The 72,089-nt window shown below is 31.7% G+C and overlaps 1 protein-coding gene across 2 annotated transcripts; it reads right to left on the bottom strand.

Annotated features, from left to right (window-relative positions):
• Nucleotides 1-35,097: 35,097 nt before the first annotated feature.
• Nucleotides 35,098-71,482, bottom strand: LOC124359303 (repetitive organellar protein-like). Of its 2 annotated transcripts, XM_046811935.1 has the most exons (13): nucleotides 71,322-71,482; nucleotides 62,967-63,431; nucleotides 60,576-60,778; nucleotides 58,202-58,389; nucleotides 57,229-57,335; nucleotides 55,320-55,464; nucleotides 53,370-53,710; nucleotides 48,189-48,375; nucleotides 46,995-47,234; nucleotides 44,262-44,438; nucleotides 41,717-41,827; nucleotides 38,266-38,424; nucleotides 35,098-35,706 (listed from the first exon to the last, which is right to left on the bottom strand). In XM_046811935.1, exons 2-13 carry the CDS (start codon nucleotides 63,395-63,397, stop codon nucleotides 35,644-35,646), a joined length of 2,352 nt encoding a protein of 783 aa, XP_046667891.1. In that variant the 5' UTR covers nucleotides 63,398-63,431; nucleotides 71,322-71,482; the 3' UTR covers nucleotides 35,098-35,643. The 2 variants fall into 2 exon arrangements, with proteins under 2 accessions (XP_046667891.1, XP_046667901.1); XM_046811945.1 differs by lacking the exon at nucleotides 38,266-38,424.
• Between the last annotated feature and the right edge of the window lie 607 nt (nucleotides 71,483-72,089).

Here is a 72,089-nt window from a genome sequence, read left to right as displayed (position 1 = left end):
AATTTAAATTTTATTTGAAACTGCTAAAATTGTAGATTTAATGCTGAGGGAATCGATAATCATATATTTCTTTAGCAACAAAATCAAATACAAATAGAAACAATAGAAAAACTAAGCAAACTAAACAATAGAACTGTTTTTTGTTTTAGATTTATGATTCGGGATGAATGTGCTACAGATATGAATCATCAAATTGTACAGTCAATTGGTATACTTTAAACTGTTTATAACACCGAGTACATTGAATAGCAGTATATCATAGTTCCTATAGAGCGACTTTGTAGCCGATATGTAGGCTGTATAAACTCACATAGTAGTTGGCCTGAGTCTTGTAATCAAAGCCCGTAAATAAGCCAGGTGAAGGGTAACGGATCGGCAAACCACTTTACCGCCCTCCTCTGGCACTTCAGCTAATTAATCTTGCGCTTCATTCGTCCTCCCCAACAGCTCCATATGGAACACTTATTCGGTTTGTTCTTCAATCATCCATTATATTTTACAACTGTAGCAATTAAATAACAACATAGGCACGTTTTGACACAGAAGGGATGAGCGAGGTTCATCATTTTTATTCACGAACTTCTCTGAACACAATAACCGTTATTCTGTAAGTAAACGTAAATTTGATTATTGGAAACATAATAACATCAAATTTAAGCAAGGATAAATAATGAATAATCATGTATTACTGTCTGAGAAACGTATTATGCTAATCTCCTTAAGATTGATAAGTAAAACACTTGTCCGAAGTGGACATTGATAGGATACGCTCTTTTATTTTAATCGTGGTAAACATATAATAAATATTACTCAGGATTTTAAGAGTCAAAACATGTTCTTCTGTGTAAGGAATCATATTTATTTTTGGAACTTGTAAAGACAATGTTGTTCTTTCAACATTTTATATAAACCTTCTTACAGTATCCACAACAACAGCAGTGTCAGCAATAACAGGCATGGGAGGGTGTTTACGGCGACCGCAGCTAGAAAAACGTGAGAACAGAGACGATTGGGGAGGAAATCGCCTAACTCAATCTGTGACATCAGAGCACATGAACATATTCGACTAATCATAAGGTAAGTTCTATGTTCTAAGCAAATATGATTTTGAACATGCCCATTTTTTCATCATGTCTTTTTACGTAAAAATATGTTTTTACTTCTATTACTAAGCACTAAAAAATGTGTTTTTTTTTATTTGCAGCAACTGAAATTATTTAGAGCAATTCGTGTAATGTCTCACGCAAAGTATAATTTCTTATTATGTTTTAGACAATGGGTTTGGGGTAAGACAGAGAGTCCATTATGCTTAACGAGGTGCAATCAAAGAAAGATAAATTAATTGTGAGTTTATTTAAAGTTATAGAATGAGTTTATGTCTCATTTATGTTTTTTTATGGATGTATAACATTGGGGGCATTTGTGATAAGGATTTTCAGTTTTACAAAACAATTAAATATTCAAATTTTTTGGAAAAAACATATTATCAGTTTGAGGCTTTGACATCATATTTACAGTTTTAAAGATTTTGGGAATTATTTGAATTGACGTAATAAAAAGCGAGGTTTTAATTACTAATATGAATTATATAACTAATTAAACAGTCCACCCTACACAATAATTTTATATCTATCCCAACCAACGATTTAGTTCCATTATCATTACTATAATGGCCGGATATGAGCAGAAGTCAACCGTAACAGGAGTAACTTTGTTGTGTTATTGACTAAGCCCGCGGCACAAAAGCAGCGCACACTGAATGAAGCTGCATGAATGGAGTTGCTAGGATACCAGCCGAAGCTTCTTCAACGAGCCAGTTCATTTACACTGTTTAACCTCACGTGTATTTTACAATATCAGAATGATACATTTTATATATTAAAATTATAATAGTAATTAGACAGTTTCAAACAACTGTATCTCTACAAAGCCGAATTAACAAATAGAAAGTAGTTTATAGCTAAGATTAAATCATTTATATTAATCCATCAAGTCGTACATAATAGAATATTAAAATCTTCAGTGTACCTGGGTATTTCCTACTTCTCATTTGAGAATGCACAAGAGGTCCTGGAATTTTTACTTTTAATGAGTTATCTTAAACAATGCTTAAAGTATATTCATTACACAACAATATAAGGATTCTGAATTTATGTCTTGAATATTTTTTAGAAATAATTAAATATTTGTCTTACTTATACTTAGAACTTTGTTCATCATTATTAGATTCATGGAATATTAATGAAGCTTTTAAGTATTTCATTGAGTGATTGTGCATCATAGTGATGAGATCGTAATAAATAGACAATTTTTTGTAGGCTAATGAAAGGTATATTTCTACACAAAAATAGGTAAATAATTTTATAAGTTTCTCAACTTTTTTTCTGTGTTTACATCCTCCCAGGAATAACCAAATTTACTGTAATAAAGAATAGAAATAAATCATTTAACACACAAAACAAACCTCTAAAACAACACATCGTGATTGAACAGACAAAGTTCATATCATACTAGGCGATAACAATAATGATATCTAGTTTTTAAAACGAAGACTTCTGTTTTCGTGGTCTCTATTGGTGTCTAGTAAATGTTTCTAACAACATTTAACATTACTGCTGTAAACAATCAGCAGTAATGTTCCACATGGCGAGTAATTAAAAAGTCTCAAATTTAGGGATTCCAAACGGCGTTTTTTACTAAAAATATTTATATTCTTGGTATTTATATTATACCTTTCTAGTGAAGTCTAACTTTTCTGTTTATTTTTTTAATGAAATTGAGCATGTTAAGTACTATGCAGACATGAAATACAATCCAGCTGAACGTAATGTCACTTTCTTGCTCTGTTTCTCAATTATAGGTTCTAGGTGAAAGCAGGTTCTAACCATACGATAAAACACAGGTATGCATAAAATCAGAGTATAAAAGTGAGAACATTTCAAAGCCCAAATTAAACAAATGATAATTGATTACCGGTACGCAAAAGTTTATCGCATCTCAGTTTATCGCAAAAGTTTAGTTGATCGCATGTCACTCTAGAACTACGATGCGAATTTGCCTAAGTACTCCATGCAAATAATGTACCCCTTCGTCTGCATAATATTTCATAGTTTAAGAATCACTATCTATACATGTTCTGTATAATATTACATTAATACTGTATATTACAATGTATGATTTATTGTAAAAGTTAAATTTGATGACAGTACAAATGTATTTTTTCGTATATTTATATATGATAAATAATCATACAAAGACCGAAAACTAACATTACTATAAACTAGTCTTGTTATATGGTTACGTGATGAATATCACATTTATTGTATATCATGAAGAGGCACGAAAGTGGAATATATCATTGCCCGTGTATCTTTGAAATAAAAGAATATCCAAACTTTCTGTCGCTAAATATATCATATTATTTTTCAGAGCGTATCGTTTAGTATTTTTTTTTCTAAATAGTAACAGCAAATAATATAAATATATATATATATATATATATATTATCTATTCAACTGTTTGTATTCAGCATAATACCGTCGACATATGAATATTCAGTTCAAAGCTTTTGTATTGATATCTATATTACAAACGTTATCCATTCCCATCACAGCTGTCAAAAAAGTGGCCTAGAAACCCATATTACAATCTGCACTAAATTGTATATAATTTAGACTTAGAAGTTTCAGAGTACAAAGGCCAAAAGATTGCTATTCTGAAAGTCTTTACTGCTTCACTAATATGGATAAGCACGCCATATTAGTCCATAAGTAGAGTAGTTCAGTTTTAATAATTTGTTTTCTCTAAAATCAATTCTAATATTACTAACTCGTTAGTAAACCAGTTGGTGACAAGTTAAACTGGCGCTTTGTTGACGCTACGCTGTCACTGGACTTGTCACGAAGGCAGGAGATTGACACATTGATATTTGAAAGGTATGTATGGTGATAAAAGGTGTTATGGCGATGCCAGTATTCAAAGGTAATTTTATCAAACTAAGTCGGAATTATAATTTTAGTAATACTGTATATACTTTATACGTATACTGTGTGTTTTGTTATGTACGTGTCAATGTTGCCACTTGTAAGGAATATCTTGAAAATCGTCTAAAACGTTTTTGACATTAACATCCCTCGATGGGCTTATTTTCTCTTCTCATCGTCCCATACATGGTGGCATATCTATGGCTGATATACAGTGTGTTCAATATATATATATAAGATATAGCAAAGATTAAATGGGCAAAGTTGTGGATAAAATTACGATGCAATTTGAAACTAACATGCAATTTTGCTAATCAAATACAATCACAAGTCAGTAAGAATCATTTTTAGACTGATCTTGTCTGATAGTTTCTATTTTTTTACTACAGCTGATTCCAACACTGTGTGCAGTGACATGTTAGTCAGATCTACCAGCTATCCGAATAGTAGGATAGTTCCTTGACACAACCATACAAAAATGGGGTTTTATGGTTTATTTGATGAAAAATGGATCTGTAACATATATGATTTTTTTTACAGTAAAAACCCTACTTTCTTTGGATGAAGTAAAAAATGGGTCATTGCAAATAAAAAAAAATATTTGAAACCCACACCTCTTGTCTTAAAAACTATTTACTTATTATTTAAAAACAACAAGAAATTTAATGCGGATTTCACGTAAAACATTTTAATATGGATACTTATAAGAGACCTGTGACAATTTGAAATATTTGACCGCAAGCGAGTGAACGACGCAACCAATGATCAACTTGTCTACATTAATTTGTTGGTCTTGTTAGCACGAACAACTTTGTCCGTTTAATATTTACTCGTATAGTAATATTTACCCTATTATCTCGTATAGTTTATAATATCTCTTCAGTGTGAATTAAATTTGGAACACATCTTTTTTCGCGATATTATTTATAAGAACACATATTCGTTCTTTTTGATGAATATGAGATAAGTTTATAAATAAGTGTTAAATTATATTTGTAACTCCACGTTACAAAAACGATTGTTCTTTTCGCTTAATGTGTTGCTCAGAAAGTCTCGCCTTCATGCATTACTAACAATACTCTTCCAAATGTTAAACAGATCCACTAAATATATATTAGTTATGAGTTATAATTATTATTATAGTATTAGTAAATAAGTACCAACGTGTATGCATCAAATCATAACAAAGACTTAATCACATTTATATTTCAGTTCCCAGAAGGTTTTTACGTATGGCATGAGATAACACTATGTATAGCATTCCACCTTAAACTTTACACACATTTGTGAGTGTAATGTCAACTTTTATTTGTACATATGTGTCGGAAAATACTAATAGAATGAGACTCGCGAAGAAATTAAAATGATTATCAGTTTACTTAATAATAATCCATTATTATTAATTATGAAATATAGTTGTGTACAAAAAATCTGTTATGATTTTTTACACATTTAAAAGAAATATTATTACATATGCCCAAGTTACTCACAAGTTGTCACAATCAAAAGGGCGGGAGTTCTCATTTGCTAGTGCCTAATAAGTTATTGAAATGTCAGACCAAGATAGGTATAATAGACAACAAGTGCTTTACAACCAAATCCAGGCAGTGTGAGCCGCACACATGTCTTGTCTACAACAAAGAGGACTGGAGTTCTCCGTCGCTAGCCTGATGAGTTATTGATGAGTTTAAAATGTCAGAACAAGATAGGTATAGACAACAAGTGCTTTACAACCAAGATCCAGGCAGTGTGAGCCGCACACATGTCTTGTCTACAACAAAGAGGACTGGAGTTCTCCGTCGCTAGCCTGATGAGTTATTGATGAGATTTAAAATGTCAGAACAAGATAGGTATAGACAACAAGTGCTTTACAACCAAATCCAGGCAGTGTGAGCCGCACACATGTCTTGTCTACAACAAAGAGGACTGGAGTTCTCCGTCGCTAGCCTGATGAGTTATTGATGAGTTTAAAATGTCAGAACAAGATAGGTACAGACAACAAGTGCTTTACAACCAAAATCCAGGCAGTGTGAGCCGCACACATGTCTTGTCTACAACAAAGAGGACTGGATTTCTCCGGCGCTAGCCTGATGAGTTATTGATGAGTTTAAAATGTCAGAACAAGATAGGTATAGACAACAAGTGCATTACAACCAAGATCCAGGCAGTGTGAGCCGTACACATGTCTTGTCTAAAACAAAGAGGACTGGAGTTCTGCGTCGCTAGCCTGAAGAGTTATTGATGAGTTTAAAATGTCAGACCAAGATAGGTATAGACAACAAGTGCTTTACAACCAAATCCAGGCAGTGTGAGCCGCACACATGTCTTGTCTACAACAAAGAGGACTGGAGTTCTCCGTCGCTAGCCTGATGAGTTATTGATGAGTTTAAAATGTCAGAACAAGATAGGTATAGACAACCAGTGCTTTACAACCAAATCCAGGCAGTGTGAGCCGCACACATGTCTTGTCTACAACAAAGAGGACTGGAGTTCTCCGTCGCTAGCCTGATGAGTTATTGATGAGTTTAAAATGTCAGACCAAGGTAGGTATAGACAACAAGTGCATTACAACCAAGATCCAGGCAGTGTGAGCCGCACACATGTCTTGTCTACAACAAAGAGGACTGGAGTTCTCCGTCGCTAGCCTGATGAGTTATTGATGAGTTTAAAATGTCAGAACAAGATAGGTATAGACAACAAGTGCTTTACAACCAAGATCCAGGCAGTGTGAGCCGCACACATGTCTTGTCTAAAACAAAGAGGACTGGATTTCTCCGTCGCTAGCCTGATGAGTTATTGATGAGTTAAAATGTCAGACCAAGGTAGGTATAGACAACAAGTGCTTTACAACCAAGATCCAGGCAGTGTGAGCCGCACACATGTCTTGTCTACAATAAAGAGGACTGGAGTTCTCCGTCGCTAGTCTGATGAGTTATTGATGAGTTTAAAATGTCAGACCAAGGTAGGTATATATAACAAGTGCATAGTACAGGTACATAGATTTCAATTTAACTCTGGACAAGAACCAGTGCGTTATATCTTACATATACATGGTATTGAAGCAATTGGAAAAACTTATAAATATTAATAAATGTAAATAATACATATCATTTCCATTTTATTTATAAAATTTATATTTATAAATAAATTGGAAATGATATGTATTATTTACATTTATTAATATTTACATACATGGTATGTTGTGGTGGTTCATACGTTACCATTAACCACCCCTATGATAAGTTTTAGGGAAGGTATCTTAGCCCTAACATCGCCTTGTAAAATAAACGTATTTACTTTATTTTTTTCCAGCAACTGAATATGTAATTGGTGATTCTTATATGTATAAGTATCTAAATGGTTGATTAATAAATAACTATTAAGGTGATATTAAGGAGTATTTGTAGTGATAATACTAACAGAAAGGCTATAAAAGCTCCGAGGGATTGTTTCCAAAAGAATGCTTCAAGGTTCAAATGTTTAATTTGATGAAATATATTGAAAACCTAGTTTGATTTTATGATAAGTGGGCTTAATAGAAAATACACTTTTTCGTTATAATAACGACATTTGGCTCAGAAAAAAATTACAACCATTTGATCGTTAATAACTTATTTTACTTTTTATGATTTTTAGTCATAACGTATTAGTTATATTATTTATACTAGTTATAAAAAATTCAACGGTGTAACTTATGCAGATTTCTTTAGTTACAAATATACATAATACCCTAAAGAAATTTCACTATTATCATTCCTTAATTAAACAGTTAAATTCATGGAATTGGGAAACATATTCTAAATTGAACTGAAGTGTTTTTTTTTTTTTTTTTTTTTTTTTTTTTTTTTTTTTTTTTTTTTTTTTTTATAGTATATTGTTGAGTATAAAATAACAGTAAATAGTTTTTTTGTATTTTCCAATATATTTTGTTGTAGATATATATTTTTATATTTTTATCTCTTACATTTTTATAATATTCTGGTCAGTCAAACATTCTAAACCAAACTGTACACCAATATCCACAGCCAGGTATTGGCCTCCATTAGTGGGACTATTAACTGACCGTGTGACCCTCGTTAGTCTCCCTGCTCCCTCCCATTTACCCTCAGTCACACCTCTGCCACATAATGCGTTTATACAGGAATCAGTTATACGCAATATAACACAGTAAGTGCATCACCAGCGCTAATAACTTTCCAACCAATCGCTATCATATACTAATTATCTGTAACTAATTGTAAAATGTGAGTGGATGATGACCTATTTAAAAATCATACATTATACGTACTTAACTTTTAGTACATTAAATGAAATTAAAATTCTCTTTATTTTTTTAAGTGAAGTAGGACTATATAGTACTTTCCTACACTTATCATGATTTGCAAATACGTGTGTGTGTGTGTGTGTATATATATATATATATATATGTGTGTGTGTGTGTGTGTGTGTGTGTGTGTGTGTGTGTGTATATATATATATATATATATATATGTGTGTGTGTGTGTGTGTGTGTGTGTGTGTGTGTGTGTGTGTGTGTGTGTGTGTGTGTGTGTGTGTGTGTGTGCGTGTGTGTGTGTGTGTGTGTGTGCGTGTGTGTGTGTGTGTGTGTGTGTGTGTGTGTGTGTGTGTGTGTGTGTGTGTGTGTGTGTGTGTGTGTGCGTGTGAAACACACACATACTTATAATATAAAACGTCATAAATATTCACATAATCATCATTTCATTCCTATTTTAGTTTCTGGGAGCACCTGACTTTTAAGAATTTCTAAAAGCTAGGAACGATTTCTCAACACCTAAGCTCGGGTCACTGATTATCACCCTCTCTAGCTGGAATGTATCAAAAGGTCCCAGAAAGCGGAAACCCTCAGACTCCGGATACTACCAGAAGCCATAACCTCTTACTGACAAAAATAATCCATAGCTCAGAATCGTTCAAAGCCCGGTAGGACCCAATGCTTGAAAGATCTCAAAACAATTCACCATGAGCTCCCCCAAGCTAATAATTCTTTGAGACCGGGGGTTCCTCGAGGTTAGGTGCTCTCAGAGACTTTGGAATTCTAAAGAACTAAATTATAAAGCCAGAAGTGTCTAGGGCCGTGAGCATAGAAATCCAGTATTTTGGATCTCCCAGATGCCAAACTTATAGAGGTTGTAAACATTGTATTATAAGAGCTTCTAGATGTTACACAAACATAAATATCGGTGGTTCTCAATGCCAAAAATTTCTCCCCAAGTCTATGGTAAGAAGAACTCTCGTCCTTACTGAGATACATACATGGGCTGGTAACGTCTAAAAGGAAGATACTTCATAGCGCCAGTAGTTTCTAGAGGTTGTCTGTAATCTAAAAAAATAAGAATTTCTCACGCCTCTAAATTAAAAATTTGAATGGCCAAGATCCAAGATGCTGGAAGATCCCACGAGCAGGAGAGTCTATGGACCTATACTTATAACACAAAAGCATTAGGAGATCTAGTGGAGCCACATACTTTTAACGAATTCGTAAAGCCTGAAATTAAGGATACCACATGCTAATCAACACAAAAGCGACCTTAAAAGCTGGAATTTTCTAATATTATTACAAGATTAGCAATACATGGATAAGTCTAATCAACAGGCTAGGCGCGGGTTTTCAGAACAAAGGTGTTCAGTAATGGTGTATTATGCACTATAAGCTTTCAGAAGCTAAGTGGTTGTAAATTTAGAAAATGCCACACCTTAAAAACTGCTACAGAAATCAGTGATGGTGTATTATGCACTCGAAGCTATTAGAAGCTAAGTGGTTGTAAATTTAGAAAATGCCACATCTTAAAAACTGCTACAGAAATCAGTGATGGTGTATTATGCACTCTAAGCTTTCAGAAGCTAAGTGGTTGTAAATTTAGAAAATGCCACAGCTTATAAACTGCTACGGAAATCCATCAGTTGTCCTTTGAATGTTCTTACTGTATTATTCTCGACTCCTTTTAATCAACTATTGTCTGTTTACCTTTTACATTTTTACATTGTCGTAATCAATAATGATAAAACTATTTTTCTGTCATTTATTAAAAATCCAGATGTGGTTTGGACGAGATTTAAACATTTTGTTAAAACCGATTATCAGTTCTGAAAAAAGAAAGTATGGAATATAATATATTAAATTTATAAAGTGTATTTACTTAAAAGGTTTAGGTTTGGTAGAAACAATAAGTAGAAAAGAAGAAAATGATAGTAAGTATCGTTATCTACGGTAAATAAAATCCTGTGAAAGTGGGGGGGGGGAGAAATAGCCGATATAAGCCATATCGCGGCACGTAAATGTGTTTATAGCTCCCGAGGTCTGGAGCAGGTTTAATGCAAGGAGTGTTCAACCCGGTGAACACTAAGTGCTTTAAATTCTCCCTCACACCTGCCTACCACCTCGTGAAACATATCGGTTCTTGTCCGCCGCCTGGGGGCCATTATAGAGCGTTTCGACCAATCAGCTCTCGACCTCGCTGTATAATACACGACTATATGCAAGGAGTGGTCAACCCGGTTAACACCAAGTGCTTTAAATTCTCCCTCACACCTGCCTACCACCTCGTGAAACATATTGCTTCTTGTCCGCCGCCTGGGGGCCATTATAGAGCGTTTCGACCAATCAGCTCTCGACCTTGCTGTATAATACACGTCTGTCTCACCTCGCTATATAATACACGACTATATGCAAGGAGTGTTCAACCCGGTTAACACCAAGTGCTTTAAATTCTCCCTCACACCTGCCTACCACCTCGTGAAACATACTGCTTCTTGTCCGCCGCCTGGGGGCCATTATAGAGCGTTTCGACCAATCAGCTCTCAACCTTGCTGTATAATACACGTCTGTCTCACCTCGCTGTATAATACACGGGTATCTCACCTCGCTGTACCTGTATAATACACGGGTATCTCACCTCGCTGTACCTGTATAATACACGGGTATCTATCTCACCTCGCTGTAATGCTAAACCACTTTCATAGACCTAAGTCGTTCGAGTCTATGGCTCATCGTCTTCGATGAAGTTTATAAGGCACGCGGTATAAAAGACTACTGATTACTTGTCAATAAACTAACATTAAAAAAGTATTAAAAGTAAAATTGTAGAAAGTTTAGAACAAAAGCAGAAATCAAAGTTTATAAAACATAACTTTTTGCTGTTTCTTTTTCACGAATGACTGGCAAGAAGCGGAGGTAGAGAACCTATTGTTGATGAAATTGTTAGGTTATAAACATGATTTTCCCCATAGATCTACTACAACTATATAATACAATATTGGTGCATGGATAAGAATGTTTGTATTTTTATTTTTAAGCTTAGTCCATTACAATAACTTTCCTAAAATTAAAAAAAAATTAATAATGGGTTTGGTCACTCCACAAGGAGATACAAAGCTTTGAAGGAGGAATTTTAGGAATGTTTTTTACAAATCCACTGAAAAGCAGCTGAATATGAAAAATGTTTACAGTAATTAATTATATGCCCAATGACTGTGTTTTTATATTGTTTATGACTCTATAAACTAAATTTAAAAGAAATAAATTTGTTAAATATTATATATCTTCCCAATTAAATTTGTTATGAAATAATTTTTACATAAACGTGGCATTTCATTCTCTCAAATCACTTTGACGATTGGACGATAAATCGACGGAACTTTTTATATTACATTTAGACGAGATCCTTTGTACAGAGATTTGTCCTTTTTATGTTCTGTATAATTTTTTCCATTACACCACGATCATTGAATTTCGAGGTTCTATATATTGATTTTTAAAATTGGATGATCTTGCAATCACGCTGTACAAAGCTTTTAATGCAAAAGTCTGTTTAGGTAAAGTAGTACTACATACTCTGCAAATATAAACCCCAAGTTTCAATTTCCAAGACCGAACAAGGTGTCTGTCTAATCGTTCATACATCACCCATTTCGTGCTGTTCATAGTTTAAATCATTCACCATGAAAATCTTTAAAATACTACATGCTTTGAAAAGAAAACAAAATAAAGCTATATAAACCAGGAGCGGTTTATAAGACAAGGTCATAGAGTAAGAAATATTTGTTCACACTATTATGATAAAAAGATAGATACCGTAGTGTGAATGTTGAGTTTAGCACCTGTTCATCTTACTCTTAGTGCAGTATCGAAAATTGGACGCTGTCACAAACTTGACTCCTGAAATCTGGAGTCATGTTCGTATGAAAAGATCCAAAAAAAGTCGGCGACGAAGAAGTTCAAAATGAACTCTCAGCATCAGAGACGCTTAGACTTCAAAGTATAGTTTAATCTAAGTGAAGACGTATTCTCATTGTCTCATCAGGTGCACAACTTCAGACGCTTCACTAAGTAGAAGGTGAACTGGAGCTAAACTCAACATTCACATTGAATCAATCCTTCCCACCATAGCTACGTTATGTAGATAGATAGCATTAGCCAAAACGAATTTTATATTGCTGAAACTATAATAAAATCTTACTTGATCCTTTACAAGAGTAGTATGGAAGTGGTCACTATGGAAACCTCTATGGGATATTTTATCAATAATTAAAAAGAAATACACTTTAGTCAATGTAATGTAACAGTTCCACTGTGATTTATCTTTCAACGTTACAGATCAAATTAAGCGTACCTCCGTAAGTATTTTACAAAACAGAAAGTTATTTAATATACTAAATACTATAGTTGACTTCGGTCACCTCACAACGAATTTTTAAATTATTAATTGTTACCATACATTGTTATGTAAGAGATTTAGGTCTTATGTGAGTATCCTTCAACTCTGCAATACACAATTTAGGCTGTAATTTGTTAAATATATATTCCTGGAAAGGGATATTTTAAGAATTTTAAAAATTCTCTTGCGTGTACACTTTAGCCTAATTCATTTGTATAGTGCTATTTTTTTTCTAAATCACTCAGAATAAGGAGACTTTCACAATTTTTATTGATTTAACAATCTTACCTATTGCATTTTAATCCTTTTGTAAAAACGGGTTATTTAAAGGACATTTTCAAGGAGGTTAATATAATTTAATCACTCGGAAATACTATAAGTATTAGGGGAAATAATTGCCAGCACAGTTATAAATTTAATTTAGTTTTTCCTGCTGAAAACAACCAGTATTGTTGGTTCGTTTTTTCATTAGTCCTAATGGTTAGGAGCCCCAAATATAGTGTGCCAATTAAAATTTTACTAAAGAAACACGTTTCTAAAAAGTTTTGGTTTTAAAATTGCCAAAGAATAACTTTGTTGATCATATTACTTAGTTCTATAGGATAAAAAAAACTGTAAATATCTCATTTTGTTGGTGATATTTTCAGTGAAACAATAAGTTATAAAACTGATTGACGTTCTTGTTTTCTTAGGTGAAGGCTGAAAGTGCAAAGCCAACACTGGGATACTTTAATAAAGGCTCTGAGACTCAAAAAGGAAGATTGACAGCTTGAGCAAACTCATTGGCAGAGCGGGCAAACAGAGACCCGGTCTTAGCCTTTATAGAGAGGCTGGCTTGTGGCTGGCGGCATAAACCTGCAGTAAATCCTGGCAGACGGCAAACATGCAATTTAATGTTAGACTTTGTCGGTAAAACCCTTAACCAATACAGCTAACGTATTCCACACAGTCCCAACACTTATTACAATTTATGTATTAATTACGAGAAAAGCTAATGAGAAATGTAATATCGGTCATTGAATATACGAGTAGGTGTCACAAGTATGTCGTATAATATATTAAATGGCTAATTATGACAATTTGATAAATCAATATCATTCAAATCATGAGAATTCAAAGTGATGATCTTGCAACGATGTTCACGTTGGTTACTTAGTAACGAATGAATGGCCAAATAATAACGGACCCAACTAGAAAAATCTAGGGAGGCCAACACTTAGAAGTGAAAAATTAAGGATTAAGTGTGCATAAAAAATTTACATTTTTTAAAGTAAAGTTTCAGTATTTGAAGTTTTGAGCGTAGGCCTATATCAAGATAAGATGGGAACCTGTGAATACTAAAAATCTATAAAATATCTAGAATTTCGTATTGAACTACGAGTATGAGTATATGGTTATTTGTGTTTAGAAGACATATAATTGTCTTAAGCAATAATTAGTGTCCTCAAATTAATCATAATTTGTTGCGAGTTAAATATTATAAGATTGAAAAGTGAGAACTGTAAGATATCTGGCATTTGGTTATAAATATACCAATATATGATAACATATAATAAGATATTATTATACCTATTACTAATACATTTTTTTATGTATTTTAATAGATAATATATCCCTCTAAAAAGTGATCCTACTAAAGACTCTGGAATGATTCGAAAGTCACAAAAAATGATGCTGCAACACAATTATAAGAATTATGAATCTATCATTATTGTTTTATACAAGTATTCGAATGTAACTCGATTCTGAATCTATTACTAACTCTATTCTTTTATTATTGCTGTACATAATAATTTATTGTAATCTGTACTCATCAAATCGGGGAAATCTCATGGTAATTGTAATACACTCAGCTTCGTAGCGTAAAATCGCATACTCCTAACAATAAAGAACAATTTTATTGGCAATAAGAATTCGTGACAACATGTAAAAGATATTTCTCGGAGCTATATTATGAATTCACTAGACATTCCCTTGCCGTTTCTCCGCAGATATTAAATACCTAATTCAGATTTCATAATATAACATTTGGTTCTGAAAAATGTGTGTTCTTTCTCCACGTAAACCAGCATAATTACTCAATAATTATTAGAAAAATAAAATATCTTTGACAACTTATCTCTTATGCAACAGTAAAAATAATCTGTAAATAAAACTAACGCAGAAGAGGACCTTTTTTGTTGACAAGCATGGCCTGAAGATAGAAGTTGGGATCAGAACAAAGTCGAAGCACTTACAACATTCATCGTTGAGTTATCCACACGGATTGTGGCGCTATATATCCAAGAAGATGTGGGTTTCAGAATAGTTCAACCTCTATTAACTTTAGAAAGTTATATGTAAGTTCATGTTTAGTGTGGAGTGTTCTCATATGATGAATCATCAGTTTATCGATAATTTGGTGAGAGATTTCCTTCTATGTTGGTTGAATACATAATTAGTAACTAGACCAAATTCTTCATGTTTAAAATCGACCAGTTATCGTTGGAGGGATTTGCGGGTCTACTAATGGAGTTACAAGTTCAATCTAGACTGCTTAAGCTCAGTTTCACTCTGAGTGGAATCCCATTTCCAACTAATGCGATTAAATGTTTAGCCGATAATAGGAAACTAATTAATTAATTGCCTTAATATTTACAAGTAAATTCAGAACGAGTAGTTCAAATATTGTTAAGAGAAGTAATTTTAATAATTATCATACTGTAATGGTTAGGTGGTGAAGCCATTTATTTATTTTAATCAGCCATTACATCTCTTTTAGCGTGATCTTACAAAACTAGAAAATAATAGTTCTGAAAATGTATAACAAACCTATATTGGCTATACCACTATAATAGAAATTTCCTTTAATAAAATTGAGCTATTGAGATCTTTACTCTGTTTAATGCTATACGTGTTTTCAGAAAAACATTCACCTATCGTAAATAATAATTTTATTTACATAGGACTTATAATGAATTTTACAAAAGTTTTAATATTATAACAGAGTAAAAAATAATTTTGAATTAAAAGACCAATTTCTGCTGCTGAATGAATAGTTCAGTCCATATTTAACAACAGGTGTTCAATATTCCTACAGCCAGCTTGATTGCACATGTCAGTAGAGTTAGCCCGACCCCACTTGTCCAAATTTGATTTTATACATTTTTAATTTTAAAAAACCTTGTTTGATTTATTGGTAGCCTTATTTAAATTAAGTTGTTATTTTGAAGATCATAAACATTTTTATTTTATAATGTTTTAACAAATAAACCTAAATTCTGAGAGAGGTAAGGATAGTATGACCACAGTTCAGCAGTTTAATGTTATAATAAGCCAATTAGAGCAGCTAAAATTAAAACAGCTGATTGTTGTGGCTCACAAAAAGTGCTGTCACATAATCATGAAGAATTTGTTTAGTACTTGGTTTTGTAAAAGCACATGTTCTCCCTTATTTATCAATCGATTTTCTCAAACTTTGATATTTAGTATTGAGATATTATCACATGGCATATTTAATTAAGATATTTACGCTAAAAGATTTTAGGAAGCCGCCATTTTAAAAGTAAAGTTTTTAAGAAATTAATTTTGTTTCTATAATTACGCCTTTAGATTTATAAATTTATATACCAAATTCCAACTCATTAAAACTAGTCGTTCTCAAACAAAATACATTTAAGTGAAAAATAAAAATGGCGACTATATGAGTAATGATTGACTTTTAGAAAGTTGTAATATGATCTTATGGTTTGTCTTTGGTCCAGGAATATTACCTGAAACTATTGGTATAGAGTTCCGGGACATTCTGTGTATTATAATAGTAGTATTTTATTGTAAATTATTTGTGTAAATGCCTAAATAGTGACAGATTTATTTATATAACCTGTAACACTTTAAAATCGAGGATATTAAGAGTTTTATTCGAAAACTACCATATTGATTTACCAGTTTTGAATTTTTTTTATCCTTTCGTGGTACCCACTTGTATACTAGTACGATAAAGTTATATAATATTACAATGCTATAGTAATAAATATATAGAAGCCTTCAAAGTGTTATTGATGGTTTGTAAGATCTAATAAATAAATAGAGAGAGGCCGGGTAATGAGAATTAGGAGGGAAGTATTGAGCACTGCGGTAACCTAGCGACTGAGCGGTTAACTATTCATTCCCTACTTCATTGAGCTGAGCTAAGGCTGCCTAAAGTAGTTTTATTGATGATTGTGTGAGAACTTGTAAATAAATGGAGAGAGGCCGGGTAATGAGAGTTAGGAGGGAAGTATTGAGCACTGCGGTAACCTAGCGACTGAGCGGTTAACTATTCATTCCCTACTTCATTGAGCTGAGCTAAGGCTGCCTAAAGTAGTTTTATTGATGATTGTGTGAGAACTTGTAAATAAATGGAGAGAGGCCGGGTAATGAGAGTTAGGAGGGAAGTATTGAGCACTGCGGTAACCTAGCGACTGAGCGGTAAACTATTCATTCCCTACTTCATTGAGCTGAGCTAAGGCTGCCTAAAGTAGTTTTATTGATGATTGTGTGAGAACTTGTAAATAAATGGAGAGAGGCCGGGTAATGAGAGTTAGGAGGGAAGTATTGAGCACTGCGGTAACCTAGCGACTGAGCGGTAAACTATTCATTCCCTACTTCATTGAGCTGAGCTAAGGCTGCCTAAAGTAGTTTTATTGGTGATAGCTATGGCTGGCCATGTGCTCCACGTACTCACTCTACCTGTTGTACCTACTCTTCCTTCCTGGTTTACATATCTTTAGTAGGTAAAGAGGATCAATATTTGTAACCGCTGTTATAAATATATGCCTAACGGCACTTATGTTCATTGGCGGTGTTTATCATTCATGAAACGTCAGAATGAATTGGAGAGTATACATTTTTGACATTAAAATATTGCTTTTATAATAAACCCAACTGAACATGGGTAAATAAAATACCTGTATTCACACGAAAACTTTATTTATTTTTCCAAACAAAACTTTTTTTGCATTTACATTATTTAGATTTCAAAAACCTGAACCTTTAAGAGTTTAGATTTTTATTACTGATTTGAAACGTACTTTTAACACATTTTAAGAAAATCGGACGTAAAACCTATCGTTATATCGTTTACAGATAGACAGACAAACTTTAAAAGTTTTCGGTGTTAGTAGAGTATCTGCAGTTCTTCCCTACGTTCATTCAACTATACAAACCGAGTATTTAGATCTTAGTCAAGTAAAATTAAAGTGTCGTTTTGGTTAAAAGAAAACTTATCTTATTAGACTTTTTTGATGTGTTTATTAACAAAAATTCTTTTATGTATACGGAAAATAAATGTAGCCTAATATCTACGAATACTCGATATGAGCGGCGTTAGTTACTCTGTAAATATCCAGGCATATTGAATACCAACATTTTAGTTTAAAACCAAAACAGTTGGTAATTATGTTTTCATATTATATATAATTAACTTGTCAATATAATAGAAGGTTTCATGCAGATTTCATTTGCCTGCAACCATATTACTGCATTATACTTTTTTAGTAACTTTTTATAAACTTATATAAATCTTTCATATACACTCTATAGAATAATTGAATCGTTATCCTTTTAAGATGCCACCAAAATTCCAATTCCTGAAAGGCCTCATGGAAATATCAAAACATTTTACCACTATTGATTTTCAGAAAAAGCGTGATAAAAAGCTGCGACTAAAATTTTCTATTAAAAACAATTGATCCGATCGAACATCAGTTGCACCACCTTAAATCTATAACAGACACAAACAAATAAACCTAGAAATTTTAAGGTTTAGATAACAATTTATTTCTTACCTTTTCTTCCAAACTCGAATGTACCTAATTGATTGCCTGTTTTTCCTCTGACTAGCAATTTTTTTAGGCAAGCAAACGGAACACCGCGCTGAGCAATTTGAATGAGAACCGCGTCCCAGTATTTTCAATATAATACAATTTAGAGGATTTAGTTATTTTCATTATTACGACTTTATACGTTTCAAGGCATTCCGGCTCATATTTTAAAAAAACAGTTAAATTGTGTAAAATATAGGTTTTACAATGTTAAGTAGGTAAGTATGAGAGGGCCATGTCAGGGGAACGTATAAAAGACCAGAAGAATTTCTTTGTTCCGTTATTTACGTTTAAGGATACTTTTCACCCTAAAGATATTCACATCAAAGATGCATCATAATAACACTTATTCCTGAAGTTCTGTCAGACCGATTTTCATGCGATCTCATAAATCTGCTGAGCGAAATATAGTTAGTTTAGCGTTCAACAAATCAATCGACTGTCTGTGAAGTAATAGTTAATTTATTATAAATCTATACGATGTTCCTATTAATATTACTGAATTTTATAGAGATGTTTTATAGAGATGTACGACAGTGAAAGTGGCGTAATGCCAAAACGCGTGTCGTATTCAACTGAATACAATTCTAAAACCAAGTTTAAGTTTGCTTTTTATATATTAATCTTAAAAAAAACTTATGTTGCTATATTTTATTATATTTCTAGAATTTTGTAAAATGTACTTAAATGTTATATGTATATACACATTATTATATACAGAAGTAATAATGAAACTAGGTGATTAATTTGTAAGTTTAGATGATTGAAAAAATAAATTTTCAAAAGTATTTTTAATTGTTTAAATTTTGTATATACAACTTTTAAAAATTCGATATGTTATAAAGCTGTTTCTAATTTAGTTGGATAACTGAATAACTAAAACCTCAACTGGCTGAAAATAACGACATTGACGAGATGCCAAGAAAGAAGCAGATTTGATTTCCTCTGATCTGTATCTTAACTATGATCAAGGATGAATTGAGAGCGATTGCTACGTGTGTAGTTTATTGAGGGAGACTGAATAGCGTTTAACAAGGCTTTACCTGATTCAAGTTGACAGTAGCCGATCTACACGTATTGAGCTACACCAATTAGCTAATCAAGCAATTTGTCGAACCTAAATTCAAATTTGGCTATAACGAATATGAACGTTAGGAGACAGGTGCCAAAGTTAAACTTAATGTTTGTTCGGCGACAATTATTGTGAACAGAAATAATTTGAAACGTCCACTGCAAGTTAATAATAAAAGAATAGTTTTTGTAAACTAAGATATTTAGTATTTAGCTAGTACATATATCACAGATATTGTGAGAAGAGCTGATTCAGAGCGAATGTTGAGTTAAGCTCCATTCCACCTTCCGATTAGTGCAAGCGTCTGATCTAACAGTGCCAGAGAGACAGTGCCAGATCTCAAACGCTACATTGAGCAGAAGGTGGAATAGAGCTGAACTACATTCGCGTGTATTTAGCTGTCAATACTTAGCTGTTAAGCTTTTAGTGATCGCTTCACGCATTATATAGACATTTCCTTTCAAAAAAGTTAAAAATAAACTTCGACCCCATTAATAATTTCTGGTTAGCCCAAAAGATTCTCATTTCCAGAAAATGTTAATTTTTTCACTGGATATTAATCAAAACAAAAAACGAGTTCACGACATTATTCAGGGCTAACGATCCGTACCTATAACTTACGATCTGTATAAAGATCATTCGAACTCCTAGATCTTCGATAAACTATGAAAGTTTTTCAATAACAGACTGGTAGATTATTAATAAATCGCCACAAAAATCAATCAGTAATACTCTATGTTTAAGGCGATACCGTTTTATGGTTCAAGATATGCTTTGATGGCAAGGATCAGTAGGAACTACTTCCGAAGCTACAACCTGAGACTGGCGGTATCTCTGCACTTACCGCAACTAGTCGGCGTTTTTTTATTTAAAAAAATCCCAAAAGTATATAAAAATTTAAAACTCATCTCAAACACGTTTCAGGTCTAGCACAGACCTTTTTAGGTATATGTTGAGTTGTGCAGAGGACTTTATCATCTGCTGGAACATCTGAAAGTAAAAGCTGGGTCAAAGACAGTGTGAAGTAGTATGAATTAGTGTATGAAATATAAGTCTGTTAGTGTGCGAATTTGTTGCGCACTTGCTGTGATACATTGAACAATGTGATGAATTGTTAAATGTCGTAAATATATTTAATACTTTCTCTCAATATTACCCTCATGCAATCCTTCTCCAACAACTTGTAGAGGTAGGCCTACAGCAAATTCCAATACATTTAAACCATTCTTGAGTCCATACCTTTCCTTATAAACGAACATATGGGAATAAACATACCACAACCACCATTTTGTGTGTCAACTTCACTAACTCTAAAACATGCACTTAATAAAAAAAAATAAACACTAATGATCAAAACTGAACTACAGAATACAGACCACAATACTTCTGCATTCGTCAACCAACCCCTACGACTGACCAGAGGCCAATAGCAAATGGCGATCATCACGGTAGAAACAAGATGGCGGCAAAATGGAAGAGAACAGGATTTGTCCTTTTTTTATTATTGGTTCATGCTAGATGAACTATGAATCCTTCCATCGTCAAAAACAAACTTCAAACAAAGAATTGATTCCATTGTGTGATCTCTATAATTCTATGGCTAATATTTATTTTTCCATGATTATTTGGAGGAATTCAAACGCCATATCTTCAAAATCTAGATCATTACTATGATTAATTTTAGAGTTTATGGAAGATAATTTAACTAGACTTTTATGAGAAGAATCTGAGTATTTGGTTACAGTTACTGTTAACAAGTTAGTTGAAACCATAAAATTTATGGATTCTTAATATTCTAAATTTAAATTGTCATAAATATTTTGATATTTTTTGTATTTGAATGTTATTTACATGAAGGCAAGCGTGACTTATACCTATTTAGATGTTGCCTTAGGAACTTAGTGAACAAAAATACCAATTTACTTACTTACTTACTTGTACTTGATGTCATGTCCAGTTGGCCTGGTAACGGCGTTGGACGAGTCATTAGTGCCCTAGGAAAGGGTCACGGGGGGGGGGGGTGTGTTAACTTTCTGTTAAAAACTCTGACAATGAGTAATAACTTTTTTTATTAAAAAAACTTTGAGTTCACTCTTGAATTTGTTTACAGGAATTATGTTTCTAATGGAAAGTGGTAGCTTTTGATAAATTTTAAGACCTGAGTAGAGTGGTTTTGTTTCAAACATTTTTAGGTTATGCTGCTCAGAATACAAATGTTTGTTTCTAGTATTGTACCTATGGGTGTTATTAACAAATTCAAGATGGTTGAAATTAATGTAGTTTGCCATTTCAAAAATGTAAAGACTAGGTATAGTACAGATTTCCAGCCTTTGAAAGTGTTGCTTGCAATGGGCTTGCAATTTATTTATAATATGTAGATTATCGCCATGATTTTCCTCCATAGCTTTCAAACAATTCACGCAAAGTCTAGTATTGTAAATCTTTTACACTCTCATACGTTACTCACAGTGAAAGACGTTACTCGCGTTACTCACCTCGTTGACGGGAAGAGGGAAACTTGATACGAGAACATACTTGCAGCCTAACGAGAGATAGTTACAGGGAGTGAGGGCTGTCTCTTCGACGTCACATGAAACTTTTCTTTCGCCATATTGTGATGGCCATTATCAGATAACCAGTGTCCCGTCATTTGTTACGGCATATGGTTAAGTATGGTAAATAACAGAATTCAGATAGATTGTGTATTTTTATTGTTTATTTTACTGTATTTTTATATTATCTACTATTATTTACAGTATAAATGTTGTAAATAATATAACTTCACAAACACAAGTAACCATAACTCGACAGAAGTTTCACGTAACCTTGCACAGCCCACACTCCCTGTAACTATCTCTCGTTAGCCTGTAAGTGTGTTCTCGTATCAAATTCTCTGTTTGTCAACAAGGCGAAGTCACGAGTATCAGCTGTCACTGGAATTAATTCTGTACCTGACAATAAAATATTTACAGTACTTAATTGTGAATCATGTTTCAACGCTTGTTAAATACATCGTGTCAAAATATAATCATATTTGCCTGATTTTGCACGTATTCTTTACGTGCAAATAACTTTTATTATGTATTTTAATGGATTAATTTAAAACATTTCTTGCTACAGAAAATAGTAATGATTCCGTAAAAAATATGTCTTTACACTTTCTTTATCTGTAGAATTGTAAAGCCCCGACTAACCACTAATTCTCGTACCTTCTAATAATATAGGGTGTAAACATTAGATACAATATCCCTAAGTATCAAATTTTGAAAAATAATTAGATAGTGTGTTTTTGCCAGCCTGCAAGGGATTAGTTGAGAAAAGCTGCGTATTTTGGATTTGCATAGATAGCAACATGGAAAGTTTAAATAATTTACACGCTCAAGTTATAAATCTGGGACTTGGTTTTACAAGCGGCTCCTAATAGTTCAATCAAGAACAATATGTAATTAAAAAAAACAGCAAGAAATATATTTTTTTTGCAAATATGTTTTAAATCTTTTTTATTATATAGTAGACTACAAAGTTATATTATAATACTAGTTCAAGATGGTGCAACCTGGTTTCTTTGTGATTTGCTTTTTTTAAATTCATAAATGAGCAGTTATTGTCAAATCTATATAAGAGGGTTTAGAAATTCAACACCGGGTTAATGATGCTAAACTCTCTCCATCTACAAAAGTACGGATGTAGAAAAAATGTAAAGAAAATAATACTGTTTTAAAAGAAATTTCCACAGAATATTATTGGCATATTTAAAAAATTTAGATTGGAGGTTAAAATAACTAAAAATGTTGACTTTCTAAGTATCGTAATTACACGCGTGGGAGTAAGAGGTAGAATTCAGATTAATTTCAGATAACTGGTTCTGTCCAGCCATGATTTTGCAAAGTCTGTAACTAGTTCTTTACCTATACTCTGTAATAAGCAGTACTGGTTTTCTGGTTTAAAATAAAGGTGAGAGGACAAAGATACAGATTAAATTTGGACTGGTACCGTCCAGCAATAGAGAGAGAGAGATAATCTTTATTATACAATCATCAAGATTGAACATGGCGTCAAAGCAAAAGAGCATGTTAAAAGAAAAAAGAAAAAGAAAAAGAAAAACGGCAACAAAATATCAAGTCACAATCGGAAATTTGGCCAGTCCATAAACTCCTCAACGCTGTAGAAAGGGCGGAGCAGCAGCCACTCACACAGCTTCCTTTTAAACAACTTAGGGCTGGTCCTCTTGACCTCCTCCGGCAGCAAGTTGAAGAGTCTGGATCCGGCATAGGTGGGCTTCCGCTGGAATCTGGTGGTACGGTGAACGGGAAGATTGAAGTCCTGAGCGTTCCTCGTATTGTAGGAGTGGGTGTCCACATTCCGCTGCAGCTTCGCGGAGACAGCCAGGGAAATAACCTCCAGCAGGTAGATGTTGACTACTGTCAAGATTTTCAGATCCCTGAAGGGTTTTTTTCTGCAGCTCTCTCTCCATCCAATATCGGCCATTATTCTAACTGCCATTCTTCTGAATTGTGATAACACGCATGAGGTTGGTATGTGCGGCAGCTCCCCAAAGCACAATTCCATAGCGCAGGTGGCTCTCAAAATGGAACTGTAAGTGGTTCTGACAGCATCAGAGGTGCTGATGTGCATCACTCTCCTGATAGCATATATTGCACTGCTTAGTTTCTTGCACAGGGCATCCAGATGTTCCACCCAGGACAATGTGGTGTCAATAACCACCACCCAAATGTTTAGCGGCCTCAACGCACTCAAATATTGGGAAATTCTGGACACCTCCTCTCTCCTTGCTCCAAAAATTGAGTTGTTTGGTCTTAGATTCGTTGAAGACCAGGTCGTTCATGCAACAGTACTCCACAGCCAAGTTTAGCGCAATGTAGGATTGGACCTCCAGCTCTTCTGTGTCTCTACTGGCTGTTTATAAGGACCGTGTCGTCTGCATACATTATCGTGTTGCAGGAAGGCCCCGTGTACGCAGGGAAATCAGCTGTGAAGAGAACAAACAGCACCGGGCCCAAAACCGATCCTGAGGGACACCTCTATTCATTGACAGTTTGTCAGATCTAGTGGTAACAGATTTCCCGTTGACGGTCTGCGTGATGTCGACCATTTGATCTCGTCCACTCAAGTAACTGTCAAACAGAGAGCGCAATACCTTCAAAACCAAGAGCACTGAGTTTTGTTAGTATTAGGCCGTGACTGAGGCAATCGAAGGCCTTGCTCAGATCCAGGAATATGCCCATGACTGTTTTCCCTTCTTCAAGTCTGTCTAGCAGATACTCAAAGACAGAGACGATCGCTGTGGAGGTAGATTTTTTCCCAGTTAAAACCATGTTGTTCCTCGATGGTAAAGCCATTTCTATCCAGGTGATCGTTTATCCTGTACAAGACCACCCTCTCCATTAACTTTGAAAATGTAGACACCAATGAAATGGGTCTATAGTTTCCCAGTTCATATGTGCTTCCTGACTTATGAAGAGGAATAACTTTGGCTGTCTTCATTTTTTGTAGGTACTAGGCCTTGACTTAAGCTTAAATTGATTATGTGAAGCAAAGGTCTTGTCAGCTCGTTATGGCAGTGTTTAATCATCAAGAAGATATCCCATCCAGGCCAGAAGACGTCTTGGTTTTCATGCTGACGATGGCTTTGCGGAGTTCCGTTTCCGAGGTTGGATCAAAAGCAGACAATGGAAGGTGGACCTGCCAGTCGCACGACTGGACGTGGTTGTTGGTTTGCAGCCTGTATTTTCTCCAGTGTGAGTTTCTTGCTACTGAGGTAAAATAGGAATTAAACTCATTAGATATTTTTACTGGGTTACTGGTTTTTTTCCTGCCAATGTTCAAATACATAATCGTCGGAGGGTTCTCTCTTTTGTTGTCTTTCGCTATTGATTACGTTCCAGACAGCTCTGCACTTGTTGTTAGACTCTGAAATGTAAGTGGCACTTGCACTTTTCCTCAGCGCTCTCAGTTTTAAGTCATAAGACTTCTTCAGGTCATTAGCCTTTTGCTTATCTTCTAAACTTCCACAGATGTTTATACCTATCATTGGCTTCGAGAAATTGTGCTCGCAGGTAAGTGGCTTCTTCATTGTAGATTTGCTTGATAGGGTTATGAGATTTTGATCGGGATTTCTTGAGAGGGCAAGCGGAGCTTAAGGCAAGTGTCACGATCATGATGAATTTATTGTAGGCTTCCTCAACATTTTCACATTCCAAGATCTCTTCCCAGGTCTGTTCAGCGAGGATTGTTCTTAGATTTCTCAGGCTGTTGTTATTAACATGTCTTCGGGCTGTTGTTATGGAACACATTTTTTCTTGATTGTAGCGATAAGCTAAATAACTGACTGTATGATCCGAAATGCCTGTGTGACAAACTTGAAACTCCACCCATCCTTGCACTCAGAAGTAACGCATAAACATATCAATAGACGAAAAAAGTGTCACCTTGTGATACGAGTGGGTGGAAGGTCTAACCTTTGAATATTGTAGGTCGCTAAAAATTCACTGAGTTGTAAACTCTCATTGGATGGTACGAGAGAATCTACGTTAAAATCTTCCCGACAATGACAATAGTATGCCGATTACTAGATGAAGTCCACGGATCCAGTATAGCTGACAGTGTCTGTAAAGCCGTTGCAAAAGATTCTTTATCTCGTTTTTGGGGGGCGGTAGACTCCTAAAATGTACAGGTTTGACTTGTTGTTTATGTTGACAGAAACGGCGGACACTTCACAAAATTAAAGGAATACTTCGATTCTCAATGTTTAGTGATTACTACTTCATTGCTTAGGCTATTCTGCTTATAGATTGCAACCCCTCCTTTAGTTGTGTTATTTCTACTAAATGCAGAAACCAAGCTGAAGTTAGTGAGCCTTGTATCAACTATTGTGCTCTCATTCTGACCGTGTTCAGTGACTATCAAAAGGTTCGGTCTAACTAGATGTAGTAGGTGGTTCAGTCTGTCGATTTTATTGTTAATGCGGTCAGTATTTTGATGGAAGATAGTTAGATTCTCCGATGTATTCTGTTTGAATTCCATGAAATGTCTTTTGTACCCCGATAACTTCTTCATTTTGTTTTTCTTCTTGTGCCCCTCTTCTAAAAAATTGTGGGAAGTTTCATCAATGTTCATTGGATGTTCAGGCTGACCGTTGCTGCTCGAAGTTTTCAGTTATTTCAAAAGATTGTAACGATAGAGGACTTCCTTCCGTTTTCCGTTTTGAGCATTGTGTTAATTCTTGATTCTGTCTTACTTGGTTATGTGTTCCGTTGTCCCTAATTTCCTGATCCTGCGTTTCTTTCCACACGAATCCCAGTAATTTGTAGGGAAGAGGGTGTGGTTATCTTATTTTTATTTAAGAACTCTTCAGTGTTATTAACATAGAATTCTTCAATTGTCTCACCCTCTCGAAGAAGTTTAGCACTTGCGGGTGGCAACCTTTTAGTTTTACTTATATTCTGCTCAGATAATGATGGGCATAACGTTTCCAAGCTTCGTGAAGTGTCTTTTACTTCGATAACCATTCGGAGTATTTCGACATTCTTCAAAGAAGGCTAATCTTTTTTCGATTTTAATTTGGCTATTAGTAAGGTTGTTTATTTCTTTCATTCAATTCTTCCAGGACACCCCCCTCAACATATTTTGATTCAGAAGATCCACCTGTGGTTACTATCATTTGCTTATCTTCTACATAAGCAACTTTGGAGTCTTCTAGGATACGTACTTTCTGCTGGAGGCAACGTATAGTGGACTTCTTGCTCCCTTATTTCTTTAATTTGTTCACAGTCATGATCTTCATAAAATTTACGCAGTGTTGTCTTTTCTTCTTTTATTTTTTCGATTTGGTATATTTCTCTCATTTAACATTTGCAGTAGTTGTTTTTCCTTTTATGTAACGTATCATTGTCAGATTGAAGAATCTCTACTTCTTCCACTAGCGTCAAATATCTAAAGTTCAGTTGAACCTTATCTGCTTTTAGGCATTTGATTTCCTCGAGCAAGGCATTACCTATTTCACCTGCCATTCTCAGTGCGTCTTCATCATTGGTAATGTTATTTTCAACTCCATCAGCATGACTTAGTTGAAGTTTCAGTTCGTCCAGGGTTTTCATTGGTGAACTTAAAGGCGTACCGCCATCTCTCTCGAGATCAGAGGTGTCACAAAAAGGGCAAAACCATAGGTCGTACCCTTTGGCGTTAGAAACAATCTTTTCAAAGTGGTCCTTCATCATGCCCATACAACGTGTGTGATACCATGTACTACAACTGCCGTCGCAGAGAACACTCTCGTCGTTATTTTGTACTCGTAGTTCGCAAATAGGGCAAATTTACATTTTCTTTCTTGTTAATGTTATTTTTATTGCAGGACGCTTTAGATCTTAAAAACATTGTACAATTTGCTTTTTGCACTTTTTCTTGGCGCTCTTGTCGACAACAAGCTAGGGTTGGTATCAGGTTTCATATTATATAGTGCTGCAGGGTAAAGGGAAGACGATATTCGAAGGCTGTGGCTCTTGAAGAATCAAGCGTGGGTTCAGTGGTCTTGCATCCACAAGCAGAGAACGGTTCATCAGTCGTATTTAAGTGGTGAGGTTAGCAGACAAATTGTAGGTTAGGCCTTGTTAGTGGATGTAATGCTAAACATTTATACAACTCACGCTAATGTAAAAATTGTTGTAGTAGTCGTATTATGAGGTATAGTCCATTGTGTGTTGATAATTCAGTCTTTATAAGTAGAAGTCCATATAACCACCACTCACCACGTTAGGTTTTTTTTTTTTTTTTTTTTTTTTTTTTTTTTTTTTTTTTTTTTTTATACCTCGACACAGACTCGATAGTTATATATCCGTGCATTACGGGAGGCACTGGTTCTTGGGTAACTCCAAGATCAAGGTTAAGAAGTCAAATCACAGATGGCTTATGTCTGCTGGTTCTGCCCGGAAATAACTTGGCATAGAATTTATGTATGGTTCTACATCTTTAACCTTAAAACAGGCTAGTTTTCTGTGTGAGGTCTAAGGTGAGTGTAAAAAGTCACAGATCACTTATGGGACAGGACCTGGTCATTCAAAAAATTCTTTTTCTTTGTCCTAGGGATAAAACTTGATACAATAATTCTAAAGATATCCCGTTAAGTAATCTCATAAAAATTTTAGTCTTTCTATCACATATTTCAAATCAAGAAAACAGTATAATAGTAAACAGTAAATAGTATAATAGAACATTTTTTAGGTAACAAGGTATCACATAGTACGTTAGATTAGAATATATATAAACCGTTTAAAATCTTGTGTATGTATTTTCATACGGTTTCTAAGGAAGTAATTTAAAAGTACGTTAAACTTTTATTCTCATCTAAATCTGTATTTGAATTTCAGAACCAGCTTTAAAATCACGAACGAATATAAATAATATTGATTTTGAATAATTGGGTTTGAATTTCCATACATAGGTTTTAATGTATACCTTATATACTACATTTACAGATAATTGTACTGTAATTTATTACATAATTTTAGATATATGTTGCTGTTGAATACATTAAATACTTAATTTAAAATTAAGTCTCCGGAAATTAATACTATTTTTAAGTTGATAAACAACTAATGAACAGAATTTAGGAAGTAATATTCAAGTGGCAGTATTAAGACACACTTTTGTAGTATGTATAATTTCATGTATAAAAATATTTGTTTACCTTCAAATTCAAATTTATCGAAACCATTTTCCTCACAAAAACTGAATTAAAGTTTTCCACAGAATTAGGATGGAGCATAAAGTAATCACAAGTTTATATTACTTTAGCAAAGTTCTCAGAGAGTGCTTTGATTTGGATTACAAGTTTAGTAAGTTTATGCCGCCATGCTTGAGATGGTCTTATTAGATGCATAACTAAGAAAAACGTCCTGGCAATATTAACTAGTTTGGAATTTCTTCTAACTAAGTCTTGGGTAGTTCATGATTAGATTTCTATTTTTTCATATTTAACTTTAAGAAGGTTGTCTGAAGTCTTAAAATCGTCTGAACCCAATATTGTTACAACTAATGTGAACCACTAATTGAATTACATTACTAAATTTAAATTACAACAAATCGAAATACACAGAAAATAAAAAAATGTATATATATATATATATATATATATATATATATATATATACATGGCAGATTATACACTAAATTCTCGCAATACATTTTATTATTTTAGATGTTAACAAATAATGAATAGTATAATCTAAACGCAGTTTGGTGTAACGCGTAAGTTGGTGTAAGTCCTAGCAAATGTCGGAAAACAATGATTTACAGATAGAGTTAAGATTTAAAGTTATGATTTAAGATACTTTCTATATTGAGGTAATGAGTGTCTAGCCTCATTAGCTTGAAACCATTCAGTATCGTCTAAGGTTTGAGAACAAACCAAAGAATACCTTAAATACAGACAGACACCAAATTTGGAGAAGACTTGTCACCACCGTGAAAAAAGGAAGCTTTAAGCTAAAAGGCTTGATAAGCCATTTGGATTTAATTGTAACTAGATTCCTTTGTTAGGAACAGAAACATCAGGAGGTGACTTAATTGTGTTTTCTTTATTTAAATTTACTTTTTTTCAGAAATTAGTTGAGTATAACCTATGTAGAACAAACACGGTGCTTGTGTTTGTTTGGTTTGTCTTGTCTGACTTTAAACATAAGACCTTCATGAACCTTGACCTTGCTGCTTCCTTATAAACAGTCTAACTACCCACCTCTTTCCTCCTTCTTCTCTTTAATCGTGAGATTTTATCTTTCCTTCTTTTCTTAAAAATTACCATTTATTTAAAACTGTCTATATACAAGTTTTCAAATCTCGATTCTAATATAATCCCATTTTAAACTTTGAGCATGTTTCTACGTCAACTTCATAGTACATTATGCGTCGGTTGCAGTCTATACATAGAATGTGTACTTGAACACAAGCTGAATTTAGTCGTTTGTAAAAGTAGAGCTAATAAGGTGTTAATAATTATTTACTTATACATATAACATTTCTGCACGACAAACGTAGGTGTTATAAAGATTAATGAATTCTTAATAACGAGACTCGAGTTACAATAGTTTCTTTAAAAAAGTTTTAACTAGTTAATATTGCCAGGACACTTTCTTTAGCACCTAATAATATCACCTAAAGCATAACGGTATAACCTTACTTTTAACTTTTAATCTAAATTAAAACACTCTGTGAGAACTTTACTAAACTAATATAAACTTGTGATTACTTTATGCTTCACCTTCATTCTGTGCAAGAACCTCAGCATACCCTCTTCGTGAGAAATAACCCGATACATTTGAAGTTGAAGATTTAAGGAACAAAATTCCTTGCCTTAGTGCACACAATTCTAAAGAACCGAATTATACTAATAAAATAATAGCCCAATATGTCATTTTAACTTGATGTATGATTTTATTCTGTTTACATCATATTTACCAAATTTAAACATTATTAAGGGCACAACAGGTTTTTCTTACAATGTTCTTACAGTGTTTTTTTAGTTTATATCTATCCGTCTGTCTGTCTGTCTGTCCGTGTGATAACTCTTTACAGAAAGGTTAGTATTGAAACTTGATACATACGTTTTTCTTGATTCGAGGAAATCCTCAATATTTTAGGGTCAAAAGTTATAAAACTAAACATAAAGATAAATATTCTTACATTTTGACACTCTTCTTATGGGCAACCAGAAAAACGGTGAATAAACTAGTTTATAAAGAAACTGAGTACAATCACAAAATATTTTCCAGTAAGCCAACATACGTGATGAAGGCACTTCGTCGAATTTGTGTAAGAGAATTTCCTAATACGTTCTGGAGAGTCCTTTGATACTTCATTTTATCGGCTTTTTAAATTTGTTTATTACTGCTATAGCTAAACCTTTTATGACAGTACATAGGTAAAGTATTCAGCAATTACAGAACTGTTCAAAATGTTTATTTATTGCTTATATTGAACTATTATGTATTGAAGATTGACATTAGTCTGTATTTATGTCTTCCGCACGATATCTCGAAAACAAGCAGACCTATAAATTTGAAATTTTGCATGAAGCTTCATTTCTATATGAGGAACACGGAGTACATGATATGGTGCATGTCACTCAATAGAATTTGTAGCCTAATTTCTAATTATCACAACATATACAACATCATTTTACTATTGACTTGTGTATGCTTCTACTCGTATTATGTAAACACTGATATGTGAATGTTTTCTGTGGCGATATCTCGAGAAAGATTGCATCTGTAGACTTGTAATTTTGCATGAAATTTTGTTTCTAGATTAATAAGAATGAGTTCTGTGATGTTGTACGTCCAACCATGGAATGGGCCTGAGCGTTATTGAAGCCTATCACGCAGTATGCTGACACAATCTTGTGTTCCCGGCGGATATGAAAATTACTCTGCCATACGCTTGTATGGCATTCTATCTGTCAATAATGAAGTGAGCTATAAATTTGAAATTTTGCTTACAACTTCGGCGAAGCCTACTACGCGGCACATAGTTTGGTATACTCGTATCTTGTTATCACATGCACCAAAAGAGAAATTCACTGCATTAAGCATGTTCTGAATTTCTCAAACCTGTCTATTTTGATCTTTTATTATTCTCAATTAAGTTTAATGTTTACAAATATATGATTGCTTACTTATAACTGTTGGAAGTACCTATTTGTCAGAGGACTACATATTTCTTGACAATATAAGGAACCGGGTACAGAACTGGATTGTCTACGTGATTGCCTAAAGAAGGTTTGAGGCACAGTTACACTGTAATTTCGCAATCCGAGAGTATTTTTATGAAGACGCGGGAGCGCGTAACGCTTCTTAGCTGCCGAAGATCCGGCCTTGGTACTCGATGAAAACTTTGTTAAATGGTGGAAATTCTGATACCATTACTATCATATAAGATATTAATTAGTATGTATTAATATTAATGTATTAGAAAATAATAATACAATAGATCAAAGTAATTCAATATTAGAATATTAGCCTCAAATGGTTTAGAATGTTTAGTAAAACAGCCGACAAGAATAACAAATAAAACTAGTACATGCATTAACTACGTTTAAGTAAATATAGCTAATACAAATGAGATAGAAATTTATGTAGAATTAATACACACCAATATAACAGATCATGCGATGGTTCAAGTAAAAGATAGTATTTGTCCTAGTGGAATGTTGAGCGATAAGGAGGTACCTTGTTAGCCAGCCGCTTATCGCATTGATTACGCAACAATATCATTCTTCTAGATAACAAGACTGGACTGAGGTCAATAGTGACTCAAACCCTTCTACGCTTTTGTCACTTAATTCTGATACTGAAAAATGTACTTTTAAAGAGTAAAAGAGAAGTGTTGAAAAATAATGTAAACATTAAACAAATTGAAACCCTGGATGAACGATTTTGTTTGCATGAAAGTAAGGTTTAAGCAAAAAAATTATGACAAAACTAAAAAGCATCCTGATAATATAAAATTGGTTGAGTACAACAAACGTTTCAGGAATAATATGTGATTTAAACAATAAATACTATTCACAACTTTTTGACAAATGTAATCGGAATTGAAAAGCTGTATGGAGTGTAGTGAATGAGGTCTAATCAGAAAGGTAGAGAAAAAAAGGTTTTAAATATCGATGGGCATTTATCAAGCCATTCAGCAGCTGTCTCCATTAACTTTTTTCCTTTCTGTAGTAGGTGAATCAGAAATAAAATCCAACAAAACAGAAGATTGTAGCTGGCTAAATAAAAAAATTTTAATACCTAAGTCTCAAATAAGTCAATGTTTCTAAGACCAATTTTGCCAGTTGATGTGATAGGTAAGTACAACAAAAAGATGTTTTAAATAGTACTTCACTAGGAATAGACAAAATTACTTTTTCTATGTTAATATAATATAATATTAAACTCATAATCACCTACAGTTAGAGTTAAAATGAATATTATAAAACTTAAAGGTATGATCTGCTTGGTGAAGTTTAAAACTAATTTCAGCTGTTTTTGCCAGATAAGATTACAATAAACTATGTATTTGAAACTCAGATATTATTATGAACAGTTGAAGAAAAAATGTGTAGCCTATTTATTAATTAGGTTGATTGTTTTTATAATGCTACAAACATTCATTGTTGTCAAGCATATTGAAAAAACTCTTCGATACAGATCATAAGTATTAATAAAAATTTCATAACATCTCTCCAAACATATATGAGCACCTAATCAACTCATCTGTTATTATAGCAGATATTTTCCTTCAGAATTAAAAATGCTATAGCTATCTTAATTCATAAAATAGGAGCCAAATAAGAATAAAATAATTATCCAGTATTAATGCCTAAATCAGCATCAAAGATTTTGAGAAAGCTATATTAAATAGATTGGTAACATTCCTAGAGACAAATGAAAAATTTTACAAAGAGCTATGTAAATTTAGAAAAAGGAAATTGGCTGTTACAATTTTAATTGGCTTTACTTTTAACGAATAAAAAGCTATCTGCATTTAAAAAAAATATTTCCAAGGCTTTCAAGATCATTTCTCAGTTTTTACTAAAATTATTAGTCAATTGGTATTACCAGAGGGTGAATTTCCATTGGTTTTATTCTTGCCTTTCAAAAATATTTCAATACCTAGAAATATCATTAATAACAAATCAGTAAAGCAACATCCAAGGACAGATGATGCAAGGGTTCAGTTCTTCAACCTATTATTTCTTTTTAATCTTCATAAACTCACTAAAGTAAACATATTATTTATGCAATGATTCCAATTTCATTGTAAAAATATAAACAAAATGTGTGCTTAAATGTAAGATTAATTTAATTACTTATGTAAGGTAACTATAATTAAAAGTGCCAACTGTTCTAATCAAAGAGCATGTTTCTTTGTTAAAAGTTTGTTTTTGACGATGGAAGGATTGTGAAGGAAACAGGATTGTTCTGGACATTATTGCTATTGTCCCGCAGTAAGGTACCAATAATTTTATTTTGTAACCTTTTAAGAACTATAACTTTATTTACTGATGTTACAATACCCTACACTTCAATTTATAATCAACACATATTTGACTGTGGTCTATTTTTATAGAATAGTCCACAAAGATTTACTTTGTGTTTTGAAATCAATTTTGACAACACAAACATGAAAAAAGATTTTAACATCCTAGAACTCAGATTTTAAGCAAAATATCAAAACACAAGAACAAAATTGTGAAAAATATTACATATTATTGATATTAAAAATAGACTGGATCAGAATACATGTTTTATACATTTTGTATTATTATTCTTTTTTTAGTTTTGAGATAATACTAATTACCAGATTAATCACAGAGATGACTGTGTCTATCTTTTGTTAAAATTAAAGTGTATACAGTATGTAGTGATTTGTATTTTATGTTTGACAATACCATATATAATTATGTGCTGAGTAAATGAAGAAATTTTTATTCTAGCTTAGTAGATTGACCCAAGAAATAAAAACCGTTATATGATTTAATATAACACAATTTATTTGTTTTGCATATTGAAACAAGACTTTTTACATTACATTAAATTAATAATTATATATTCTTAACAAATTAAAATGAAGTACATAACTTGAGTATTACAAATAATTGATAACATACACTAGATTACTTATATTTTAAAATCATAATTTCAAACAAGCCTCTAATTTTAATTAATTGCTTCCAATTTATTATTGTTTTATGTTAGGTAAGAATTATTAAATAACGTTACTAAACCTGCACAATCAAACAAGATTTGTTAATTGCACATAACACTGTATTAATAATTATATATTCTATACAAATAGTGTCTGAATATCTAATTCACTGATATGAACACTACACACATAATTGATTACATAAATCAGATTTCTTAAATTCAAATATTTTACATTTCAACAATCTTCTTTCTTCTGACTGTTTATTTATTATTTAAAGTTATGTACATTTTCAGTTAAACTACTAAAACTAAATACAATATAAATCAATAACTACGAAGCTAAATTAGAAGGTTTATCTTCTTAATTTATATGTCACTGAATTCATATTCATCAACTGGCACAGACTCCACCCATTTCTTTACATTATCCTGCAAAATATAATGTCAAAATTACGTGCTTCATTCATTAACAGAGATAGCATAAGTATTGATACCTGCAGACTACGTTAAACAGTTCTTTCAGATACATTTTTATGAACAATGACTAATATTTTTTCCTTTGTTGTGATTTTGTTTGACGATTAGTAATAATTTTGTTTACTAATAACATATAAGATGCGCCTTTTGTAGTAAATCAGTAAAGATTTTGTTGTGGATTGAATTATTAATGGTTTAAGGTTATCTGTGAGTTTTGTTGTAGATTTGATACAAATTTTGAAAGATGAAAATTATTATTTGTCTGCTTAACACCATAGTTTATAGCACTATGTATATCAATTTACATATTCCAATTAATGAATTTTCTTATGTATTTTTCATTAATACTCTACTTAACAGAACCTGGGAGTGGTTTTAAAATTTATAAATTTGAAAATAATTTAATAATAAGTCATTTGCTAATTGGCAGTAGTATTCAACAATTAAAATTAATAGGTAAACAGCTTTAATAACTTAATTAGTGTATTTTAAATGAGAAATTGCGCTTAGTAGACCGGTAAATATCCAGATTTATTTCTCATAATGAAATAAATCTGGTATTAAAATATTTGTTTAAACCAACCCATATTTTACTTTCATACAATTTCTCATTTAAAAAATGTATTACAGATTGAATACATTGTTGTATGGTCGCCATTTTGAAACCTGACGTGCTATTTTTCAGAAACTTTTTTTGAAAACAGGTCTTAATTTGACTAAACATTTTGTAAAATTTGAACTATACACTTTTAAATATATATATATATATATATATATATATATATATATATATAAAATATATAAAATTATTATATATAAAATATAGTAAAACTATAGTTTTTTTACTATAGTTTAAATATATTTTTTCCAAAAACACAAACAGACAGATAGACGGCAAAATAACTAACTAAGCAAAATAGGACTATACATTATAACATTTTTTACTTATTGTGACCTGAAAATCAAATGGTGAGGTTTGATTGGGTAATTTGTGGACATTGTGTATGTATATATGTATGGGATTAAGCAATATAAAAAGAGCTTGTAAAGCGTTAACTACTGTAATTTTTAACATACCCAGACTAAACTTGGCGCAAAGGCAGTAATTGTACATAGCTTGGATGAGTTTATTAGTCAGTCTTAAAGCTAGATGTACCACTAGACAGTCCGGGCCTCAGCCTAGGCAAGAGGTGTCACATATGTATATGGAATTTGGATATAATTGTCTACAATGCGGAGATAAGAGTGTTTCTCCCACCACCATTTTCCTGTTAAATTGTATTTGGCTTTAACATTTTTAAAAGATATATTTAACAGTGGTCTCATAGCTGAAGTATATAAATCAATATGCATATAGATTGCCAAAAGTAATAGGGTAGTGTGTTGTTTTTGGTGAATTTGATTTACGATTAGTATAAGGTAATAAAAAAATTAGCTTTGTCGTATAATCATCAAAGCAATCATTACAAAACAGAATTTGTTAGTTTCATGAGCCAAATTGAATAAGTTTTGCATTGTGTCATGCAATATATACAGCTCAAAAGGTTCTATATATCTTAATTTATTATATTAGATTACATAGGACACTATTATATGCATTCTTATAGAATGATTAATGTAAAATATGTGATTATCAAATTACTAATGTTTAATATTTAACTATAAATTATTAAACCAAAGCCGTATATAAAACTAGAGATATAAAATTTCAAATGTTATAATTAGAATATCAATATAATTAAACAAATACTATATAATTGTATTACTCTCTGCCAATGTTATACACTATAAATATAAATGCAGAAGAAATGATTTTAAGTTAAAGATTAGTTGTGTTTTAAAGATATTACAAATATTGGGCATTTCATTCTATAAAATTTACTTTCAGTTCAACCAATAATAATAATTTTAAATTCGGATACCACAAGGGAGAGATGGCGCTGCACAACAAAAATTGGTCTTGAGCCTCAAGATCTGTAATCTAGTCTTAACCAATGCAAAGTTTCACGATGGCGTCCATTGACATTTGAGCAAAATGTTTCACTCAACTAATTCCCAAAATTGACTCAAACCAATACTTTTTAAATACATAAAGTAATTATAAGCAACGTTTTTCATTTCACTTTTTTTCTATATCTCTTAAGGTTTCTAAATTGTGACTGTTTAAAGTTTGGAAAAGAAGTTGTTATATATTAGTTATTATACATTATACCGAATAACAAACAATAACAAAGAATAACAAAGTGATTTATGATTCTCAGATCATTTAGAATAATGCTTGTTCTAATGTTTTTTATATCTCTAACGATTTCCCAATAGCGGGCATAAAAAGTTGTACTTAGTATACAACATTGCAGGAATATTGTGAACTGACATAGTTCTTAATAGATAAAGTCCAAATTTTGGTGTATAGACAGAATTTATATGAGTTTGTTACCTAGATTTTATCAATAAACCAATTTAAGATAGTGCCCATTGAGCTTTTTACATGTACTAGTAATCACTACAAACCTGGTTAGAAACATTTGGTAGGAACTCTAACCCCTTAGAGGGCACTATGTTCTTTACAAGAGGTTGACCTTGGCTTTGTGTAGTGTTATGGTTTTTATAAGAACCGAAAGAAGACGTAGGTGTTGTCAGTTTGTTTGTAGTTTGTGCTGCACTTGGGGTCTGTAACAAGAATCAGGTAAAATAGTTTGCTTAATTACTATTTAGTATGATTTTGGAACAATAAACCAATGTACCCAAATAATACGATATGGCTAAGGTTGTGATAATTTGTTTGAGAGCTAATCCCGTACATTTTCGGAATGGCAAAACTCAGAAAGACCATAGGTCCCAAAGGTTTGCATAGTTTGTGTTTTTGACTGAACTATAATTTAGATTACTGACAAACCAGAAGCTGTCTGCCATGTCAGACATTGACCAATATCTGAGTGGACTGCTAAAATAATAATTTTAGATGATGAGTGAGGGATTTTAAAAACAACCAAGAAATGGAAATAAATTTACACTTCAAGATAACTAATGGCAGGTAAGGAGTCATATTTTTATTTAGTGAGGGTTTTTTTAAGGATCTAGGAATGCCAAATGCGGATACCTTTTGATTAAGAAATTAGTTTTATTTCACTAGTAATAAAAACAAAATAATGTGAATTAAAATTTGTGGGAAGGAATGGAACAATTCGTCTTACTGAGTCACATAAAGGATTGTCCCAATCATGTGGTAAATCTCAACAATATGTGATGTACAGACTGTTTCACATCACCCAGCCACAAGTGTTGTTTTAATTTTTGTAATTTTATACCGTCTCTATGGTATTTTTATCAATAAACATGTTTTGCTGTATGTCTGTCCATAAACATGTGGCAAAATGAACTCAATATTTCATCACAGCATTTTGCTAGAAACAATTTTATAATCTGCGAAACAACACCAATTTAGTGACCAGTGACTATCATTTGTTTTTTCTTCAGAAGAGGCATCTTGAAGGTCAGTACCAGAATGAAAAAAATAGCATCAAAATGAGCATGTTGCATCACTGTTAAGTCGGATGGCAATCTTCTAACACAACGGCATACAAAAGGTTGTTTTATATGATAAGTGCCTTAATAAGGTTGTGATAAGATTATGCAATTATGTCGAAAATTAGATAAAAGTGCAATGTTCTTCAAGACACTGTAGCATATAATTTATCACTAAAATAAAAAGAACAGAGCCCAATACAAAGCCTTGAGGTATGGGTCGGTTAGATGGGAGGGTATTGGACTTTACCTCTTGTATAAATTTGAAACAAATTCTACCTCTTGTGTTGTCCCAAGGTATGTATTGTCTCTACTCAACTATTTGTATTCTTCCCTCAAGATAGGTCTTGACCCAAGACCCAACTCGATCTTTTATGCCCAATTTGTCTAGTTTGTGCATTATTATATTGGTGCTGGAGGCAAATTACATAAGAAAATTATTTATAATATAGGTTCTTCTGATCTTTGTAAATAAAGTGCCTTTATTAACAACTGTATTATTATTGGTACAGTGCAACCTCATTAAGTCGGACTAGCCGGGACTGCAGCCGATCCGACATAATAAAAGTTAGGCGGAGAATGTTGAAAAAATAAAGAACATATACAAACAATACAATTTTTTACTGCAGAATAACACTTAAAATACGTATATAAAATGTAATACAGTATATACAGTTTAATTTTTCTAAAATAAGTTTGTTAATTTGTGTCTTTGAATGCTGTTTCCATGGTGTACAGTCGTGCATCCTTTTCAACATGAGAAGCTCCTGCCGGTGTTGCCTCTTCTTATTGCTCAACGTAACCCACTATCTCGCCCAAATTAGATGCTGCTTATAACTGTGATATTTTCAGTGTTTTCTTCAGTATCCTTCCTGTTATCGGCATCTTTATCACAACAAGTCGCAATACATGTAATTTGGTCATCAGTAAGAATAGCATAACCTCCATCATTCTCAGCTTCTATCCAACATTCAATATCATGACAAGATATTCAGCCACCGGGTGTGTAGGGGTATTGTCAATAAGCAGGACAGCTTTGACAGGCAAGCCACGCTCCTTTAAATTTTGCGTGACACCAGAAATAAAACACTCAATGAACCAGTGTTTAAAAATACCCACTGTCCATCCACACACTCTTTTGGGAATGAAACATTACTGGTAATGACTCACAATTTACATTACTTAGTCCTCTGGGATTTTTTTATCTTCCTAATATTAAAAGTAGTGTAAGTTTATGGTTGCCTGACACATTGTTATACAAGCCATTAGTTTTTTTTTTTTTTTTAAGCCTTTTGCTGACATCAATTTTTATAGCAAGCATTTTGTTTGGTAACATACAATAAAATAAACTGGTCTCGTCAGTATTATAAATTTCATCTGCTAATGTATTCTCACTTTTTGCAAAATCTTCAAAACTCTTACTTGAATTTATTGGCTGCTTCAACATTACCAGACAAGCTTTCACCAGTTAACAGTAAGTTGGTGAATACCATGGCATTTTTCCTCCTATCAAGCCAGCCTTGACTTGCAGTAAAATTTGGATCACCATCTGGCAAAAACTTATTCAAACTAATGGTAAACTCCACTTCGTTTCTGTATGCAACCAAACTAATAATGCTTCATCTAGGTATTTAATTTAGCTTTCTCTGCTTTGCATCGATTATCCAAACTGTTTTTAGACATCATTTAAAAAAAAAACTCATTTATGTTTTTCCTATTTTTCTTCCAGTTCTGCAATTAATTTGAATGGCTCACCTTTATCAATTCACTCCGAAGCTTCAAGCCGTTTTTCCATTGTTACAACATTTTTGCGTTTTGTTACCATTATTTAAAAACAGAAATTTATAACACGACAAGTGTATGTACACAAGAGAAAAGAAAAGCTGCTGGCGTATTAAATCAACTCAAATACAAACTGAACTTAAAATATTTCAAAAAATTAATTGGATTACGTACATCGTAACGAGTTGTTGCCTGAACTGGGTAGCAACAGGTAGGCTATTCCCCCTACGTTGTCATGCGTCTGGCTGGCTCATAGAGTTCTACAAACAGTCTACTGATAAACAACCATCAGTAACACGCTCAGCAGTCTGGGCAGAAGACAAAAACCTTAAAATCTTCCTGAACTGATCCGGGTTACCGACTTAAAGGGCTCTGTTTTAAAAAGTTGCACTGTACAACAAATTAGGGCTTTAGATGAAAACTCAATCTGTAACTTGGCACAATAATGGATTCTGTTGCATCCCATGGGGATATAATATCTATTCCCCAAACAATAGTAATGTGGATCTTATGCATGTGGTGTAATTTGAGTTTTTAGAGCCAAATTAAATCAGATTGCTAATTTATATCTAACTAAGCACAGGAATAATAATAATATCTAATTTAATAGAGAACATGTTATACAACACCAAAAGTATTTAAATTTAAACAATACCTGAATTTTTCTGGTCATTACATCTGTAAAGTCTTTTTTAGTAACTTTAATTTCATTATTAATTGTCCGAAGACGGTTCTCCATTTTAGATACTCTGTCTCGTTTATACATCTGAAACAGCAACAAAATTATAACAGGTTACAAATCCCAAATCCATTATTGATTTATTACTATTATGAGGTTACAAAAAACTTATATGGGATTGAGGTATAAAATCATGGTCAATGACAACATTTAATGCATTTTTATTTATATTGTTTCCTACAAGTTCCAATAATAGTGTTACAATAATATACTGATTTACAATTTGACTATAATCGAATTGATCTGCTGTACAAAACATAATATTACCATGACAGTTATTCACATTTTAAGCATACTTAGGAAAGAGATGATTTTTATTATATGATAGGAAAGAAGTGAATAGAAGAAGTGAAATAGTCACTACTTATTAAATTTCAATATTAGAATTCTTTTTGTTTTTTATTAGTTATTATTATTTATTATTAGTATTTTTCTTTTTTAGTTTTAAAAGGAGTTCTTTTTTCAAACCTAAAACTGAGTATACCGAAAAATTAATCTATTGGTAACATAAAATATGACACTGTTCTAAACTAGGAATACATTTATGCTTCATGTAACAGGATGATTAAATACATTACAAATAATTAATCCTCCATCAGGCGCTTAAAATTAGAAACACCATCAGGCGCTCACGGAGGTTTCTTCCAGGTTAGCGAATAATGGATATTATAGTCGTTTAAACTGTTTTTATTTGTTTAAATATTCATACTGATTTAATTACAATGTAATATATTCATGTTTAGAATTTAAATAAAAATTACTCTCTTATGTAATGAATTTTCCAAATAAGAATTTCGAAATTTAAAAAATGTTATTATGTAATTAATGTAATAAATGTATAGTAACAACATGATTTATTTTAAGGAATAATGCAATTAATTGTAAAAATGTTTAACCTTCTGTAATAATATATGGAAATTAAATTAGTTTTTAACTTCTTACAAAAACAACTTACTTCAATTCTTGAGATATTATACAATTGTAATGTCAATTATTATTCTATAAAATCAAAATTTATTCTTTACTAAAAATTTTTTTAACACTACACAAAGTTTCAAATTATTTTCCTTCTGGTTCTTATAACGACAATGTTCACTCCATAAACAGTACTGAAATGTTCCCTAGCACACGGGTACTGTACTGACAAGTCTCTCGTCTTCATTCTCCATTTTACAAAACTCAAATAAAATATATTGTAAAACTTAAAAAGAAACCATCACAGGTCACACATTTAGGCGCACACGGATTGTTACTCTATAAAAACTAAACACTATAAGGCGCTCACGGAGATTTCGTCCAAGGACTACAAACACGACATCGGGCGCTCACGGAGGAATCGTCCAGTCTCGCACGAAAGTAGACCTCATACTGACAGATTTCGACAAAGATAAGCGGGAGGCTATTGTTTCGCTTCTCCGAAAGATGCTCGTGAAGTACACAGCGGGAAACGACTGCCAACATCAGAAAAGTAGTACTATTTTTAATAATAAAAAATACACGGAGGAAAACTCCGTTTAGCGCCTGATGTAGGGTTAAGAACCAACCTCTGACATAATATTTCGTTTCAACAAATTATCCCATTTTATTCTCTTATTCAATGATACATTACACACTAACAAAACACATTAATACACACATTAATAAAAACAACACTACTTAAAAATAATTCTAATAATGACATTTAACACGTGAGAGGTCGAATGATGAAAATTAAAATTTGCTCACGATTACTTTTTAATAATTTTTATTTTCCTTCAATACGAAATATTCTTAAAAAATTATGTGTATAGTTTGACTACTTGTGTCTCAGAATATACTTATTTAAATTATCTGCAAATAAAACTGTATCCATAAAAAACATATTACATGTACCTACTTTACAATCTGCCATAAAAAGTAGATTACGTGGGTGATGGCGTATCAGCAAATTGCTGTGTGTGCTTTTTTAAACATGTTCATAAAAAGTTTCATTGCATTTCAAAAAAATATGTGTGTAATAAAAAGGACATGCAAAATGTTTATAAATTTTTAATTGTTTGTATCTAGAAATATTGTCGAATTGGGTCAGGGGACAACATAATTTTAATTATTTTGAAAACAAAGTGAACTAACAAATGTCAAGATCTTGTGAATAAATATATCATAAGGGATAAGACGAGTTCCCTAGCTGCTGATACTGTTAATTAAAGTAATACTACAGAATTTCAAGAATTTCAGCAAACTGCAGTAGGTTCAATCTCTCACGTGTTACTGAATAGTGACAGTTTTTTACTTTGTTTAATTTAACTACTATATATAACTTTTAATAACAAATATCGCTTCTCTAAATATGCTTGACAAGTGAATAGCTAACATAATAATATTGTTTTATTTTTTATAAAGGATTAATGTAAGTATCAATACTTTTAATGCAGTTTGGAAGAAATATATACAAACTAAATTTTAAAATGGTATACATTACCTCTTTACTCTTTAAAATATTTAATTCCTTATGAAGAGATTTTAATTCTTCCCTTAGTTTCATTTTTACTATCTCAGTTTCCTGAATTTCAACTGTAAGCTTTTCTGTTGCTTCTTCTTCGCTTTTTAGTATTTTTTCCATTACTGATTTGTAGTTATCAACTTCTCTATCAAGCTCCTGTAAATTAATCACATAAAATCTTATAAAACATTCGCTTCCACAGGTGACAGTAGTCATTGTGTGATGTGTATACCAACACTAGTCATTATGGTAGATGCGTGCCAGGTCATTACGTAATCATTCTGACCAGACCGTTCCAGGTTTAAAATTAGTGCCACAAAAGACAAATCCAGTTCCATACTAAAATTTCTTGCCAGGTCTTAATTACCTGACTGATTTTGTTCTGGTACGATGTAGTACATACCACATTCCAGAACAATTAAATAATTACATCTGAGATCTAAGATATTCTACTTCATAAATGCCTTAATTAAATTTACAAATTTAAAATAATGTTTTTGCTCAAATAGTCTTTGTCCATTTTATATATATATGTATATACAATGCTATAGCATATACAATAGCATAACAGCAATTTAAATTTTAAATTCCCTCATAAAGTTACTGATAATATTGGTGATCAAAATAAACTAAACAATTTGGTTAAACAATATTTTATTTCAATTACAAGTACAATAAGTAATATATTTTTGAAAAACTGAATTTTCATGGCTCTTTAAATCACCATATGGAATACAATATCAAAAACTTAAACATAATTAAATACTAAAAAAGTAAATTTGTAATAGTAGAATAAACAGTTATGTTTAAAGATTTCCATTAGTTTAATGTAGACAATGTTAAGGATTAATAATGTCAATCTCAAATTACAGTGCTCTCATATAGGTCAACACCTAACCAATGATGTCCCTAATTGCCTCACTAGATATCAGCCACAATTTATTGAAGTGTACAGAGATTAGTAATACATTTTTACCACGTTCTATGTTCCATAGATGAAATACTCCTTAATATAAATGACTAAATATATCCAGTTATTTGACATTCTGCTACATATTTATAAATACATACATGACCTCAGTTTTTTTATTTAATGAACCACTGCTTTATTCGCTCCCCACAAAAGTATCATGTATCAGTGTGTACTATCCAAAATAAGGTCTTATAGAAGTTTCCTTTCCTTTTATCCCTCGATTAACTAAAAGAACGTCTCCCACTCCCGTTATCACAAAAGCTGCAAAAATCAGTTAACCATCAAAAAAAGAACGTCTGCCACTCCATTATCACAAATGCTTCAAATATCAGTTAACCCTCGAACTAGCAGTCATTTTTCCTTCCTCAGTAATTTAAACATTTTAATTATAAAAAATACATTTTGACAATAAAACTAATATGTAATACATTATTTTTTCAGGAAAATGTATAGATAATTATGGTATGCAAAACATGCAGAAAACCATAAAAATGACTGTACTAGTTTTTTTTAAGTGGTGGAACTGCCCCATGTAAAGTGTGATAATATTATACATAGAATCTGAGATAGCCAGTTTATACTTAATTGTATCTAATTTCAGAAAAAATATAATGGTATCCAGGGCCTTTTGAAGAAACATAATTATTCTAAAAACTACAAATAGAACACGAAAGGATAAATTTGTTACTATGGGAACGATTATTTACAAAAAATATAATGCTTACACTGTTTCCAAAATTTAGCAATGTATAGCCTAAAACAAAGTTATAACAAGCTATAAACCGACATAATAAACCATACCCATGATATCTCTAATTTTCAATTTTCAATTATATGCACAACAAAACAATAAATTAATAACCATTTTCTTTATTGTTTTTATTTTTGGAAAGTGTTAAGACGTATCTTAATTTGTTACTATGGATACTATTATTTTCCAAAATAAACAACAAATATAATTTGTACACTAAATATTTTTAAAATATAACAAAACTTAACAAAGTATATACTAAAACAAAGCTATAACAAGCTATAAACCATACCCATGATGACTAATTTTCAAAAAGGTTAGATGAAGACAATCTGGCAAGTTTTATGACGCCACTGTGACATCAATATTACCAAAACAGCAAAACAAATTTCACTAATGAAATCAGCAATTCTTTCTGTATGAAATGGTATATAAATGGTGGGTATTGTTGATTTATCTACTATACGAACTGTAAACACATGCTTGTCAGATCGACATTATAATGTCAACTGCCAACCATAAATTGATTCACATCAAAATTATAATGTTGATTGCCAGATCTAGGGTAAAACAAAACACAGATGGCTGCCGGAGGGATATTAACATGATATATAAACAAGTTGCTTGGTATGAACTGATTTTCAACATGTTTAATTAATGAACAAAAGTTTATAAAGATGTGATTCCTTTTGATCTTTACCGACTCAGGCTAAGAAGGCTGCAACTTGTTAAAAAATACAATTTTTTTTTGTACAACTTTTGATATTGCATTTTTAAACTTGTGCAATTTTATTAACAAGTTTATTAAACACGTTGCATAGTGTAAACACGGCTCTAGAGATAGACTAAAGGTCTAAAAAAATTTTATTGTTATTCAAATTTATAATTTTTATTTATATAGTCTCATTACAGGTATTGTAACAATGTGCTCTGGACTTTTAAAAAAATCCTAGTTAATATTTTACTTGTGCCAGAAAATATCTCTTACCAGTGTCTTGACGTTAAAGTTGCAATCAACTTCTTTCTTTTCTTTCTCAAACTGTTCATATTGGTTATGTAAATCTTGCACCAAAGCTTCTATTTTGGCTTTAAATACAATTACCTTCTCTTGTTTTGGTCTTAACTCAATAATTAATGCTTCATAAGTTTCTAATCTGTTGTACTTTTCATCAAGCTCTTCCTTTAAAGAGTTTAAATATTCTTCATTCTCTTTTTTAGTAACAAATAGCTAAAACAATAAAATACATTCCATTCAATCAATATGAGGCATTTAATCAACAAAACCTTCATGAACTGGTGGTTCTTGTAAAACTATCTATTTATAAAAAATAAATAATAGTATTATGAAATTGTGTATTACATATGTAAAAATTGTGTGTGCTCAATCATTATACAAGGTGTGTTCAGAAAGTAATGGGAATTTTTAAGTTTACGGGTTTGGAGGGTCTAAATGTCAAGAATTATTTTTGTTATTTTTATTATGTTTTTCTAGGGTATATATATATATATATACAAAATTGTCATCAATGATGCTTGAAAAACTTTCTAAATTTGAAAATATTAAGAAGGAAAGTAACTCTATAGTGCAAGTGTTCATGAATTGCTATATACTACATGTTGACTTTCATGAAAACCAAAGGATTAGGTATGGTTCAAAATGCATTTTATCCTACTTTTTTAATGTTTTATAATTTCTTAATGAGAACTTTTAGAACATAGAGTTTGTAAGATTTTATAAAACCTGTAGTGTTGTAAAATTGTTTTTAAAAATCATGAAAGCAGTGAGTTTTAAATATTTAGTTAACTGTCATAAACTAATTTTCAATTAAAAAACTTCAAAATTAAAATTTACAAAAAAATAAAAAGTCTAAGTTTTACTTACATAGATAGACATACATAACACACACAGATCTTTTGTATTAGATACCCTAAAATGATTAACACAACTTTAATAATAATATTACCACAAAAACAAAATATTTATTCCATACATCTTGTAAAGAGAGAAAGTGAAAATAGAGTTATGTTTTTACTGATTCATTGCTTTTTTTGGCTGAACTAGATCCTCTCCCAGGTTTTGTGCCTCATGGAGAGAAAGATAGCATTTCTTAAAAAAGAGGGTAATACCAAAAACAATAATACAGAATGGTATGTAATAATAATAATGGTATATAATTTATACCTCTTTTCTACTGTTTTCTGTATCTTGGTTATACTTTTCTATTAATTTTTCAATTTCTTTCAATTTGTTCTCTAATTTTTTATTAGACATTATTAGTTCTTCAATGTTCATTTTAAGTTCATTTTCTTTATCAGAAAGGTCTTTGTTTTCTTGTTCCATATTACTGCATTGCTTCATCTTCATATCCCTGCGTAACAAATACAATAAAATTAATTAAACGACAATCATTATAAAAGACCAGAATGGTAAAATGACTTGAAAAAGGAATTAAATTATAATTACTAAACTAGTTAATATCATATTTTACATAATGAAATTGTAATATTATGTACACTGGTATATAAAAAGTAGGGAAAACCTTTTAATCTACAAAAATAATTTTAAATAAATATATATTTTTAAAGAATTGTCTGTTATGAAGTAATTCTAAAATTATTTCCTTTTTCGTGTGAGGTGGGATTATTACACATCTTTATACCTCAACTGCTCAAATATACAAAACAAGTATAATGTTTGAGAATTAATATCCCTGAGGAATCAACTATGCAAAGACTTGAAAAATAAATATCCTATCACACAGCATAACTTGCATTAATATTTCTTATCAATTTTCTAAGTTTGAATGAAGATTTTTGGAGCATTGGAAATACTTTCATTTAAGACCACTAGCAAATTACTACACATTTTCCAAAATTGGCATTCATTTGTGAATTTTTCTGACGATAAAATCTTTGATTGTCAAAGGCCTCGCAAAAATAAAATTAATATTGAAAATGTATAGCAATTTATTAGTGGTGTTCGAAGCAATCAAGGATTTTTCTTACGTCATGAAAAGTTTAACAGTTATTGCTATGAGTCTATTACAAGAATATATATTTTAACAGGGATTTTTTAAACATAAATAAATAAAAGAAATAATTAACTATTTGGAGATGCTCTCTCAGGGATTTGAATTCCACCACAGCCTGCCACACCCCAAGATTATCTTAACTGATCCCCTTAATGTTTCTGTAGTTGCTATATGATTTGAGTGCCCAATTTTGAAGAGATTTCACTACTAGTATTGTTCTGGTTTCAGTGAAAAACGCATCTGAAAAACTTGAATGCAGCAATTCGTGCTCAGGAAGGTCCTAAGTGGATATGGACTCTCAAAGAGCTGCGTTTGATGGTGAATGTTGGGACGATAAAAATGTTAGTATAATCTTAGTATTATACTAAGATCATTCCCAGTAGTACTCCTGCTCATTATCATCACTAGTAGAAGCTCTGATCCAGGATCTAGGTGCAGCAGATCTGGATGTCATAAATAAAGTTGCAGCACTTTACCTTTGTCGTTTGAAGACACAGGGAAATTCCTTTTGCAATTATGATAGTTGGATATATTCTTGGCTACTCATTGCATGCTGTACTAGTAATTTTGCCAGTGCTTTAAAGGTAGTCTGTTAAAGGTCCTCTGAAATCTAGTTGTATGTGAAGAAGTTTTCATTGCCATGATTCGTTTCTCTGTCATCTACAATTGGACTTGGCATTACCTTTATTAATGCAATATTACAACCCTGTTATAGTCCTTTTTCACCTATGCTCTTGGTTCTGGTGGCTTACTTAACAATCTTCTGGTTAATAGTACATTTTTAATTGCCAAAACTTCAACTCAGTTCAGTCATCAAACTTTCAACCAATTATCATGTCAGTGGAAAGATGTAAAAACGTTGTTTTCTTCTCTCCGATTGTTGGGGGTAACAACCACTCTGTAGGTAACAAAGGTTATCCAATGTTTCAGATTGAAATTTGATTAACTTGAAATATAACCTAATATAGTCTTAAAGTTTTAAACACATCTACTTCAAACACAATTATTAAGATTTGAAAATCATATCAAACCAGGTAAAAAACATAAAAAGATCAAACGAATTCCAGAAAGTCATGTAAGAGGTTTATCCAAAAAGTATTCAACCTCCTTGGCTGACTTTAATAAGCAACTTACTCGTATTAGTTAATGGATGGAGAGGTTGGGAGGACTCTTTCAAATCTCCTGCCAGGAATTTATTGCGCTTCACCCAGTCAGAGTCACAGTACCTTGCTTCTTATGTTATTACTTATGCTTAATCACATTTTACTGATGTCTTGAACAAAGAGCTAACATGAAGTTTTGCCACAAAGGTTTTCATTCCGCTTTAGAGATAATCTGTATAACTAGTGCTGGGGAGCTTATGTGTCATACTCAGACAAAAGAGTGGTTTAGACAGAGTTTCCGCAGATTTAAACCTGGGTATTGTTCAAGCGGGTACAGACATTGAACATAAACCCCAATGTATTTTGTGTTAAGAACTACTTTCCAATGAAGCAATGAAACCTGCTAATTTACGTAGGCATTTAGAAACAAAACACTCTGAGTTTTTGGGTAAGTCATTAGAATTGTTTTAATAAAAAGCAATGAAATGAAAACATTTAAAAATAAACTGCAACAACTACAAATGAAAAGACAACAATGGCATCATATGCTGTTTCTCTGTTGTTTGCTAAGTCAGGAAAGCCTTATAATGTATGAGAGGAGCTGATCATGCCTGTTGCAAAAAGTATGTGCAGCATAATGTTAGGTGAGATATGTCTGAGAATATGCACTCCCAATTAATTTTACGTTTGAAATATACGGAAACCTTCGCATTACAACTAGACAAAACTAGACTGCAGACTTAACTGATAAATCTCACTTGCTAGCTTTTATCCATTTCGAACATGAAAAATATCATTGAAGATCTGTTACTTTTTCAAGATGTAATACATAACAATGCCAAAGATGTCTTTGAAGCTCTCAACGGTTATATTTTAAAACATGAACTAGATTAGAATAAACGTGTAGGATTAGCTAGTGATGGAGTTGGAGCGATGGCAGGTCACAAAATTGGAATTATGATCCGGGTGATGTAAGTAGGACCAAACATTACGTGGACACACTGTTCAATACATATAGAGATGCTGGCAGTGAAGAAAACATCAAGTGAGCTTAAAACTGTGTTTGACAAACTCTTCAAAATTGTCAACTACAGGGTGGGCCATGAGTCAGTTGTCAAAAATGCATTTGGTGCAATAATATACCAAACAAGCGAAAATACAAATACATTTATTTTACTATGTAGTACAAATACAATTTATTAATACAGGAAAACATGTAGTATTCAATGAACCTACAAAAGATGCTCAAAGTGGTCTCCATGCTGTTCTAAGCAAAGATTGCATCTTTTTAACACAGATTTACAAATTTTGTCGCAAATGTTCCTGGACTGTAAGTTTTCAAATTCTGATGCTCAACATTACAAATCTTGACTGAATAAACCTCATTTTTTAGTATACCCCAGACTGAAAAATCCATTGGTGTTATATCTGGGGACCGTGGAGGCCATTCAATAGTACTCCGTCTGCCATTCCATTCATTAAAGTTATTATTTAGAAAGTCTCTCACAATAAGTCCATAATGGGGGGGTGCTCCATCTTGTTGCCATATCAACTTTACCTTAACCGGCCGCAGATGTTCATAAAGTGGACCATTTTCCAGTTCTAACAACACCTCTTGAAGCATATCTAGGTAATTAAGAGAATTAACAGTACCGTCAAAAAAATGAGGCCCGATTAGCCCACCGCTAAAAATACCAGCCCATACACTCACGCCAGGAGCTTTTAACTCTGTCTCCATCGTCAAATGGGGATTCGTAGAATCCCAGTAGACACAGTTGTGTCTGTTCACTCTGCCATTCACCTTAAAAGTTGCTTCGTCGCTCCAAAGAATGCTTTTGTAAAAATTGGGATCGGCTTCTTGTCGGATTGTGTACAGCTCGCAGAATTCCACACGCCTGTCCGGATCATCTTCATTTAGGCCTTGGAGTAAAGTAGGCCTATATGGTCTCAAATGCAGCTGTTTCTGTATCCTTCGTAGGCTTGTTCTTGCTACTCCATACTCATTTGATGCTTTTCTTTGCGATTTCGTCGGTGATTGCACAAAACATTGCGCGACAACATTCTCTTCTGTAGTAACAGACCTTGGCCTACCTGAATGAGGAAGCTCCGCTACCGACCCAGTCTCTTCAAATCTTAAATTTAATTTGCGAATACCTTGTCGAGATGGAGGCTGGATATTTGGAAAACGTTCCACAAACAAATCACAAACATCACTATAATTATGATCATGTTTACAAAACAAACACACGCTGTTCTGTTGTTAATTTCCTATTCATACTTTCTCAGATATCGACAATAAACAAACATAACCTCAAACTGCTAGTGTTTGACTTAGTCAAGTTCACAACTACTACGCTAGGAAAAACAAAGTCTAAGGATTGCTAGTGACAACTGACTTATGGCCCACCCCGTATATTAAGTCACGATCCTTTAACTCTCACATTTTCCCTCAGATATGTCAGAAAAATGGGAAGTGAGTATGAACACCTGTTTTACACACATTTTCAAGTACTGGTTTATATTTTTTTAATCCAGAAAATATAGAGTGTTCCATAAGGAATTTAAGTTAACCAGCATAAAAGGATAACAGGATTTCAGACATTTGCCATCGTTATAGGTTATAAAAGGTATAATATAATGTTTCGAGAATTGTAATCTATCCTCTTCGTTAGTGGGGGAGGTATTACATTTAACCAGCAAATTGGGAAATGGCGGCCAAATTTTGAAATTCTAAATTAATATTTTGAACTGTAACAAAAAAGTAGGTGAAGACCCCGACATAAACACTGTTAAATTTAGTAGATTTTAAAATACCATACCAATGGTAGCATAGTTAAAATCTGCATGTCATCAGTTGATATCTATATCCTAAATTTCAAGACTCTAGATCTTCACAGTTTGTTTAAAAATAAAATGCTTGTAATTAACAGACAAGAAAATGAGTTAATACTTCCAAAAATCATACAAGAAACATAATAAAAGGTAATGAAAAGTATAAAAGAAGACCTTGTGGAGGGGAAAAGCAGAAAGTATAAATAACAATGGTGTAAATAATACATATTTCCAATAGCTCTTCAAAAATACACAGGCTATATAAATATATAACTGAACACTAAACAATAATGGTGATTGATTTTGATTCTTTGACCAAAAGATCATTAAGTTTATTTTCTTGTAATAAAAATTTTTTACGGGCAAAAACAAATAAGTATTTGTAAATAATCTTACCTTTCTTGTTTATACGACATATTTTCTTCTGTTTCTTTTGAAATTAATTCATGTTTTAATATCCTGCATTTCTCTAACTCACTATCAGCTTGGACTTTCTTCCCTTCAATTTCAAGCAAAACTCTCTTTGACACAGCTATCTGATCATTAAGATTGTATAGAACGTCTTCTTTCTCTTTCAAAGACGTACTACATAATTTTATGTCTTCTTCTAATGTGAATAATGTTTTCTTAAAGGAGTCATTGTCCTCTTCAGCATTTAAATATTTTTTTATTTCCTCAGCAAAATAGTTTATTTGTTCTTTAAGGCCTGTTTTTTTAGCAGAGCATTCTTCAATTTTCTAGAAAACAAAAACAAAACAGGATTTAAAAAACAACTCGCTGAACAAAGTGAAATTTACCTTCACCGTAGCGGGGGATAAGGCTGCAACTCTCTAACTGAAATGTCACGAGTTGAATTCCCGGGGAAGTCAATAAAAACTTTCAAATCGAATGGGACTGTTTTCCCTTAAAAACATTTATAGTGGAGTGCCTGGAGCATGCAAAACATTAAAACCTTGGATTACAATTACAGTGAATTAATTTATCTGGTCAATGTGGAATTTTGTGTTTTAAAGTATAAATTGCAACGTTTACTAAAAAGTTTTGTGCATTCGATTTTTTAATTGTTTCAGTAAATTATAATAAAAAATTAATTTTTGACCATAAGGTTTTGCTTTCAATAGTATTTTTTTATTATATATGGAATTTCACAAAAACAGACATAAAGAAACCAAAGATAATTATAACTAAGGAAAGGTAACTATAACTGAGTAAATTAAAGATACCTGTGTGTATCAAGCAAGGGAAATAGGGATCTTGAAAGTAGGTAGTAAAACATGGAGGGGAGATTGGAGTGGCAGCTGCAGTGTACAATGGAATTTCTTAGCTAAGTTAATTTTAAATAACACAAGCTTTGTGAAAGTTGTGTATATATACTAAAATTAAGAAAATTAAGTAGAATGAAACAAAGAAAGAAAATTATTAATACAATTTTGGTTCATATTATATACAAACATTTTACATGTTGTATACATTAAATACTTTCTTAGACTTCATTTACTTTTATAAAAGGTTAAGTATTGGGGCAATTATTTTCACTGCATTATAAAGTACAGTAAAAGCCACATTTCCAGTATCCACACACAGTGCCACATCCCTTTTTACAATTAAAAAATAATAATTGGAATAGATTATCCAGAGGAGGTAATTGATTCATTGTTATTGGGATGTACTTGTTACTCGAATACTTCCACCCCCAATTTCATTAACTATTCATTTCCTGACTATATCTGGATTTGCAGGTACTCTCTTTTTAAGTGTTCAAATGCTGCATCAAATGAAGAGGTATTGATGACAAAAGAACACTTGTATTTTTAACAATTGCTCTTATGAAGGAATTGAACCTGAACATATTCAAATATTTAGTTTTTGTTGAAGCTGCATATAAACCCAAAACACACGTACACCTGCTTGAAATATTTTACTGGAGTCCATTGATATTTTCAAATACAGTACTTCTGCTGCATGTAAATCATTTCATTTCTCAAAATTACTGGAAAACTGAATTTTTCCTTTATTGAAAATACAGAATCAGTAAACTACCTGTGAAAGCATGCAAAACGCACAGGAGACAGATTGACAACTCTATTTAATGGATGATTTTGGTAACTCAGATAACATAATTTTATACTAGCCTCTGGCATAATAGAAACGGTGTAATAGATAGAGTAAACAGACCTGTTTGGTCTTGTAAATTTAGTATTATAGTTAGTAATACTTTTAGTTGCATTTGACACTATTCATGTATATGTGTACAATTTCTGAATAAAGAGTTTTTAACTTACCTTATTTTTTCTGTGGCTAAGTATTACTTTTATTTATATTGTTTGACAAAAGAAAATAACTTACCATTAATTGTTCTTTATTGGCCTTGGATGCATTTTCTACAGCACTTTTCAGTTGATTAGATAAATTAGTTAATCCTTTTTGTTTTGTTGACAAGCTATTAAAATAATCTTCCTTTTCTTTGAATTTTAATTCCAGATTAGTGTTACTGAAATATACATGAAGAAACTGGTTTTATTATACAACAAACAATAAAGCTATTTATTTTAATAAGTAAAAATCAAATTTTATGATTGAGGTCATATTTTAAATCCTGCACATATTACCTTATATACCCTGCTGGAATCAATTTCACTTTGGCAGTAGCCACCAGTTTTGGTCTGGAGTTCGCATAGGAGGTGTCTGTAAGCACACCAACCAGAGTAAAGGGAAAGGCCCAAACACCCCCAGCAAGGCACTGGGCTTGAATTGAGGGCATTCCTGTGGGCAAACTACAGTGTACCTGGACTTCCAATCATCCTCCTTGTTTTTAAAGGATGATCCTGCAGGCTTACCTCATTTGAATGAACCTCTACTTGATTTCCCTGAGTCTCAAGGCCTCGTTGACAGCGACAGACAGGATTCGAGTTTGGAGATCAAACCCATTAATTTATATTTTATGATGAAAGAATAGAGAACTAATTTTTTAATATTATGTATAAAAGATACAAGACGTTTTGAAAATGTTAAAATTTTACATCTGTCTGTTTGTCTACATGGTATCTGGAAAACTATTTGAGATATTTACTTGAAATTATTTATGAAGCTTCTTTCTATATAGGCATAATCAAATCAGATGATGGTGCATGTCAATACATGGGATTTACCTGAGGGCTAGCAAATCATAACTTCAAAAACGGATTGTACTTGGAATTTTACACTTTACTACCAATCAGAGGGCTTGCAAAATTCTTCTTCCCTCTATCTATCTGTCTGAGGATATATCTAGGAATAAACATTATATTTCATTTAGAAGCTTTATTTCAACATAGCCAAGATCGTACTTAATGATGGTGCACATCTGTCTATGGGATTTGTCTGAGCGTTAGTGAAGGCTAGTGCTCAGTGGAATATCTCAATATCTAATTGAACTATAGACTTGAAATATGAATTAATATTGATTTCTACACAGGTGAAATTGAGTGCAATTATGGTGTATGCACTAAGGGATTTGGCTGATCTTCAGTGAAGATTAAAGAGGTGCATATCTCGAGATTCAATTGAACTACAGGCCTGAAATTTGAATGCAACATCATTTCTAAATAGGCAAGTTCAAGCTCAATGATGGATCAGTTTCTTTTGGTCTTAGGATCAGAAAGAAGTAACTAATGAAAAGTTAGTAATTTCTAAATCAATATATGAGGCGTGTTCAGAAAGTAAGTACCATTTCATTCTACTGCCGGCATTGTGCTGCAATCGGTGTTCCATGCATGTGCACTAGTCATTCTTGTTCACTGGCTATCAACTCACGGCACTTTAGTTGTTCTACATTGTGTTTTCAGTTTTCTATGAACGTTTAAAATTAGTGATCCAGCCGATTGTAAGACTCATTCTGTAATAAGATTTTTGAACGCAAGGAATGTGAAACTGGCTGAAATTTATCGTCAACTTCAAGATGTTTACAGGAAGACGTGATGAGTGAAGGAATGGTGAGAAAGTGGGTTAGAATTTTCAAAGGCAGTCGAACAAATGTGCATGATGAGAATCGGAGTTGTCAGCCTTCTCACGTTACTGATGATCTGGTAAGGGCAGTTGAAGAAAACTAGAATCCATCGAACCACTCATGCGCACGCAAATCCAACGAAACTGTGTGTGAAGCCATGGGTAACCGCTAGTAATTTATATGGGGATAAAGAGAATATGTAAGGCTAATAATTCACTACATCCATGACAGAAAAATATTGTAAAGGTTTACAATATCCATAAATCTTACTTGTTTTGTTCAGTATTAATCTGCAGTTTAAGATTCTGGATGTCTGAAACACCAACAGCTCTACACTCATCCAGTTTAAGGTGAAGGTCACTGATTCCTTCAAAGAGCTATAAACAAATGAGCAGTATATTAGCACAGATTGTTTAGTATTGCATTATGTGTGTTGTGATAACAATAATTGATCAAAGTAACTTCCTTAACACTCTCAGCCCCATGTGAGTCGGAATATTTCAACTTGCAGTAAGACTTTACATAGAACAGACCTAACTATAGTTGGGGTCAGCCAATAGTGCTACAGTGCAATAACCACGTATATTACCTAGCGCCTGGCAAAAACACTCTCACTATGGTGGTATTTATCAATGGATTTCTAATGTTCTTCAGTTTTTCCTATAATTCACTTAAGCATAAGTAAGTGTTACTGAAATCTATTATGATATCAGAGATATAATATGCAACACAATATTGTTACTTTAGTTTATATAACTATACTTTTTTGGCTTTAACTTCTCATTGTCCACAGAAATTAAATTTAAATATTTATTTTTAATACTTTTATACCACTGATTAGTAAGGAATTAGTATGACTTACTTTTAAGAAGCATTTAAAGAAATGTGTTGTTTATTTGAGTAAATTTAATAAAATCTAGCTTGTTTTCACATCTTTTTTAGGTTTTATAGTGACAACACAAGTACAACAATGAACCCAAGATGCTATCAGGTGCTGACTGTCGCTGGGACTATCAGATAAGAATGATAAAATTATTGCTGTATGCACTGTCTGTAAATATCTCAAAACTTTCAGTGTAATCCTCATATGCACTGAAAAATTACAGCATGTGGCAGTAATATCCCTGGGATAGAGTGAAACAAATTCAATTGCTTTCGCAAAATAAATAAAATCTTTTTATAATATTTTGTTATAACATCTAGTCCAAGTTTGAATAAATGGAACTTAAGTAATAATACTTACCGTTTTGTTTTGAAGTGAAATTGTATTGAATATGTTATTTAAATTTTCTTTGACTTTCAACACATTTTTAATCTCTTTTTCTAAATAGCTAATTTTGTTTGCCTTTTCATCATTTTGGAGGATTAATTCCTGAGCCTCAGTTATGTAATCTTCTTTTTCCTTGTCAATGGTTTCTTTGTGTTTCTGGGCTGGTATAAACAAGAAATATATCTGGTTAAAATACATATTAGGAGATATGAATTGAAAATGTATTAAAAAATATGAACTATAAACTTGAAAGTAATAAGGAAGTGAACAATGCTCTATCAGGTTTGTGGGAAGGATAATACCAACAGATAAAGTTCAATCTCTTATAGTCTTGAAACTTTTATTTACAGCTTAAGAGGACACACAAGTCAGATATCAGCTGTGCATCTCTGCTTTTAACAGCCAGGGATTAAGTTTAAAACTGCACTATAAATACAGGATTTCATCTCAAATTTATAAAATTTCCTTTTCAGGTATTTTTGTCACAATACTAATCAATTTTTAAATATAACATTTTATTGGCTAATACTACTATTTTATAATATTTACAAGATTATGGAAATAATATCTATATCATTTATATTTAATCTAGAGCATTTTATAGAAAAATTATAGCTTAATGTTTTAAGTGTCCAAGATACTATGCCGAAATTTGTGTTTTTTTATCATCTTTTCCTGGTGATCATACACAAACATCAGTAAATAATTATGGTAGAAGGATGGACCTCAAACATTAAGCTTTATCAGTCAACGAAGGATATATAACTAGTCCAGTATACCAACTGAGGACACACTTCACACATGGCACAGTCTTCTTATAGTGTAACAAGGATTAAAATGGAGATGTACTTTCAGTTATTCCTTAACAATAAACTGGAACTCGTGCGAATTTTATGGCAACGAAGATAACAATTAACAAAAGTTTACATAGAACTCTTCCACCATCTTTACACAAGACATGGGTTGTTTTTAACAAACAAACAAAAAGGAAAATAGCCACAATGATCAAAGAAATATGTTATCCAAAAACAAAAATCCCCTTTGATCTCAAAAGAGTTATGGACCAAAGCTCCATCAAAATCATTGAAGTGGACATGTGGAAAGTAATTAAAACAAATTACAAAAATTCTTCTATCGCTTTTGCTCGAACAATTTCCCATGATATCGGACATGAAAGGAACATGACTGCTGGTATTTCAGTTATTTTCAGAAAAATATTGGAAGACCTCAAACTGCAGATTTTGTCAATACTGACAATAGCTAACTAGTCAGGTTGTGCAAGGCGGAGCAACAGTGTACAGTCTTATCACAAAATAAAATTACTATGACAAACCAACCAAAGAAATATACAATGAGGCATTTGAACAATTCATTACAGGTTTCAAGAAAAAATATTCAAATTTTTAGTCGCATGTGATGTTTGACAACGTATAGCTTGAACACTTCTTTAATAATATAACAAAACTACATCAGGTGACTACTACAACAGTCTGTATAGTTTTGTACAACGAAACAAGTGCAACGAGAGTTTTGCGGAATGGACTGCCTTACTCAGTATTTCTTGAACAGCTCCAGAAGCACAACAATGATTATATAAGAACAATACAGATATCATCTCTTCAGCAATACATCAAGGTCTACCTATTAACAACCAATATGAGTCCACAAGATTCAACATACCAAGACCTACCTATTACAGAAAAGGCAACTGATATAAGTCCACAAGATCCACGACCTCAGTCTCTTAACAGTTTTCCGCTGTTCCTCCTCCTATCCTAGAGAATAGTGAAACTATGCTGTCAATATCAGTTAGTGAAGTGGAAGAGCACAGTAATGTGGAAATTCCAAAATGTAGTAAAAGTGAAATCTTAGAAGATTGTGTCTACCGTTCCCCTTGTTCCAATGTAAATAGTTTTCTGTCAAAATTAAATACTATCTTGTAAATTTTCTCTAATAATAATACATAAACATAGTAATCACTGGGGATATTGATATAAATGTTTTAACCCAAATTGTAATAAATATGTTAGTTGTGAATACACTTACCTGTCATAACATGAAATATTTAGTTAACTGTTTAAACTTTCAAAGGAGTTAAACAAAACGTTAAAAAGTAATATGCTAAAAGTGAAACAAAAATTTGTTGATGATAAAATTAATTAAAATATTTCTAAAACAACATGGAACTCAATCAACTCTTGTATTAACATTAATAATATTAATAATGTTATACATATGATGCCATTCTTTGTATTGATGTACACTGTAAAGAATAAAGATTATTTTGAGTATGAATTTGAATAGTACTCGTATATTCTATAATTATTATTAAATGTTTGATTCTCACCTTTCTTTATGTTTTTTTCTATATATGTTTTAAATAAAAGTTCAATCTGATTCTTTTTCTGTTTGACTGTTTCTAATCCTTTGTGTCTAGTATCCTTTTCAGTCTCCAAATGTTTCTTAGCTGCTTTAATCTCTTCTCCAACAGTCAACCCATTAGTATAATAATTGTCAAACATTTCGACCAAAAGTTCAGCATCTTTCACTCTGAAAATGTTTTAATTAAAACAAATCAAACCAAATCATGTTTAATGACGTAAGACTTCTACAAGTTTTTGTTTAAGTAAATATATTGATAATATATATTTGCTGCCAGAAGGCCAAGTTAAAAGAAAATGAAACAATGTCCTATTCTAAAAACTAAATAAAATAAAAATCATACAGAGGTACAATTTACAGCAACATTATATAAGCTTAGTTAGTGGTTTGAAACAGTTTCTCTAGTTCCTTTTGTTTTTTAAGCAGGCTGCATTAAAACTAGTCAGAACAAGGTATTAACAATTGTAAAAAGCAACAAAATTAATATAAATACATTAAAATAAAAATAAATAATATAAAACTTTACAAAAGTCCCCAATAAATATAAAATCAATAATGTATAAAATTCTACAATAAATATATAATTCAACAACAAACATAATATTTAACAGTTAATATTTAACATTTAATAATCAATATGTACAGTTATACAAATAAATTACATAAAAAAACCTACAACAAATTAGAAACATAAATGATTTGTAGTGATAAATTCCTCAACTGAACAAAATGGAGGTGTTAATAACCAATGGTAAAATTTGTGTTTAAATGTTTTTACAGGGTATTTATTAATGAGATGCTCCAATGTATTGTAAGTCTTAAGTGAAAGGACTGAGTGAGTATTGATTGATTTAACCAATCTGTGAAAGTTAATTATTGTTCAATGTTTGTTACTAATGTTGTAGCTATGTACATCACTGGCAAGTTTTATTAACAGTGGGTTTCTCATTATATATAAAGTACGATCAAATATATAAAGGTTTATTACAGTTTGAATAATAAACCTCTTTGTTTGTCTTTGTTGTTTGTTTGTGTTTGTCTGTGTATGAAGATATACACAGACAATCTTCATAAACAGAGGTTTGCAATTGTCTTGTACACCAGCCTTGACTATTATTCTAACAGCCTTCTTTGAAACAATGAAATACTGTCTATTTTACTACAGTTTCCCCCATAGGACCAGCCTATGTCATATTGACTGAGAGTATGAGAAATAGTACTAACATACTTTTGAGGGAGACAGAAAGTGAGAGGCAAAACAAATAAACAACACATTTAATAATAACGTGGTTATGGTAGGAAGGATTGATTCAATGTAAATGTTGAGTTTAGCTCCATTTCACCTTCCGCTTAGTGCAGCATCTGAAATCTGACACTGTCATAGACTTTATTTCTGGAGGCCACATCTGAAGAGATACAAGATGTAGACAGACATGGACTCCAGATTCTTAGTTTTACCTGACACATTTTTTATATCACCCTCCTTAATGTCCTCTGTGATTCACAATACCTCTCTGAGTTAATTGTTGAGAAACGTTAAAAAAAATCAACCAGAATCGCTCAGAATCTTCAAGCACAGTAGCTATTTGTAAATTGCTTCAATAAATTCTCTTCCCCAGTTTGGATTGATTGATAACTTTGTAACAATTTTTGTTGTAATCTTTGAGGAAGTTAGTGCTGCAACCACTCTCTGTTTTTGTGATCTTCCAAAAGAATGATTTTTACCAACCTTGCTCAACATTTTTAGAAATCAAGTTTCTCTATCACAATTTGATACACCAAATTCTGTGACATTTGGGGAACATGTACTGAAAGTTCTATAACATTCTCATGAATTTGTTGAAGATTTTCATCAGTTCAACAATTACAGCGCTACACATACCACTGTCCACACAGTTTACTGCTGGATGAGTGTAAGATCATTTTGATACCTACGCAGTGGCTCTAAGTGCGTAGAGGTAGATCAAAACAGCTATTTCTGGACTGTTCTCATTATACAGAATCTTCCATTTATTTAACGAGCATATAGTAGTTCACATGTTTTATAAAATTCATTTTTTCTGACCAGGAAATGTTTGTAAAAAGGGAATCGCACTAGCAGATGTGTGTCAAATGGTGTTAAATGAGAATTAGGTGGTTACAATATAGGCCAGCATGTGAATAGCATGTTAATCTGTAATTATAGGCACTTTGCTACCAACCCTTACTGAATGGACTGTGGTATTGTTACATTCTTTTATAACTAAGCTTTAAAAGTAAATTAACAACCAAAGGATTGACTAAATTATGCTAAAAATAATTTTATGGAAATTAATAAATAAAGTAATACAGTTAACTCAAAAACAGGTTTACTTACTTTTCCATTAATTTAGGCCGCTCGTTAAGTTCTTTTTGATAATTTCCAGTCAATTCTTCAAGATTCATCTGAGTTTCTACGGATTCACGACGTTGACGTTCATGAATCTCTAAATAAACTTTTACCTCTTCTTCAATTTTTGTTTTTTTATTCATCAAATTAATACGACGTTTTTCATGTTTCTTCAAACTCGACTGAACAAGATCTGTTATGCGGCGATTTTCTTCACAAATTGCTTCAGCCCTTACAGAAAGCTGTCCTTCAGAAGCTTCTTGAGGATAAGTTGGTGCTGTGACCATATTATATTCCTCTGAACTGTCATGAGTATGTTGTTGAATACTATTTTGAGGATAATTTTGACTGTCTTCTATGTTTTCTATCTGTGACAGCTCTGCATCTTGAGAGAAGACTCGTGTTTTTTGGGCAAACATGCTCAAATATTAAAAAATAGAGTACTGCACTTATCTGAAACAAAATTAAACTTAAAAGAAATATTTCTATGTAAATGCAATTTTTTATTCGCTATACTAAATGTTTTTAAAGTTAAACTGTCCAAAACCTATTTGAAAATAAAGTTAAACTGTCCAAAACCTACTTTTCCAAATTGTTTATTATTTCGGGCGAGGCCTTTCAAAACCAAAGTTTTCATCTTCCAGCAGGCACATCTTCACATATTTATTAACATATATGGGTAGGGAGGCAGGTAAATCACAAAAAATTTTGGAAATATTTCCAGCCAGTATGAAAAATTAACTAGAGTTTTAATTTTTGAATTTGAATAAATTCAGAAGAAAGAAAGATTTGGAATTTTCAATAGGGCCCTCTATATGAGTTTTTCTCTTTACTTCTGTTTATGTATAGTGTTTCCCACAAGCATTCAAGATCATCTATTGGTTTTGTATTTCTTTATTATAATTTTTGATTGTAATTGATGTTCTGTGGTCCTGAATTCAATGCAAGTGCATGCAATTGTAAATTTAATAGTTGGGTAAACGAATTTGGAGTTGTGATAAAAATGTTTTCATTTTTATAAATATGCAAAAAATATCATCGACGTATCTCTATCCTCCTTAATAGGAAAATAGGAAACAATTATAATTACAAGATTGGTTAACTTCTCAAAATTTACAAAATAGAAATATGATGAATTTCCGTATGAATAAATTTATGTATGAATCAGAGCACATTCCAAGATATAGAGAATTTATTATACCCAAATTGATGGAAACAGCTAAGGGAAATCCTCTCTCATGTTTTTATTGCCAATATTTTTATGGAGCTATTTTGAAACAACAGCCAAATCTAAAATGGCATATTTCCCAAGAAAATGGATAAGATACGTCGATGATATTTTTGCAATATTTAATAAAAATGAAAACATACAAGATTTTATCACAACTCTAAATTCGTTTTAACCCTACTATTAAATTTACATATGAAATTGAACAAAACAATAGTATCCCATTTTTTAGACGTATTAGTTTATTAGAAATGAAACAAAATTTGAATTTGATATATCTACAGAAAACCAACTCATACAGATAGTTCATCATCAATGAATCTAACCATCCTTCTGCACAAAAAAGAGCAACATTTAATTCAATGATTTATAGACTGTTTAAATACACCACTTTCAACAGAAAACTACAAGAAAGAACTAAATTACATCAAATCTATTGCTATGTTCAATGGTTACACTACACAACTCATTGACAATATACTAAAACAAGCTTTAAAAAGAAAAAGTAGAAAGAAAAAGACAACATTAAGACCACCTGAAGACACAAAACCTGAATTTAATTTGCACAACATACAGCACTTTTTCAAACCAAATATGCAAAACTTTTAAAAAAGCATACAAATAAAACTGTCACTCACAGAACAAGCAACAAATTAATCCCAAATTTTAGGAAACCCTAAGGACAAAATTTCAAATGATAGTAAATCGGGAATTATGAAATTGGATGCAATGACTGTGACAAAATTTATATTGGACAAACAAAAAGAACAATAAAAACACGATTTAAAGAGCATTTATCACACACAAAATATGGAAGAGTTGACAAATCTGCTGTAGCCAAGCACGCATTGAATCAGGACACAGAACATCAATTACAAATCTAAAATTAATAAAAGAAATAACAAAACCAATGAACTTGAATGCTTTGGGAAACACTATACATAACAGAAGTAAAGAAAAGAAAAACTCATGAACAATGAAGAGGGCCCTATTGAAAATTCCTTTCTTTTGAAAAATCTTCTTTCTTCTGAATTTATTCAAAAATTAAACTCTAGTCAAATATAATTTTTTCATACTGGCTGAAATATTTCCAAAATTTTTGTATTTACATTTTACACCATATGTTAATTTAAATATTAATTTTAAACAAAACAATATGTAAATATTTTATTTGTGGAGTTGCCTGAAGATGAAACCTTTGGTTTTGAAAAGGCCTCGCCCGAAATAATAAACAATTTGGAAAAGTAGTGTTTTTATTAATATATAATAATATTTAAAGAATTTCCAATTGCTCCAAGAGTCTACAATGTCCAAAACCTATTTGAAAATAAAGTTAAACTGGCCAAAACCTATTTGAAAATATTGCATTGTTTCCAAGATTTGTTTTGTTAAAAATTACAATTTGGCTGATTTGAAATTAGATACTCTCATATCCTCATATAAGTACTACTAGACAATTAATCTTATAGGTACTTTATTATTATTGGAATTGAGATGTAGCATTGTAAATTATTTCATAATTGTACTGATTAGAATAATATAATGAGTTCATAATTTATTGTATATCAAATTATACATATATTTATCTGGCTATGAATTATTACACATATTTATACAACAAAAGCTATTTTAATGTTATTCCATTTGGCATTAATTAACTCTCAAAGCATTTAATAAATCTCTTGTTAGCGTTTAAAACCTATCAATGAACTTTTAAGATTTATCAAAGACTAGGTTTGTCACTAAAATAATATGACGTAGCAAGCTTATTTTTTCATCACAAATTTATAGACAACATATTTTAAAACAAATTGTCTATTTTCATTATGTTTAGATTGTGGCTTTATTAAAACTATAAAAAATATTTTAATTTCCAATTCCACACAATCTGCATAATCTATACAAAACGCATAATCAACAAATTAATTTATCCTAAATATATATTCTATTTATTTTCTGTATAGTTTAGTGTATATGCAGTATAGCCTATATAAATATATATAACGATTGTATATATTTATACATTTATTTAAAGTTTTACGTAGTAAAAACCTAATTTTTTTACGTGGAGCCATACAAGAGCTTAGTATACACTGAACTATTGTTCAATTTTACTGTATTCTTTTCATCTTTTATTGTAGTATTTCAACATTCAATAAGGTTTGAAATCTACATTTGTCAACCTATTCCAAAATATAACAAAACAAAACATTGTGTACTTCTGTCTGAAAAGTTTCTGGTACAATAGTTTACTTTGTCCTGTAGTCCCGATGAGGAAAAAAATATACATATGTAGGGATGATAAGCCTACTTTGGTCAAAAAGTGTCTGCTTTCAGCCGTTAAAATCACAAACATTCCAATAGCTGTGTTTGTCTTATTGCCTTTATAAAGAAAAAAAGAAATCACTTTGTCTTTGCTATCTACATCACTACCAATCAAGAACTGAACTTTAACTGAAAGCATCAACAGCTGATTAGTGTCAGATAAGTTTGCATTATGAAACGTAAATATTACAATTTTGTCTTAATTAAAATATATTTCAGTAACTTTTCAGATCTTTCTCTTCATATAAACCTCCCTTGGAGTTCAACGAACACTTTATAAAAAGAATTAGCCAAATTGGAATAGTCGTGATTAACAATTAGCAACACATTTGTGATTCATTTTTATTTATAAGATAAATATTTGTCAAAAAATAAATCTACTTTCTAAAACTGTTACAACAAACAGCTGACTCAAGAAAAACAAGAATAAATATGCATTTATGTCAATCCCGCAATTAACAGATAAAATTAGAACAGTATATATAAAGTGCAACCTAGAACCATGTTTATAACACACAAAACTCACTCTTAGACAAAGTCTTGTGTACTAAAACTGAAAACGGGAATATAGAATTCCATACGGTATAAAATGTAGTTGAAGAGAGAATACATCGGCAGAACACATACAATTAACGTTAAAATAAAAAACCTCTAAGAAAACATGAAAAGAGACTAACAGAAATGTCAAAAGTGGTCTTCATTTGTTGCTCCACAGACCATTGTTAAAACTGAGATTAAGCATAATATAAATCAGGAACCCTATTTATTTATAAAAAATTGATTGAGTCTTCATAATTTACATTAAATTATTGGATCATCAGTTGAAATGAGACCCCCTTTGATTGTAATTACTGAAAAACAAACTAAAAAGATTCCTTAAGACTCAAACAAATTGAGTTAAATCAATGCAAAGTCCAAGTTTATATGGTTCATCTAGAATCAACCAAAAAAGTCCACTTCCGTCCCCTGATTTGCTGCTACCTTGTTTCTGCCATTATAATCTCCTATTTTCCATTGGTCAATTTTCAGTAATTGGTTACTGTTAGCAGACATACACAAAACAAACTTTAATATTGTGGTGTCTAGTCTTGACTTTTAGTGCGCAGTTTATAATAATTAGTGTAAGTATAATAATTTTTTGTGAGAGAATGCTTAACATTGTTGTAATTGACAATGTTATTTTAAAGATAATTGATGAAGCTCACTTCTATTTGAATGGATCTTGAAGATAACAACCCACGAAAAATCCATCAAAAACCACTGCAAATCCTAAAGTTATGGTGAGATGCTCAGTCTTAAAAATTGGTATTGGATCTAATATTTTTGAAGAGGATGGTGCAACTGTCAAAGTTAATTCTCAACGTTATGTGGAAATACTACGCATATTTTTGCAGCCATAACTTAAAATTATGGGGATCAAAACAGCAGAAATATAGTTTCAACATGATGAAACCACAGCCCACACAGTAATGCATCTATGGAAGTCGTTGTAGAAATGTTTTTGATCATATATCACATTTCGGGGACCTCCATTGGCCAGCATGCTCGCCAAATCTATTCCTATGCGAAATTCAAAGTTTATCATCGTGAACCTCGTTTACTGGAAAATTTTAATTCTGCAATGTGTGAAGGAATTGCTGCTATAATGCAGGACACTTTGACAACGGTTATGGAGAACTTTGAAAAGAGATGTTTTTTTAGTACTATTGCAGGATGACGCCATATTTCCTATATTATTTTTTTTTATATAATTAAGAGCATTTGGAATTCTTTATAACCAGATTGGATTGTTTTAAAATTACTACATGATTAAAATAAACTTAATTATATATAATTTTAAAATAAATGGGTTCTTTTTTGAGCCGCCCTGTAGATTCTTGTTTAACCTTTAATTATCATGAATTACATAACATTTTTATGTTAGAAGTAAAATAATAAAAGGTAAATATCACTTGGTTTTATTTTAATTTGTTTTATTTTTATTATAAAGGTTAAAGTATAACTGTTGAAAAAACTAAACCTCATTTAATTAATAAAATACATACATTCCGTTTTATAAACACACAACTCAGTTTTTTATTAAATCTAGGTATTTTCTCCATGAAATAAATCAATCACCAACCGCTAATCCAACTGGAAAAGTATTAAGATAATCACAAATAAAAACCAATAAATAATTTTTACAGCTTTTATACCTTGATACACAAACTGAACTGTGTGAGACATGATGATTAAAACTAAGTTGTTTTTCGAAAGGTCATTGAATGTAATTTTACATTTAAGACAATGACTTTGTCAGTACACAAAGGAGGACCCTGATGAGTATGTTTTGGTATTATGAGTTCTTATCGGTACTGGTCTTCAAAGGTACTAGGTACTAATTAGATGCTATACTAACTTAACTGCTCCATGATTCTTCCAATGAACTCTGCTTTTAATACAAATACCTATCTTTACTATATAGACCGTTTCAGTATAAAAGAAGATGTAATAGAAACCTTTTAATCAATTTAAGGTAATACAGTAAGATAAAGGTATATTTAGTACTGCGCTCAGTGTGTATTTTTTAAGTTCAGGGAAGAGCTACAAATATTTTGTTTTTAAAGGTGTATTAATAATCTAACCAATTTTACTTAAGATTCAATAAAGTATTAAAAAAACCTCAGCAAAAAAGAATATCTGTATAAATAATAATTTATTGTATATAAAAAAGATAATAGAAGTATCAACATATTTCATTATTGTATTAAAAAAATAAAAATTGGTTTGAGGATTAACATTTAAGACTCTATTCTTCAGATATAAAAACCTAAAACAAAAGGGTAAGCATGCTAAAAAGTAAAAACACATGGCGATTAACATTACCGTAAAAAGTTTACAACAACATAAGTTGTGTTGAAAACATATAAATATACCTAAGAGGCATTCGAACAAATCAGAAGTACAAACAAAACATCAAGATGCTATAAATTTAATGTTAAAAATAAATAAAACCACTAAAGAATGAAATCACAAATTCTATGCTTGAAAAGCAGTGAGATTGTTACTATTCAATTCAACAATAAAAGTTTGTTGATATATTTAGTAATACAATTATTGCCCAACATTGTATTACATAACCATAATTTAAATAAAACAGTTAAAGCACACTGAAATAATGAGTTTTACATAACATTTCTGAATAGGTACCTTGAACTTTTATTTCAACTTCTTTCGACACCATGACTGGATTTGTGAAATTCGATCAACTCCATAAAATTGCTTGCTGCACAGATTATCATTTTTTTATTCAATATAATATTTTAGTTCTCTCATGATGGAAATTAAATTTTAAAATGTATTATTACCAATTAAAATGTTACAGGTAACAATATTTTAAACTTTATTCTACATTATTTTTACCCTTCGAGAGGCAAGGCTAACTTTGTGGTTGAATTTCTGTAAATATCCAACTTAAAATTACTTTATTTGCAAGTATAACTTAATGTAATTAAAACTATGTAAACCCCAATATGTAATTCTAAGAAATCACTTGAAGTTGTGGTGGCGACTTATTATACTGCAGCTATGATGTCAAAGATTCATGAATATCGATGATCCAATTGTGGTTGTCGCTTACTATACTGCAGCCTATTACTTTTTTAGATATAAGTTAAAACAGCTGACCTATATTATAATTTAAAATATCTATAACGTAATTCAATTCACATTTTGGTTTTGGTAGTTAAGATAATCATAAATATTGATGATTCCATGTGGTGGCCGTTTATTATACTGCGGCCATTAACTTCATATTATCAATAAAATGGCCATATCGAAATCTAGGATTATTTTTAAACTGGTGATGATCACTGCAGCATTGATCTATCACTCTCAACAACTGGTGACCATCCGTACAGTGACGATCAAATATCGCCATGAAAAAGCTACTTTATAAAGTAACTATAATGCTTTTAAATGTAAGTAATGGTAGCATTCAACAGCGGATAAATAAATGTATAGATTAGTATGGTGATTGGTACTTTTCGGTCTTTGATACAAGTCAGAGAGAGGAATATGATATTTAATTTTCATTGTTGTTATTTCTTTGCTGTTGTTTACGTTAGTTTGTTTGTTTGTTTACATTTATTCTTGTTGCTAGTATGTAATATTATTATTTAGTCAAGTGGTAGCCTATAAACATGTTTTGAAAGGTATTTCTCTTTCATGGGAGTGTTGTAGTGAACAAATAATTAGTTTTTGTTAAAATAACCCGTTTCTTAATCTATATCTAGGCCAAGGTTAGGAGTGTCAAGTTTGTATTTTAGCAAGTTTTACTTATTTTATATACGTTGAATTTTACTAACATATTATGCATTTCAAGAGAATAGGAACTCTTTAGATCAATCTAGTGATATAAGACAGTTGTTAGAAAGTGAACCAGTAGACCATAACAGGGTTGGTGAATATATGACAATGCATAATCAAATAACTTTTATTACTTCTTACATTTTTTATACAATACCCTTGCAAAACATTGAAAAGTGGCCTACCAATAGAAGTAATTTAGTTGTCAGTCTCGAGTTAAGCCCCCTAATTTTAGGAGAATTGTCAGAATCTCTGTGTCAATAATTAAAAATCATCCATTAAGTTAAATCAATGTTTTGAGCCTAGGCCTTTACTACAACTTATACCCTCAGCTATAAGGATTCTGACCTAGTACTTAAACACCCGAGTTTGTTATGTTGATGAACACAGTATTATGAACATGTATCAAATAAAATACAAACATTAAATTATAAGGTACTTACAAGAACGAAAAATCTGAATATAATTCTATATACTTGTGTACGGAAAATACGTTTATATTATTTCTTTCACTTTAGTTTAGACTATCAGTTAAATGCTGTATCACAACTCACGTCACAACAATAAACAAACAAATTTTTCCGAAATCACACTCACAAACAAATTGAAACTTGCAATCTGTAACAGGAAACACTCAAAACACAAACCCCACTGAAACCAATCAGCGTTAAGTAAGACCAAAGATCGCTAAGTAGAATCCTTCAAGTATAAAATAACTATGTAAATGTAAATAAAATAAATGTTTTGTGAAAGGAACACAAAAATCCAAACCATCATAATAAATTTCAAATCTTTACGATTAAATTAAATTCTTGAAAGAAACAAATGTCTATTATGCGAGCTACCCGCCTTGGGGATTTTCTCTGTTGTATCGTCGGTTTTGAATCTTGGGAAGTATAAACCTGGTAAAGTTAAAATATTTTTTCTCATGACATGATGTTTTTCTAATGAATATGCTTATTGTATATTTCTGAAATAAAATATTAAAATTTTTATGTTGCTTAAATTACTCCATACTTCTAATTTCAATATAAATTTAAATATATTATTTGAGGAATACGAGTATGCAATGGCATATAAATTAGACTAACGCAAGCACATGTTATGAGATAATAAATTATGTTATTTTGGACGTTAAAAATTATTTTCCTGAATTCTTTTGGGTCGAAATATGGGTGTTTTCGTTAAAACGAGGAAGGTGTTTTTTATAC

The sequence above is a fragment of the Homalodisca vitripennis genome, chromosome 1 (genome assembly GCF_021130785.1).
Source record: "Homalodisca vitripennis isolate AUS2020 chromosome 1, UT_GWSS_2.1, whole genome shotgun sequence".
NCBI lineage: Eukaryota > Metazoa > Arthropoda > Insecta > Hemiptera > Cicadellidae > Homalodisca > Homalodisca vitripennis.
The sequence above is the reverse complement of the archived record's forward strand: the minus strand, read 5'-3'. Positions and strand labels throughout refer to the sequence as shown.

Excerpts from the sequence above, each read along its gene's own strand:
- LOC124359303 (XM_046811935.1), bottom strand. The coding sequence starts at position 63,397 with ATGTTTGCCCAAAAAACACGAGTCTTCTCTCAAGATGCAGAGCTGTCA. Across the intron at positions 48,376-53,369 it reads ATGTCGTATAAACAAGAAAG|GGATATGAAGATGAAGCAAT; the intron begins GTAAGATTATTT and ends TTTGTTACGCAG. Across the intron at positions 47,235-48,188 it reads CAGAAAACAGTAGAAAAGAG|CTATTTGTTACTAAAAAAGA; the intron begins GTATAAATTATA and ends TTATTGTTTTAG.